Source organism: Marmota monax, unplaced genomic scaffold, assembly GCF_021218885.2.
Source record: "Marmota monax isolate L192 unplaced genomic scaffold, Marmota_monax_Labrador192_F-V1.1 WCK01_AAM20220418_F8-fsc00001, whole genome shotgun sequence".
Taxonomy (NCBI): domain Eukaryota; kingdom Metazoa; phylum Chordata; class Mammalia; order Rodentia; family Sciuridae; genus Marmota; species Marmota monax.
In genome coordinates, this window is record NW_026693777.1 from 25,375,269 (window position 1) to 25,447,357 (window position 72,089).

Here is a 72,089-nt window from a genome sequence, read left to right on the forward strand (position 1 = left end):
TTAAATCTTGCAATAATCTCCATTTACCAGACTTCTTTTTGATGACAAAAATGGGAGTATTATGGGGAGATATGGAAGGTTGTATATGTCCTTCCGCTAATTGTTGTTTGACCAGATCATGGGCTACTTGTGTCTTTTCTTTAGTCAGGGGCCACTGAGGAACCCACACTGGTCTTTCTGATTTCCAAGCAATTTTGATTGTCTCAGTGGCCCTTTCTGAAAATCCAACCCATGTCTGTCTGTTCCTTGATCTATTTGTACTGGTGCTGCTATACCTTGCCCTTGTTTTCCTAATCTTTTTTCTTTCCTAAAGCCTTGTCTAGCCCTAGTAGTGGGCGCATTAGGATTGATGTTATTTGTTAATGTCAAACCTAATTGATCTAGGACATCTTGTCCCCATAAATTTATAGGAAGATGATCCAATACATATGGCTGTATAGTTCCTTCACATCCTTCAGGATCCTTCCAATCTAATATCATAGAACTTCTATGGGGATTAGTCGCCACTCCTAGGCCTCGAAGCGTTTGAGTGGCTTGTTGTAATGGCCAATGTTTTGGCCATTCTTGACGAGATATGATGCTAAGGTCAGCTCCTGTGTCCAGTAGCCCATTAAACTCATGACCTTGAATATTTAGTTTTAGCATTGGGCGAGAATCTAAATTTAAAGACAACATAGCCCAATCTACACCTGTGGAGCCTAATCCCCTGGAACCTCTTTCTACACTATGACTAGGAAATTTATTATGTAGGCTGGGTATTATTAACAACTGTGCTATTCTATCTCCAGGTGAAATTACTGATATACCTCTTGGAGAACTAGCTATAATTTTTATTTCACCTACATAATCGGGATCAATTACCCCAGGACTTATCATAAGTCCTTTTAATGTAGATGAACTACGTCCCAGTAATAAGCCTACTGTTCCTTGGGGAAGAGGTCCTTTTACTCCTGTGGGAATGATTTGAACTCCCATCTCTGGAGTTAATACTGCTCTGGCAGAGGCACAGATGTCCAACCCTGCGCTCCCTCGGGTTTGTCTGATGAGGGATTTAATGGACAATGTGTCCTGGGCACTACCCTGATGGTGTTGCTGGGATCCTCCACTGCCCCGTACATTTGTGGTTGTGGGCCCCGGAGCATTGGGCCCCCCTGTCCGTTTTTTGGCAATGGAGCCCGATGCCTTTCTCCACGATATCTTGGATAAATACCTGGTCTTTGTCCGTTTTTTGATAAGGGAGTACCCTCTATGGTGGTTTGAGAACGGCATTCATTAGCCCAATGTCTCCCTCTACGGCATCGTGGGCAAATACCCGGTATTCTATTCCTTTGATACCTACTTTTGTTAAACCCTCCTCCTATGGGGCAATTCCTTTTAAAATGTCCTGTTTGTTCACAATTGTAGCATGTTTTTGGCCTGGCATCTAAAGCCTGTTGTACTGCAGCTGCCAAGACTTGCCCTTGTTCATTAATATCTCTACATAATTTAATATATGTGTTTAAATCTTCATGTCTCCATGGTCTAATAACCTCTCTGCAGCAACGATTTGCTTGGTCATAAGCCAGTTGTTTTATTAATGACATTGCTTGTTCTGTATCCCCAAAAATTTTGGCAGCCGTTTGAATTAGCCTATCTACAAAGTCAGCGTAAGGTTCATTAGCTCTCTGTATTACCTTAGATAGCTGACCTTGTAAATCTCCATGTCCTTGTAAAGTCTTCCATGCCCTAACTGCGTCTGCAGCAATTTGTGCATATATAGCAGGATCATATTCAATTTGTTGCCGTTGACCCTCATAAGGTCCTTTTCCTAACAACATATCTAGATTTCTTTGAGGGTAACCGGCTGCTGCATTTCGCCTAGCTGTCTCCGCGCAAAATTCCTCATTGGCAACCTTCCATAACAAATATTGTCCTCCATTTAGTACAGATTTACACATGCTAGCCCAATCTGCTGGCGTCATGTCCAAGTTAGTAATGGACTCAACCATGCTTACCGTGAAGGGAGCTTGGGGACCATAGGTTGTTACAGCCTCCTTTAACTGCTTCACTGTTTTAAAATCTAAAGCACGGTGAATTCGCTGCCCTCCTGCCTGTTCAAGTACAGGGCATGCTAATCTTTGAGGTCCTGTCTCAGGATCCCATTTATCAACTACGGGGTTTGAGGGCCACTCAGCTGTCTCCATCGGTGGGGCTGTTGGTTGAATTACGCCCTCTTGTGATAAAACGGAGTTACTAAAAGCCTCCTGTTGTGGCCTTTTTCCTAACAACCCCTTTTCCTTTAAATTTTCTTCCTCTGTCTGACTAGCTCGAGAGACCTTCTCTTTTGCTTGATCTAAAATGTCTTTCTCCATGGTCTGAACCTCTAGCAATTTACTTAACATCTTTTCAGTTTGTTTTTTACTAATTTCTAATCTATTATAAAGATAACGCAACCCAATAAGATAGCACAAAACAAAGCCGAAACTGAATGAAACAAAAACGGAATAAAAAATCGTTGTATCAATTTTCTCTTCCTCAGGGCCGACAAACTTCAAACCTTTAGTCAACCATTTTTTCCAGTTTGCCTGAGAAATTTCTAGGGATAGGCAGCTTGAAACAAAAACAAGATAAATCAAAACAATAACACATTGTTTTTTGAGTTGGTCACCCATTCTTTCGCTCTTCCTCAGGGGTGAGCAATTTCACTTACCTCCAAGCTTCAGAAGTTCCCCGTACAGGCCACCAAATGCCAATGTCTGGCTGGGCACAAATGCCGCAGTCTGGCTGGGCACAAATGCCGCAGTCTGGCTGGGCACACAATCACGAGCCACCACACAGCTTGTAGATTCAAACAGCAACTCTTTATTCCCGAACTCACACCAGCCGTCTACAATCACGTTCTGGGGAAATCCACGTTCTCTTCCCAAATCCACGTTCTCTGCCCAAATCCACTTCCACTGGGCTTCTATCTCCAAAATATACTGTCTGAATCCCGTGAGAACTCAAGGGGAACTCAGGCAGCAGGATACGCCCTATTCCCAGCAGGAATAATCTTAAACCTTAAACCTGGAACCTAAACTGGGAACGCCCTAAACACGATTATCTTAAAACCGGGAACACCCTAATCTGCCTTGGTCCTTGAGCAAGGTCATGTACATTCAATGTCACTGCAACATGGGGTATGCTGGCAAGGAAATTGTCATACCTACTTGGCTAATGGCTCCCAGCATAATATTATCAAAGTGACCATACTTCCAAAAGCACTATACAGATTTAATGCAATTCTGATCAAAATCCCAATGACATTCCTCATAGAAATAGAAAAAGCAATCATGAAATTCATCTGGAAAAATAAGAGACCCAGAATAGCTAAAGCAATCCTTAGCAGGAAGAGTGAAGCAGGTGGCATCACTATACCAGAACTTAATCTATACCACAGAGCAATAGTAACAAAAACGTCGTGGTATTGGCACCAAAACAGAATAGAGGACACAGAGACTAACCCCAAAATTACAATTATCTTTTTTTTTAAAGAGAGAGAGAGAGAGAGAGAGAGAATTTTTTTTTAATTTTAATTTTTTATTGTTGGTTGTTCAAAACATTACAAATTTCTTGACATATCATATTCCACACTTTGATTCAAGTGGGTTATGAACTCCCACCTGAGAATTATTTTTTAATATTTATTTTTTAGTTTTTGGCGGACACAACATCTTTGTTTGTATGTGGTGCTGAGGATTAAACCCGGGCCGCACGCATGCCAGGCGAGCGCGCTACCGCTTCAGCCACATCCCCAGCCCCTACAATTATCTTATATTAGACAAAGGCGCCCCCCCCCCCCAAAAAAAAAAAGCATTGGAGAAAAGATAGCCTCTTCAACAAATGGTGCTGGGAAAAGTGGAAATCCATATGCAAAAAAATGAAATTAAACCCCTCTCATCATGAACAAAACTCAACTCAAAATGGATCAAGAACTTAGGAATACAACCAGAGACCCTGTGTCTAATAAAAGAAAAAGTAGACGCTAATCTCTATCATGTGGGGTTAGGCCCCGACTTCCTTAATAAGAATTAAAATTAAGAATCAATAAATGGGATGGACTCAATCTAAAAAGCTTCTTCTCAGCAAAAGAAACAATCAGTGAACTGAATAGAGAGCCTACACCTTAGGCGCAAATCTTTACCCCTCACACATCAGATAGAGCACTAATTACGAGAGTATATAAAGAACTCAAAAAGCTAGATACCAAAAAACAAATAACCCAATCAATAAATGGGCCAAGGACCTGAAGAGACACTTCTCAGAAGATGATGAACAATCAATCAACAAACACATGAAAAAATGTCATCCTCAGTAGCAATTAGAGAAATGCAAATCAAAACCACTCTAAGATTTCATCTCACTCCAGTCAGAATGGCAGCTATTATACATACAAACAAAAATAAATGTTGGCGAGGATGTGGGGAAAAAGGTACATTCATACACTGCTGGTGGGACTGACTGCAAATTGGTGCAGCCAATATGGAAAGCAGTATGGAGATTTCTTGGAAAATTGGGAATGGAACCACCATTTGATCCAGCTATCCTTCTCCTGGTCTATACCCAAAGGACTTAAAAACAGCATACCACAGGGACACAGCCACATCAGTGTTTAAAGCAGCACAATTCACAATAGCTAAGTTGTGGAACCAACCTAGATGCCCTTCAATAGATGAATGGATTAAAATATGGCATATATACACAATGGAATATTACTCAGCAATAAAGGAGAATAAAACCATGGCATTTGCAAGTAAATGGATGGAGTTAGAGGAGATAATGCTAAGTGAAGTTAGCCAATCCCAAAAAAACAAATGCTGAATGTTTTCTTTGATATAAGGAGGCTGATTCATAGTGGGATAGGGAGAGGAAGCATGGGAGGAATAGGCGAACTCTAGATAGGGCAGAGGGGTTGGAGGGGAAGGGAGGGAGCATGGGGTAATTAATGATGGTTGAATGTGATGATCATTATTATTCAAAGTACATGTATGGGGCTGGGGTTATGGCTCAGTATAGAGCACTCATCTACCATGCATGAGGTACTGTGTTCTATCCTCAGCACCACATAGATGTAAAATATTGTGTCCACCTAAAACTAAAAAAAAAAAAAATATTTAAAAAACAAACAAAAACAAAGTACATGTATGAAGACACGAATTGGTGTGAATATACTATGTAAACAACAAGAGATATGAAAAATTGTGCTCTATATGTGTAATAAGAATTGTAATGTATTTCACTGTTATATATAAATAAAAAATATATTTAGTTGTTGAACTTTTATTTAATTTATTTACTTATATGTGGTGCTGAGCATTGAACCCAGTGCCTCACACATGCCAGGTAAGTGCTTGTTTTTCAAACAAGTGTACCCACTCAAGGTTTTGAATGCATAACACAAAGAAGTGTGCCCTAGGAAGTATCCTCTTTGCCACTGGTAACAGCTGAAGAAAGATAGTTTGTAGGGTAATTGTGGTAGTTAGTGTTCATGGCAGTGTTGTGAGCTACAGACTTTAGGGGCTGGTTGTGATGAAGGTATCTTGACCACCAAATCTGTGATGCAACTTTAGGTAGTACTCCTTCTTGTATAGCCTCTGAGTTTGGCTCTTTAGCCATTCTAGGCAGTTTTGCAACACACCATATCTTTTAACAAATTCTACCTTTGCTTAAGTTGGCCAGAATAAACTAACTTTGAAGTGAAAGTTGTTTGCAGCTGGGCATGGTGGCACATGCCTGTAATCCCAGCAGCTCAGGAGGCTGAGGCAGGAGGATTATGAATTCAATGCCAGCCTCAGCAATGGCGAGGCACTAAGCAACTCAGTGAGACCCTGTTTCTAAATAAAATACAACAAAGGGCTGGGGATGTGGCTCCGTGGTTAAGTGGCCCTGAGTTCAATTCCCAGTACCAAAAAAAAAAAAGAAAGAAAGAAAAGAAAAAAAAGTTGTTTGCAATAACCAACTTGGATTGGTACTAGAGGTCTGAGTTATAGATACACATTTGTGAGTCATCTATGTAATGGTTGTATTGGAAACTTGTACATGAAATACAAAATGAGAAGAGACTAGGATTGAACCTGAGAAATTTATAACATTTAATGGCTGAGTAGGAGGAGATGAGCCTGAAGGAAGTGATAGAGAAATTTCTGTAGATAGGAGAAAAATCAGGTAAACTTGTGTTTTAAGGAGTGATACTGTTGAATGCTGTGGAGAGGTAAGGTCAGATAAGGACTAAAACATGTTCATTGGGTTTAATAACATGAGATCATTGTCATCCTTAACAAGAGCAAATTTTATTGTGTAATGAGGTTGGAAGGCAGATTGAAGTAAATTGAGAAATGTGGTAGGAGTTTGGGCACTTGTTTAGAAATCAGGTTGGCTAGAAGCAGAGTAAGATGGTGATGGAATGAGACCTTCCAGCAATCCTCTTCCCACAGAAATATCAATTTGAACACCAACTTATGCTCAGAAATAACCTTCACAAGAGCTAAGGAAAGCAGTACAGATGGTAGCATAATAATGAAAGAATTATCAAAGAAGGACAGAAGCAGAGTTGTTCCTGTTACCTTTCCCCCAACTCCAAGCAGAGCAGCATAGAGAAAGATGCGTTCTTCTTGGGGAGGAACAATCCAGCCTAAGAATTGTAATCCTGGCTTACCACAGTGAAACCCAGTACCAACCAGAGCTCCATACTCTTACACCCAGGCCAGTGCCTATGAATGGAGCCTCTGAACCCACTCTAGACTGACCACCATGGGTCTGCCTCCACCTTTCCTTGCCACAACCTTGGGCAGCACAGAGTAGAGAAAGACTCCATCTGCTGGGAAAGAGGAGAGGTAAGTATAGGATTTTGTCTTGGAATTAAGCATCAGGTCAGTATAACCCTACATCTGGTAGATTCCAGTGTCCCCTGTTTCCAGGGAAGTGCCCCTGGATAGAGCCTCTGGACTTGTTCCAGTGCCAGGTGGATACCCATGGCTCCAGTGGAACTAACTTGAATTCTGGTTAGCATTACCAGATCGGAGGGATGAGAGAAATATGTTGACGAATAGAGATTTTTAGTGTCTAGGAAAGATTGATTCCTTCCTCCCTTCCTCCCTTCCTCTTCCCTCTTTTCTTCCCTCCCTTTCTTTCTCTCTCTTCCTGCCCTCTTTTGCCAAAGTCTGGCTGGGCACAAATCACGAGCCACTGAAGCAGGAACAAACTTTATTTCTGAACTCCACCAGCACGCTCCACACACGCTCCCGGGAACTCCTCCCGAACTCCTCCGGAAATCCCTCCTCCTGCACTTCCCCAACCAATGGGAACTCTCCGGGAATCCCCGGGAATCCCCACCAGAACTCCAAAGTAGCAGGGGAGGCGGATAGTAATGCCTCGTCTGTCAACCAATACTATTGGCAAAATGCCAGGGGCCATTCCGACTCAGCTGTGGCTCTCAGCACTCTTTTCTTTCTACTGGTAGAGATTTCACCAAGTTAAAAACTTATGGTCAAGAGCTAACTGAATGTAAAAGGATGAATACACCTAAGAGGAAAGGAATACTTGATATTTTAACATTTCTGAGGAGGTGAAAGGAGATGATACTCAGGATGCAGAGGAAATGGCTTTATGGAAGAGACGAGAAAGCTTCTGTTATGCTTTGAATGTGAGGTGTCACCCAAAAGCTCATGTGGGACAAAGCAAGAAGATTTAGAGGAGAAATGATTGGGTTATGACAGCCTTAACCCAATCAATGAATGGATCCCCTGATGGAATTAACTGTGGCTGGAGGAGGTGGGTCATTGGGGGCTGCCTTTGGGGTATATATCTGATATCTGGCAAGTGGAATCTCTCTCTGCTTCCTGATCATCCTATGAGCTGCCTTCCTCCCCCCACATTGTTCCACCATGATATTCAGCCTCACATTAAATTTTGAGGAATGGAGCTTGCAGTCTGTGGATTGAGACCTCTGACACTGTGAGCCCCCAAATAAACTGTTCCTCCTCTACAATGAAAATGTAAGTGGGATCATATGAAATATGACCACATGAAATTTGAAGAATTTTGTTCTGATGGCTTTTTAATTTTCTATATACCGAGTGTTGGTCATTACAGTTGGGCATTACATTAGGGGCTTTATAGAAATAATTTAATTTTCAAACTATCCTATCGTAACAATTCTCATTTTGCTTTTGAGAAAACTGAAGCTTAGGTTAGAAACTTACTCACAGTTTTTGCTGGGAGCCATTAGCCAAGTGGGTATGACAATTTCCTTGCCAGCGTACCCCATGTTGCAGTGACATTGAATGTAGGTGACCTTGCTCAAGGACCAAGGAGGATTAGGGCGTTCCCGGTTTAGGTTCCAGGTTTAAGGTTTAAGATTATTCCTGCTGGGAATAGGGCGTATCCTGCTGCCTGAGTTCCCCTTGAGTTCTCACGGGATTCAGACAGTATTTTTTGGAAGACAGATGCCCAGTGGAGGTGGATTTGGGCAGAGAACGTGGATTTCCCCAGAACGTGATTGTAGACGGCTGGTGTGAGTTCGGGAATAAAGAGTTGCTGTTTGAATCTACAAGCTGTGTGGTGGCTCGTGATTGTGTGCCCAGCCAGACTGCGGCATTTGTGCCCAGCCAGACTGCGGCAAGTTTTGACCTAACAAATGATAGAACCAATAGTTACAATCATATCTGTTTGACTACAAAGACTGTGTAGAGTGGATTGAATGCATACAAAGAATATATCAAAGGAAAAAAATCAATGTCTTGTGAATAATTATTTATAAGAGATGAGGATAATCACATAAGATAACAATTTTCATGTGTTGATTCTTAGGCAGTGTCAGACAGACAGGAATATTAGAGAGGAAGATATAATTTTGGATTTGGGTCAAGTTCAACCTGAATTCATAAAAGTAGAGTGGAATGATGGTTGCCAGTGGGAGGGGAAGTGGAAAGTGGGAATGGGGAGATTTTAGTCAAAGGGTATGAAGTTTGAGTTAGGCAGATGAAAAGTTATGGTGTAGCATGCTGACTATAGTTAATTACACTGAATTGTATACTTGATATTTGCTAAGAGAGTAGATCTTAAATGTTCATGCCACACACACAAATGATAACTATATGAAGTGGTGAATATGTTATACAAATTAATTTGATTGTGATAATTATTTCATAATTGCTATGGCTTGGATATGGTTTGAGGGTGTTCCCCAAGGCTTCATGGGTTGAAATTTACTCCCCATTGTGAGATACTAACAGGGTGGAACAATTCAAGTACAGAGTCCATAGGTGGGGCCTTTGGAAAGTAATTAGGATTAGATAAATTCGTAGGAATAGTGCCTCCATGACTGACTCCTGGTGCTGTTTAAGAAGAGGTTGTGAGACCAGAAGAGACAATCATACATGTGGGCACTCCCTGCCTCTTGCTATATGATACCTTGCGCTGCCTCAGGACTTTTTGCCACCAAGAAGGCTTTCCTCAGATGTGGCCCCTCAATCTTGGAGAGATCTGTAAGCAAAAATAAACCAACCATAACTTCTCCAGTTTTTTTTGTGTCATGTTTTAATAGCAACAGAAAACAGACTATTTCAATAATGTACATATCAAAATACTATGTTATATTCTGTAAGTATATACAATATTTTTTGTTAATTATACCTCAATAATGCTGGAAAATAATAAAGGTTTTCTTTCTCACACACAAATAAATATGGTAAGTTCTTAAATCATCAGAACCTAAATTAGCTTTGATGGTTCACTATCATTAATACTAGTGATCAACATTACAACACATTATAATAAAATATACATATGGTATGTATTTAAGAAAAGCTTGTTTTTCATTTTAATCTATGAAATGATTTAGTATGTGTCGGCTTAAGGCAATTATTGATATTATTTCACATGTTCACCAGGAATAAAAGATTCAAGAGGGATACAGAGCAGTGGTAGAGAGCGTGCTTAGCATACTTGAGGCCATGGGTTCAGTTCCCAGAACAACAACAATGGATTGAGGCAAATTGTTTACATTATTTTTTCTTCATTCTTCACTTCGACATGCAAAATCTAAAACACAAATTACCTAGTGGTGACAGTTTTAGGCAGAAAATATGCTTTATTTGCAACAACAAATGAGGTAGTCATAAAATGTTTACTAAAACGTGTTTGAATTATGCTTTTCAAAGAAGCAAAATGCTGAGTTCAAAACTGAATTCTGATTGATGAGTTTCTTACTGTCATGTTAAAATTAATTTTATTGCTATTCTCCAATTTTTGTCTAAAGCTATTATGTTAGAAGAGGGCTGGATAGTCTTTGAAGTTAACACTAGGTTGCCAGGCAGCCAGAGAGTTCACGACAGACCCCCTGTGTTTTTTTGAGTCCTGTCTCACCCAGCATTCACTCCTGTGGTTCTAACTCTTACGCGCCCGGGATGGCGCGATCGCCACCCTGTTCTCGCCGGGAGCGGGATCTCGCTCTTCCACGTGATCTGCTTCTTGCTGCGTGCTCCGCGGGGTCTACCCACGCTGACGCCAGGGGGCGAGGGCAGGACGGGGCTCCAGACCTTCGAGTTAGGTTTGGGGTCACGTTCCTGACGACCCGGGCCCTAAGTGGAGTTTGGGACCCTAAGGAAAGAGGGTATGGACGTCGGGGTTTCGAGGGGCCGTTTAGGTGGGTGGGAAAACGAACCGTGTGTGGTGGTTTCTGAGGAAAGCGGCGGGAGTGGCTGCCTGGCCCTACTCCGGAGAACTACCCGCGACCTGCCGCCTCATCCCGTGGCGGGCGCTTGACGAGCGGCGTCGTGGTTGGCGTGTGGTGGGCAGAGGCCAGCAGCGCTGCCTGAGGGGAGGGCGGGCCAGCGAATTCCCGCCGCAAGTGTCCGCTGCGAGGCGCCCCTCGGGTCTACGGGGAGCCGGAGCTGCGAACCCCGCCTCTGGCGTGTTCCGTACAGCGAGTTGGCTCTCCTGTGAAAAAATTCTTCTTTTTTTCTTTATTATTGGGGGGCAAATTGATAAATGTAAACCGGCATCACTTTCTAGGTTTCACCTTGCTGTTGGTGAAGGACTTTCACTGCGCGGGGCAGTACACACGCCAAGGAGGGACATATTCAGATATTTATTTTACAGGGCACGCCCTTTTGAGAAGTCTAGGTGTCTGGATCCCCGCAGATTCAAAGACCTACTGCAGAACCAGGAGTAAACAGTTATGAAGGCGCCCACCCTTGCCCCTAGTCTCAGTCATGCAACGACGTTCAGCAGCTGCCTAAGTGTCTCTTAGGGCTCTACCAGGAGGCGGCTGTGGCCTGAAAACGTCTCTTACCCTCTGTCTTGCTCCATCCACATTTTTCTGTGAGAATGTTATATTTAAAAAGTTGTTACTGAATATACATGTGTATTTTCATTTTATATTCATGTGTATATTTCATATACACATGAATATGCACATGTCTATATTCATGTGTATATTCACTTATTTTTATTTTCTTTACATAGTATCCAAGATGAATGACAGCCTCTTTGTCAGTCTGGACAGACTTTTGTTAGAATTTGGTAGGTATAAAGTGAAAATAAAGAAATAGGTAACTGTATTATTATTCGACATTTTAACAATGAAGTAAAGTCACAAGAGAATTGTTTTAGTTTTCCAGTATGAGCAAGATATAAGTACTAAAGAAGACATGATTCAAAGAATTAATAGTAAGTAGTTTTGCATGTTAAAGATGTTTTTGTCTTAATTTTTTTATGACATATAGCATAATATATAATTGCCCTGTTTAGGAAGCAACTTGTAGTTGGCATTGTAACTCTTGTGGAAATTCTCTACTAATAATGAGCTTTTTAGCCTAGGCAAAATAGTTGTGATTCACCTACTGTTTTTCAGTAATTTTGTGTATTCTGCATTTAATAATTTTGTGAAGAATTTTGCTTTAAGCAGCAATGACCCCTAAGGTGCAGTTTAAAAAATGTTATATTTCTCAAATAACAAGGTTACTTCAAATATTTGAGTGAAATGTTTCTCTTTAAAGAAATCATCAAAAATTAGGAACCAGGATTGATGCCATATTTTCAGGAATAATAGTTCTGAAATAAGTGAATTGGCTAGTAAATATAAGTGAAGTGGCTGGGCAAATTAAATAAATATAATGTTTTAAATATTTTAGTTCTAAAAATATAACTATCAGCTTCTTAATTGTCACAGAAAGATTGAATTTGGTTATTTTTTCTACAATCAAAAAATAAAGTATTATGAAATTGTTTAATATTTTCAAGAACTAAGTTTATCTTAAATCATTGGTAAATAAGTTAGTTGATGGTGTATTTAATAATTAATTGATAGAAATTATGTATTTGTCAATAACAATCCTTATGTTAATATAATTAATGAGTAAACATTTGCATGAATTTGTAGCATCATAAGATGAATTGACCTTAAGTGTCACCTAATCTAGCCCAGGGGACATTCTTCAATTGCAAATACAAATCCTCCTTAGTTTCTGGGGGGCTGTGGTTTTCTACTTTTTAGTACAGGAGCCTTCCCTTCTCAAGCCTCACTTCCTCTCCTTTCTGGCTGTCTTCTTTTTAGGTAAGTTGCCATAAACTGTTTTTTCTTACTGTATTTGTTTATTTTGAATTTATAATTTCTACCTTAAGAAAATAAACATTTCCTCTTTTAGAATGCTTTGAAGACATAAAAGAAAACAAATCAACTATTTGTAAGATACATGAAAGTATAAATACAACAGATGAGGAAATTGCTCATTACTGTAAACATAGTAATGAAATCAAAGACAACTGTAGTAAGTGAGTATTTGAAAGAAATGAACCTTCAGTAATTGTCATTTGACTTTTTTTATTCAAGATTTCTAGGTTTATAGTTGAAGACACCATTGCTTATTTTGTTTTGTTTTGGTTTGGTTTTTTGGTATTGGGGGTTGAACTCAGGGTCTTCCTTGTACATGCTAAGCATGTTCTCTACCATTGCCCTAAGTGCTGAATTAAGAGATTTCACTAATTTAGATATAGTTAGTATAAATAAAGAATTTTAGTGTAGTCTATGTAAGTCCTGTTAGACTGAAATAATTTCCATTTTTTTGACTTTTCAAGATCTTAGTGTTTTTCTTTATGAGGTGCTGGGAATCAAATCCAGGGCCTTATTCATGATAGGCAAGTGCTACCTTGATACATGATAGACAAGTACCACTGAGCTACACTCTGGCTTAAGATCTTAGTTTGTATAAGGGAATCCAACCTAAAACTTTTCAAGATAAAAGACTTCTTTTGAGAAATGTCTCTCCAGGTCTTTTGTCCAATTTCTAATCAAGTTATTTCTTTTCTTGCCATTGAATTGTGTGACTTCTACTTCAACCATTTTTATGATAGGAAAACATTGGAAGTAACTCTAAATGTTCAACATAAGGGGACTGGTTAAATGAATTTTGGTATATCCATATGACTGAACACTAGGCAGCCACTAAAATCATGACATAGGTGTATGTTTGACATGGGAAAATGTTAATAGTATATTGCAAATTGAATAAAGCAGTTTATGCATCATTATTCATAATATGAACCCAATGCATGATAATATATCTATATCTAAGAAAAACCTCAAAGGATGCACATTGAAAAGCTTATAGTGAATATCTTCTCAGTAAGCATATGTTTCTTATGGAATTTTCAAATACTCAGAATATATGCATGTATAATCTTAGACCTTCAAATTTCCTTTTGGGGAATATATTTTAAGTATCAGAAATTAAGGGGTTGGGGATATAGCTCAGTTGGTAGAGTGCTCGCCTGGAATGCACAAGGCCCCTGGGTTCAATCCCCAGCACCATAAAAAAAAAAAAAAAAATGAAAGAAAGAAAAGAAATTAAGACAAATTTTTAAGTATAATTTCAGTAAGTGATAAAGAAGGATTAATTTTATGTGAATATGATCTCAGTAATGTTAAAATATATAATTGTAGCAAAATCTCAAAACAATTTTAAAATCATAGTAGTTATTTAATATTGAGAATATGTATGATAGTTAGTTTCTTATATATACTCTTCTGTGCTTCCAAATGGCCATATGTACTTTTTGAATATGGAAAAAAAAATGAAAATAGAGGAAATATTCAAACAATACTTAGAATGGAAGCTGCCATGGTATATATAGTAATTTTAGTTTTTTTATATTGGTAATAGTTTTCAAGTTATATAATAAAACAAAAATATATAAGGTGAATATTCATTTTATTCTATCTGATTTGATAGTCTATTTTGGCCTAGTTTCTTTCTTTGTAACTTAGGAGGGCATAACAGTGTGTCAGAGGAAGAAAAAAGACTCTTTAACCCTAATCCAAGTGCTAACTAAAAAGAATTTCTTGGCCAAGACCTTAGAAATATGATGAGAAAGAAGGGCTGATGAAGTGTTATAGGGTGTGTAATGGAATATCATAGCAATACATAATTCAGCCATGCTATATTTGCTTCTTTCCCTGTCATATCTCAAAAACAAATTTTATGTAAAAATTAATGAATATTAATATTTGAGCATATGAGTGTGTGGATATTGATAGTGATGGGGATAGGATATGCAATTTTTTCTTTTTTTATACTGTTGTATTTATTATTTTAAAAATTGGTTCATATTAATTATACAGAGTAGTAGATTTCATTGTGGCATAGGGAATGTTTTCTTGATGTAAACTTGTTTTCTCTAGGTAGACGCATTCATTTCTCTTTAAATGATTTTGTTCATTTTTTATTATCTCTGCCAATTTTTTTATTTGTTTATCATTCTGAAATGCTAATTACAACTATAACTTTTTTCCATAGCTGGAAGCCAACATGTGATGTTTTTCATAAACATGAAGATTATATGCAGGACCAATTTACTATTTATCAAGAAACCATTGAAAAAGACAAGTACAGTATTTATATTAACTTAAGTGTATCAGTTCTATAAATTAGTATTACTGGAACATGCTATGTAAAAATGTTAACTGAAAAATTTAGAAAGTGTGTATTCTGAGGGAATATTTTTTTAAGTAAATGTGATATCTTGGACTGAATCATTGATGGTCTCCATATTTGTTGTAAAAGCTTGAATATGTTGAGATATTGCCTTAGATACAAACCATTTATCTATCAGCAGCATTTATAGCAAAGTTCTTCAATTAATGGTATTTATGACTAAACAGTGTAGGCAAACATTTAGGAGGATAATTATTTGTAGAATAAACATTTTGAAAAATTTGAGGTATTGGTTTTTTAAAGGTATTTTGTGTCAAATTTCAGTTTTTCAGATTGCTAATTTAGTAAAGTGGTTATATTCTAATGGAGAAATACCAGTAGTTATGTGAATTTATTTTACTACATGTAAAATCACATCATCTTAGGGATTAAATGTAATTAATGAATGTAATAAAACAAGGTTAGAGACTTTGAACATGATATATATAGCATTAAAATTTTACCTAATTTTAAAAACTGAAGTGATTTGAGAACACTTATCAGTTTTTACATTTTACTTAAGAAACACATATGTTGAAGGCCTTGTGGTGCATACCTATAATCCTAACAAGTTGAAGGTTGAGATAGGAGGGTCACAAGTTCAAGGGCAACTGTAGCAACTTAGTGAGACCCTAAGCAACTTAGCAAGATACTGTCTCAAAAATAAAAAATAGTAAATAAATAAATAATGCCGGGGATAAAGCACAGTGGTAAAACACCCTTGATTTCAGTCCCTAATATCAAACAAAAAACCCTCCTAAAATAACTACCAATGTAAAATCTATAATCCATTATTTTCAAAGTTGAGTCTTAGGTTAGAATTAAAGTTAAAGATTGGGACTTAATGGCATTAGAAATCTTGTATATAGATGAGGTTTCTCAGGAAAATATATGGAGCAAAGTGGAGAAAGCCAAAAGTATGCTATCATCCAAAGAGTAGACAGAGGGTGGAAAAGATGAAGGAGACTATTAGGTTGTCATTTATAGATCCTGCTTCAATCCCAAAAGAATTTGAGATATTTGTATAAAAATACCACAGTGTTTAAAGAAAATCAAGGCTACATGTGGTCCCAAATATTGTTTGTTAAAAGTACAGATTAGGCTTTGAAATTCTTAGTAGTCAAGGCATTGATCAAGAAATATGATCAGAGTATTCATTTAAAAAAAATTCAATTAGAGGCTGGGGGTGTGACTCAATGGTAGAACATTTTCCTAGAATGCTCAAGGCCCTGGTTTTAATCCTTAGCAGTTTACTTGCTTAGGATAAGTTATGAAGTTTTTCCCGAGACTTGAGAGAAATTTCTCTCCTGGGTCTTCATAAAGGGGAAACTGGGGAGTGTGGTAATATTTTCAGTAAATTCTTTCAAAAAAGTCCCCATTTTAATGTTTTTATTAATGCATTAAGTTATACATAATAGTGGTATTTATTTTGACATATTCATAAAAGTATATAATTTCCTTCATTTCAACAATCAGTACTGAGGAAGTAGGAAGGAAGTAGGGACACTAGCTACTTATTTCTGATCTCCCATTCTTGTCCTGAGCATTCCTGAAGACGAGTACTGCTCGAATAAATTAGATAATAATGACTTTCTGAATCATGACTTAGCTATGCTGTGTTCTGCCAAAGTTTCTATATGGAAGATGTTAGAAGTGGATATGACTATATAATATGAACAGGATGGAATATGATATACTAATCTCATATGAAACAGATGACCAAGGCCTAATTTTTCAATGGTATTTCTCTTCTCCCTGGACCATTTTCTCAAGTTATTATATGTGGGGTCTTAATTAATAAATATACATTTAGAAGAATAGGAACTTATTTGGGGCTCAACTGCTTTATCTTGCTAAAGGGGACAGAGTTTAGCAATACTAAAAAATTAGACCATTCTTAAAATTCAGACTTGTTGACCCAGTACTTATTAATCATTACTTATTAAACCAGAAGTTTTAAAAATACTTGCTCCTATTCTCTGCTAAGGAGAACAATCATTATAGCATCTTTTAAGAAATTTCTTGATCCAAGAAATAAAATCTTGAGGAATATAAGGACTATATATTTTCAAAAAGTTTACTATGAATATTATTTTTGAAACCAGAATTTGGTAAAAAGAGGATTCAGGAATATATTTTCTGTAGGACTGGGGCTGTATAGCTCAATGAGTGAGGCTCTCGGTGCAGTCCCTAACACTGAGGCTGAGGGTATATTTTCTGTGAAGAACTGTATTGAGTACTTTCAGTGTTATAGATCAGGATTGGCAAACATTTTTTGTAAAATACCAGATAGTAAGTATTGTAGCTCAACTCTTCTGTGTGGTACAAGATGGCTTTAGGCCATATATAAATAAATGAGATATGATCCAATAAAACCTTATTGGACAGTGAAATTTGAACTTCATATAATTTTATTATGTCATAGAGTATTCTTTTGAGTTTTTTTCAATAATTTAAAAACCATTCTTAGTTCACAGACAACAGAGGATGGATTAGATTTGGCACATAGGCAGCCTGGGGATGTAGCTCAGTGGTAGAGCACTTGCTTAACATGCAAGGCTCTAGATTCAATCCTCAGTATCTTCTCCCCCACCCCATCACAAAGTTTTGGCACATAGGCAGTAGTAATCAACTCCTTTGTCTGTATGGGTCAAATAAGAAAGAAGTCTTAATATTCTTTTGTAAGAATAATGCCTCACTTACGACTTGTGCCTAAATAGATGGTCACCCATTATTAGTTGAGTTGATATAGAAATGAGTTCCTCCAAACAGCTCAAATTCTTCATAAGAATACTTGTGGGGTATACATGAATGATTATGAACCCAGAGTTTTAACACATAGAACGTGACTTCATGTAATAGTTTTAGCTGAAGAAAATTAAAGGAGATTTAAAAGGCATAGTTACAGAGGTCAGAACCCAGGGAGCGTAGATATTTAAGAAGGTATAACTGATATTGGCCAAATTATATTGTTATATCCTGTGCATGAATGAATATGTAACAACAAATCCCATCATTATGTACAACTGTAATGCACCAATAAAAAATGTGGAAAAAAAAAGGTGTGACTAAAAGAACCCAGTTCTCCAATGTCAGTTAGGATGAACATGAAAAAGAGATCATTTGATTAGACAATTTAGATCATTGATGACCATGGAAAGAATAATGTCATTATACTGGTGGAAGTGGAAGTTAAATTGAAGAGGATTAACCAGGTGAGGAATAAAAAAAGTGTAGCTGAGAAGTGTCTTGGGGTTAAAGAAAGTTGAAGGACAGACAGTAATGAGGGAAATACAGACAAATAGATGTTTGAATTGCTTTTTATACTTAATTTAGGAGACTTTAACAAGTGATATTTATTAGGTTTTTAGATCTATTCTACATCATTTCTTTTATTTTTAACAGAAAAATGTATCATGATTATGTATGTCAGTATAAAGAAGTTTTGAAGCAATACCAACTAAAATATTCAGAAACACCCTTTTCACGTGAATATTATGAGAAGAAAAGAGAACATGAAGAAATTCAAAACAGAGTGTTGGCATGTTCTGAACAACTAAAAATGAATGAAACTATTCTTATGGAATTTCTAGGTATTAACCTTTCTGTAATATGTTGCTTTAATTATTATATCTTTGTACTGAGAAGAATATAATAAATCAGTCTCAACTATGACTTTTTTTCAGTGCCTGCACCCTTTCCATCACTTACCAAGTGGACATTACACATGTATCCACAATAGTATTTCTATTTATAATTTTATTAGATAAGTATTGTTTCTGTATTTTAATTATTATTTTGTTTTCCTGGTGAGAGCCTCATAGATTTGTTTTTGTGTTTAATTCAGATTTTAAAGGTCACTTTAAGGTCTTTTGGGATTAGTTCTCATGTACATGTGATCAAAAGCAAGTAATTTTAAGGGGAATAAAATAGTATGTGTATTTGGCTTTAAAGTGGCATATCAACAGTCAAACTAATGAAAATGTCATCTTGCTTTGTCTTATCAAAGAAGTTCTGATTAAATTGATTAATTATTTCTTATTATTATGGTGGTAAGGAAGTGAGTCAACAATTATTCACTAATATTTAAAAATTCATTGGGTACTTACCTTGTGTCAGGCAGTACTGAAGAAATTACAAAGCTCTCTTGCAGGGAGCTCACAGTTTAGTAGAGGAGAAAGACAAAGAATTCTAATACAGTATCACTGTAATAGATGCTTAAGTAATTCTTAATTGGTCTAAGTCTCACCTATTTGTCAGAGAGATCTTTCTTGATGATGAACTTGAAACTTTAATCCTCTTTCAACCTCCACAATCCTTTATATGCTTTTCTATCAGATTATAACTCCTATGTTTGTACTAAGTCTTCTTTATCCCTGTATTCTACCTTGCTTCCTTTCTGTTTCATCCTAAACCGTTCTTTTATCTCCTCTGCTGCTTTTTATCCTTCATGTTTTGGTTTGAGCCTATTATATTTTTATGAACATTTGTTGTTTATGCATTAACTTCTTAGTGGGAAAGGGCAGAATTTAGTTGGTAAGTGAAGTACAGAAAGTATAAGGGAGTTGGATATGAGTTGGGATGAGATGTAAAGTTGCATGACAAACAAGAAGAGGTAGATGGAGGTAGGAAGAATTAAAGATTAGGATTTATTTCTAAAAATTTAAACTGAGACTTTTGGTAATAACATAGCTTTATAAATAATATTCACCTGAAATGTTTGTTCTAGCATATAAGTCACATATTTTTAAGGCAGGATAGGAAGTTCTGATAAAATTTCTCTAGAGTTCTTATTCACTGTTATTCTTCTATTCATTTCTAAATTCTAGATAGATAATAAAGGAACTTAGGTAATTGTGTTAATTAATAACCATGTAGGATGTCTATTAATAGCAGATAAATTTTCTACTTGAAATTGAGTCTAAATCCTCTCTAAACAGAATGTCCAGATGAAAGTTCTCAGTTTTACAGGGTGCATTGATCAACCTTATAAGGCAAGAAAAGGGAAATTGGGTGGATTTTTAATGTTGACTTTGGAATAATACATGATGGAAGCATAAAAAGTTAAAATTGGGACCTGAATTTATTATATTTTATTAGTCATCCCAATGACACAGTGAACTTAGTTTTAAAAAAAACAAATAACACCTTGTGAAAATATTTAACTGAATGAAAATATTCTAACAAATATTTTTGATGGATGTTACTTTTAAATTAATATAGATCAATACTAACTTATCTTCATTAGTCTGCCAAATATTTATATTAATCTTACCTGTTTCAGATACTGTTATTAAAAGTGCTTATTGCTTATATATACCACACATATAAATGACATGTACAATATTAACTATTTCTGACATAGTACATTTATTTTAAATGTAAGGTTTACTTGCACAGCATAGTTCCTTAACATAAAAAGAGTTAATCTGAGATGTAAAACACAAGATATCCTGAAACATGCCAACAGTTTTACCAAAAGTTCATCTGAATTGAAGAAAGAAGCAGATGAAGCAGAAATGGAAATTAATTCATTAAACAAGGTATATATTTTGTTATTGTTTCTAAAATATGTATTAATGTATAATAGTGTGTTAGTTGACACCTTAGAAGAGCTGTTAAGATAGCCTCAGTGTGGACAAAGGCCAATTGATAAGCTTCAGATCACTTTGAAGCCAAAATGTATTTCAGGTGTGGAATTTATTTAACTCTGAATTTGGGGGAATAGGTTGGCTTTGGGAGGGCCTGAGGAAGGATTAAGGTGTAGGTTAAGAGGAATTTACTTATTGGTGCAGTAGGTTAAACCCAGGGCCTCATGCATACTAGGCTCTGGGTTTGATCCACTGGTGCCTAATACCTCTGGCCCTGTAACAGGAATTTAAAAGCATTGAAAAAGTAACAGTGTTTTCAGAAAGGTGAACAAGATAGTGAATAGTTTAAATAATTTAATCTTGCAAAATTTACAACTGTAGTTTATAATTTTTAGGAAGCCAGTCTAGAAACAGTTAAGCTTTTAAGGTTTTATTGAATATTTTTAGTGTCATCCATTGAATTGTGGTTTTGATTCACATAGATACAAGAACTCACCAAAATCATTTTATAAATTTTGAGAAAAAATTGAAAATTAAATTTTGTAAATTTTTTGAAAATTAGATTTTATAGTGATCATTCATAGTTATAAGGTACAAAATAACAGCAATATAGTTTTATTTTTTTTCTAAATATTTATTTGTTAGTTTTAGGTGGACACAATAACTTTATTTTATTTTTTTATGTGGTCCTGAGGATCGAACCCAGTGCCTTATGCATGCTACGCGAGCACTCTACCACTGAGCCACAACCCCAGCCCCCCCAGCAATATAATTTTAATAATGAGAGAAAAATGGATGCTATTTCCTTTAAAATATGTGATAACTATGTCCCTATGTAAATATTCAATGTCTATTTTGCTTATAATTATTCTTTTAAAAAATGGAAATTTATTGATATTTATGATTGAAAATTTAGTAGTAAGGAAAAGTTAAAGGGGTGTGATTTAATGTTGATGTAACTCTTAATGACTTTCAATAGAAGATAGTAAATTCTGCCAAAAATACAAATCTTGTGATTCTACAGAAAAAAAAATCATATTCATTAATTAAGATAAAACATTCTTCTTTGCAGGTAATTATTTAATTTTCCTTTCCCATTTTTCTTTTAGCTGATTGCAAGACTTTATGAAACCAAGAATCTTTCAGAAACTCTTGAAGAAAAGAAAAAAAGTACAGAAAAGAGAAAGGAATTGAAAGAAAGGTATAGGTAAATTTTAAAATTGAATTTTATGTGACCAGAGATTCTGCATCTAAAAGTTTGATTCTGTATTCTATCCTCTTTTTTGTTGTTGTTCTAATTAGTTATACATGACAGCAGAATGCATTTCGTTTCATTGTACACAAATGGAGCACAACTTTTCATTTCTCTGGTTGTACATGATGTAGAGTCACACCATTTGTGCAGTCATATATGTACCTAGGGTAATAATGTCCTCATTCCACCATCTTTCCTATCCCCATTCCTGTTCTCCTTCCCTCCCTCCCCTTTGCCCAATCCAAAGTTCCTTCATTCTTTCCATGCCCCCTCCCCTCATTATGGATCAGCATCCACTTATCAGAGAAAACATTCAGCCTTTGGTTTTTTGGGATTGGCTTACTTTGCTTAGCATGATATTCTCCAACTCCATCCATTTACCTGCAAATACCAGAATTTTATTCTCTTTTAATACTGAGTAATATTTCATTGTGTATATATACCACAGTTTCTTTATCTGTTCATCTATTGAAGGGCATCTAGGTCAGACAGTTTTGCTGTTGTGAATTGAGCTGCTATAAAAATTGATGTGGCTGTGTCACTATAGTATGCTGATCTTAAGTCCTTTGGGTATAGACAGAGAAGTGGGATAGCTGGGTCAAATGGTGATTCCATTTGTAGTTCTCTGAGGAATCTCCATATTGCTTTCCAGAGTAATTGCACCAATTTTCAGCGTACTTTTTCCCCACATCCTCGCCAGCATTTATTGTTGCTTGTATACTTGATTATTGCCATTCGGAATGGAGTGAAATGAAATCTTAGAGTAGTTTTGATTTGCATTTCGCTAATTACTAGAGATGTTGAATATTTTTTCATATATTTGTTGATGGATTGTATATCTTCTTCTGAGAAGTGTCTATTCGGTTTCATAGCCCGTTTGTTGATTGGGTTATTTGGGTTTTTTTTGGTGTTAAGTTTTTTGAGTTTTTTTTATATATCCTGGAAGTTAGTGCTCTATATGATGTGTGTCTAGTAAAGATGTTCTCCCACTCATGAGAAGAAGCTTTTTAGTTTGAATCCATTCCATTTATTGATTCTTGATTTTATTTCTTGTGCTTTAGGAATCTGATCAAGGAAGTCAGGACCTAATCTGACATGATGAATATTTGGGCCTACTTTTCCTTGTATTAGGCACAGGGTCTCTGGTCTAATTCTTAGGTCCTTGATCCATTTTGAGTTGAGTTTTGTACATGATGAGATAGAGGGATTTAATTTCATTTTGCTGCATATGATTTCCAGTTTTCCCAGCATCATGTGTTGAAGAGGCTATCTTTTCTCCAATGTATGTTTTCTACACCTTTGTCATGCAGGCTATCTTCTATTAATTTCTTATGAAAAATATTAATTTAAGGGGTTGGAGTTGTGGCTCAGTGGTGGAGCGCTCACCTAGCACGTGTGGGGCCCTGGGTTCGATCCTCAGCACCACATAAAAATAAATAAATTAAAAAAAGATATTGTATCCAACTATAACTAAAAAATAAAATATTTTTAAAAATATTAATTTAAATGTTATGAACTATTATTATTTAGTATGCTTTAGTGAGGCTGAGGATATTATAATTGTAGAGGGAGAGAGGGTAGCAACAGCACATCTGATACACAGTCCACCTTTTTATCACCTTGTCACCAACTTGTTTAGTTCTTTCTTTATCATGGAGAGTGTAGATGAGCCTATAATTGTGACTTAATCCATGATGTCTTATGTTTCCTTGTTTTTTTGTCCTGTTTTTTGATAAAATAGACCTTAGTGGTGGAGGCATGAAGAAAAAGTCATTAATTTTTCTCTTACAGAAAAATAGATGTGTTACTCTTGCTGTTTCTGATCTACTTTCTATTTTTTTTCTTTTTGCCTGTGCCCTTTTTTCATTCTAAATTTCCATTCCTCAATCTCCATTGCCTTTGTGTTGATTTTTCAACACACTCTTCTCGAGTTTATTTCCCTGAACCCACTTCCTTGGATCTGTTATTTGCTTGACCTCCTCCCCAACATGTTGCACTCCCACATATCGTATCTATGGCAGTATGTATTTAGTTTTATGGTGAAATTGATTGAAAAAAATAGGCAAAGATACAGAATTTTGCTTTGCCAACAATGTTTTAACATAAAATTCTGTATATTGAGAGGAACTTATATAAATATTTAGTCATTTTTTACTCAGTGTATACAGTAGCACCCCCTTATCCATGGTTTTGCTTTCCATGATTTCAATTATCTGTAGTCAACCATGATACAGAAATATTAGATAGAAAATTCTGGAAATAAACAATTAAATTGCATGCTGTTCTGAATAGTCTGATGAAATTTCATGCCATTGTACTCTATCGTACCTGGGATGTGAATCATCACTTTGTTCAGTATGTCTAAAATGTATACATGACCTGCCTGTTAGTTACTTAGTGGCCATTTCAATTATCCCATTGAATGTTATATTATCATGGTGCTGGTGTTCAAGTAACCCTTATTTTACTTAAAAATGACCCCAAAGTCAAAGATTAATGATGCTGGCAATTTGGATATGTCGAATAGAAGCTGTAAAATGCTTTATTTAAGTGAAAAGGTGAAAGTTCTTAACATAAGGGGAAAAAAAAAACCAGTTATATGCTTAGGATGCCAAGATCTATGATTAGATTTATCTGTCCATGAAATTGTGAAAAAGGAAAAAGAAATTTATGTAGATTTGCTATAATACCTCACACTGCAAAAGTTAGGCCACAGCTGAGTGTGGGGGTGCATGCCTTGGGAGACTAAGACAGGAGGATTGCAAGTTGGAAACCAGCCTCAGCAACTTAGGCCCTAAGCAGCTTAGAGATAACTTGTCTCAAAATTTAAAAAATAAATAAAAAGGAATGGAGATGTAGCTCAGTGATTAAGTACTCCTGGGTTAAATCCACCACAGGAGGAAAAAAAGCTACAATGTGTAATAAGTGCTTACTAGTTAAGATGGAAAAGGTGTTAAATTTGTCTATGTATGTATAGGGAAAACTATGGTATATGTAAAGTTCGGTACTGGGGAACTTGGCATGTATCCTAAATTGATAAGGTAGAATCAGTGTATTTTGATAGCATTTATTCTACTTCATTGATTTAGGAAGAAGTCAATGAAATTATCTTTCAGTAAAAGACCCACTTATGATGTACTACTGTTTTAATGATTTCTGTATTCATGGTAGTTGATTTGTTTCCAAATCAGTCTTTTTAAAGTTTAAAGTACTCTGAAATCTAAAATGTTACTTTTATGGTTAGACTTTTGGTTTAAGATGTTTTTGATATGTTTGAAAAGTCGTTAAAAATGACTATGTTTGCTGGATGCATTGATGCAAATCTGTAATCCCAGTGACTTGGGAGGCTGAGGCAGGAGGCTTGCAAGTTTGAAGCCTCAGCAACTTAAGAAGGCCCTAAGCAACTGAATGAGACTCTGTCTCAAAATATAAAAAGGCCTGGGGATATGGCTCAGTTGCTAGGTGTCCCTTGGTTCAATTTCTAGTACCAAAACAAAAAGAATGATTATATCTTAAAAATAAAATTGTGACATACTGGGAAGACTACTGGACTTAATCAGGAAAGGTGTTTTAGCTCTGGCACTGTTACCAAGTAATTTAATAATATTGTACAAAAGTCTGTTAAAAATCTCTGGAACTGGGGCTGGGGATGTGGCTCAAGCAGTAGCGTGCTCGCCTGGCATGCGTGCGGCCCGGGTTCGATCCTTAGCACCACATACAAACAAAAGATGTTGTGTCCGCCGAAAAACTAAAAAATAAATATTAAAAAATTCTCTCTCTCCCCCTCTCTCTTTAGAAAAAAAATCTCTGGAACTAGTTTCATTATTTGCAAAGTGGAGGATTTTAACTGCATAGTATCTAAATATCCCCTCTAGCTTCAGAATACGTTAATTTTTACTTAGCTCATATTTAACATAATCTATTCTTCTCTTTAGAATTTTTGAAAAAGATGAGCATATGCTTGTATTGAATAAAATCCCTCAAAGTACTCAATTATTTCTTCCTTATGAACCTCATATATTAGTAAGACCAAAAAAGATGCATTCTTCAGAACCAAGAGTTACAGGTACAGAATTGTTTATTATTTAATAATTTTATTTGTTTGGGTAAACCCACAGAAGGAGAAATAAAAATAAATTTTAGTTATCATTTGGCGTGAGCAAGAACAAACAATACTGGAGACTTATAGACTCAGGAAAGTACTGCTTTGAGTCGGAGAGCAAACAAGAAATGTCTTCTCTACATATTTTTTCCCTCTGAGAAGGAAACTTTTCACACAAAATGTGTTCTGGTTGGGTTGCTCAGCTGTCAGAGGAATATAAATAATTATATATTTTTATTTGAGGAATTATATTGTCATATGTATGATTTCTATGGGTAGCATACTTGTGTTAATAGTGTTTGAGACTTGGTCATTGAGACATTTGAATTAGATTTCATTCAAGGGTGCATAGATTAACTAGTTTAACTATATTATCTGTCTCCCCTCTATCATTACTATCATTACTTTGTCTTTTTTGGTTATTGATTCTAAAGATACAGTTTTGTCAGTTGGTCATTTTATCATTTCATATTTAATTGCTATAATAGTGAATATAGAGTGATAAATTAAGAGATTTGATGTTTAAAAATTGTGTATTTAAATTTAAATTTAATATTCATATAGGCTCGATTGTCTGAATGATAAGGTTAGATTAAATGGTGGAGATGAGGGCCAGGGTTGTAGCTAAGTGGTAGAGTGCAAACTTAGTGTGCATAAGGCCCTGAGTTCAGTCCTCAGTATGAGAAAAAAGTCAGAAATGATGTTTGATTCTATCTTCAGAATTTATTTTAAATAGTATTATTTAATAACCTAGATAAAAAAGAAGAAAGTTCTATGCAGCAGTCAAAGCTTGCCAATATTGACTTCAGACAAAAGGAAAAAGACCCACAAGTAGGTATTTCTTTTTAAATAATATAGATTAAATACTTGCTTTTGTTAAATGAGAGTAATGTACTACACTTGAGACAGAGATGTGTGTGTGCAGGTGTGTGTTATAAATATATTAAATCAGCCATTAGCATAACCTTTGGGATCTAAAAAAATTTAAATTTGAATATGACATTCTGAATATAGACCATAATCTGCTCCATTGCCTTCAAAATAATGGAAAAAATATTTTAAAATACCAAGCCCTGTATCTAGTAAATCAAAAACTTGAAAAATCTCTGGAAGAGGAAACACTGATTGGATTGAAGAAGGAAATTATAACCTGGGACATGCATAGGAGAATTCTGTTAACGAAATAGAGATCCAGGGACAATCAATAGGATAATTTGTTGGACTCCTTCAGAGGGAGTTAAGTAACTTAACTCATGTTCATCTTTGTTTCTCTACTTTGCCTTTGGTCAGCCTCAGTAATGGGATGACTGACTCCAGGTGGAAGCAGTGAGTAGGGGAGCCATGGGTAAGAGAAACTGGCTCGTGTCCTGGGTGGTTCTTGATGCCTGTGAAAAATAAGGACTACACCAACCAAATAACTAACTGCTGATATTGCACATCTTTATTTTTCCTTGAAAACAGTGAAGAGGGAATTCCTCAATGGAAAAAATATTTGTCCTTTCACCGATTTGTAATTAATACACACAGACACTAAAATGAAACTTAAGTCTAAATATGTATTATAGAAATCTAAAATTACAGATGATTTTAATATGGGATGAAGGTAGATAAATGAGGAAAATAAATGTTTACCGATGTTTTTAAGTTTTTGGTGGTGGAGGGGTAGTAGATGTAGGGAGAAAATATAAATGCTGATTAACTATACATTGCTGGAAAAATGTAAATTTATGTTTGTATGTCAAATATTTAAGATAATCATCAGAAGAGAAATGAAAGGTGTAAATTTTTTAAAAGTAGAAGAAAAAAGATAAAAATTAGGTCAACAGAGTGGAAACAACAGTTAGCATTTAGATAGAAAACAAACAAGATGCTGGAAAAAGTTCTGAACAGATAAACAATCATAAAAATCTGACTGGGTTAAACCACTATTAGAAGACAGAGGTACTTGTATGGGATATATTTTAAAAATACAGTTACATACTATTAAAACAAAATAGCTGAAACAATTTTACAAATAAAGGCTAAAAATAAAAAATGGAGAGTATGTATCAGGCAAATACAAACAAAAAGCAAATATAACAATATATAGAAATAACAATGTCATATTAAATGGAGTTCAAGATGAAAAACATTAGCAAGGATAAATATATTTCATATTTTTTAAAGAGAACAGTTCATTGAGAAATCATAAAAACCATGTTGCACCAAATTATGCAAAGCAAAAATTGACAGAACATCTGTCATAACAAAAACAATGAAATAAACTTTCCATTTAAGCCAGATATTTTTAGGGAAAATTAAAGGCTGTAAATGAACATAATAAAGCAGTGGCTTACATGTTAATATAAAATAATTTTTATTTAAAGTTAAAAATGAAGTATTAGCTCTTTCATATGTAAAAAAGAAAGTTCAGGCTTTAATCTTTTAATTTGTTGTTTTACTTTTCTGTATTCTGTTTCAAAGGTTTTAGAGGAGAGAGGGACACAGAGCAGATCATCAATTGAGAAATGGCAAGATTTTCTTAAATTAGTTATAATATAAAGGGAATAAATTTTAAAAAGATTTACCTTAACTGTTATAAAAATAGTTATTATATTTATGATAAACATCAAATTCATTGAGGGTTTTGAATTTGTTTTCCAGTATTTGTATGTTTTATATGTAGTAGTTTCAGTTAATGTATATAAGCATTATATTGCTAATGATGATAATAAGGTTGAAATGCTAATGAAATGAGAGAACCTTGTATAGCTTTAGCAAATGTTTATTGGTTTTTTTTTAGTTTTATTGATTTTATTTTTTTAAATACACAACAGCGGAATGCATTACAATTCTTATTACACATATAGAGTACAATTTTTCATATCTTTGTATATAGAGTATGTTCAATTCATGCCTTTTTACATGTACTTTGTTTTTTGTTTTTTTCTGCATTACAATTCTTATTACACATATATATTGCTGGGTTTCTGTTCTCGAGACTAAAATGCTCAGGGTTTACTCCAGTTAAACTGGGCAGACTGGGCTGCGCAAAATAACCACACAAGAGACACAAATACCTTTTTCTTTGGGGTTGCTGTGACGGCTTCTCTGACCTTAAGGGTCTGCAGGAAGAGAGAGAGCGAGAGCACATGCTGACCCCTTTTATTGAGGAGAAGCTATTCAAATGAGGCAAGGGGTCAGGTTTTAGGTGGCTGAGTCTATCTTCATGATGTCCACTGTCAGCAGGTTGACTGACACCTGGGTAGGTCACACCCAAGGACACAGTAAGAGAAGGGGACACATAAGACACCTCCATGGAAGATTCTATCCTAAACAGGGCAAGGGGTTATATTACAAAGGAACAGGTGAGCATAGCTTCACCCATGGGGCTGTAACAAGACACACCCATGCACAAGACACTGTCCCTCGAACCCAAGAAGGGTGGGGAAAGCTCTGCCACATTTCTGTGACTGAGCGCCTCAGAACCCAGTCAGGGAGTGTGACTCAGTCACATGTAATATACAATATACCACAATTTTTCGTATCTCTGTTTGTATATAAAGTATGTTGACACCCAATTCGAGTCTTCATACATGTACTTCGGATAATGATGTCCATCACATTCCATCGTCCTTGCTAATCCCCTGCCCCCTCCTTTTCCCTCCCACCCTTCTTCCCTATCTAGAATTCATCTAATCCTCCCATGCTCCCCCTCCCTACCCAACTATGAGTCAGCCTCCTTATATCAGAGAAAATATTCAGCATTTGGTTTTTAGGGATTGGCTAACTTAACTTAGCATTATCTTCCCCAACACCATCCATTTACCTACAAATGCCATGATTTTATTCTCTTTTAATGGTGAGTAAAATTCCATTGTGTACATATGCCACATTTTTTTTAATCCATTCATCCACTGAAGGGGCATCTAGGTTGGCTCCAAAGTTTAGGTATTGTGAATTGTGCTGCTATAAACATTGATGTGGCTGTGTCCCTGTAGTATGCTGTTTTTAAGTCCTTTAGATATAGACTGAGGAGAGGGATAGCTGGGTCAAATGGTGGTTCCATTCCCAGATTTCCAAGGAATCTTTATACTGCTTTCCGTATTGGCTGTACCAATTTGTAGTCCCACCAGCAATGTATGAGTGTACGTTTCTCCCCACATCGTATGTAGTCAGTTCTAATGCTTTTTTTTTTCTTTCAGGTATTTAATGATTCTGGTGTGAATAACAATTCAAAATGTTCACATGTTACTGCTATTAAAAGTTCACAAAATTTTATGCAGTTCAGGTAATTTATTTATTTATTTATTTATTTATTTTAAATTTTTTATTGTTGGCTGTTCAAAACATTACATAGTTCTTGATATATCATATTTCACAATTTGATTCAAGTGGGTTATGCGCTCCCATTTTTACCCCATATACAGATTGCAGAATCACATCAGTTACACATCCATTGATTTACATATTGCCATACTAGTGTCTGTTGTATTCTGCTGCCTTTCCTATCCTCTACTATCCCCCCTCCCCTCCCCTCCCCTCTTCTCTCTCTGCTCCCTCTACTGACATTCGTTTGTCCCCCTTATATTATTTTTCCCCTTCCCCTCACTTCCTCTTGTATGTACTTTTGTATAACTCTGAGGGTCTCCTTCCATTTCCATGCATTTTCCCTTCTCTCTCCCTTTCCCTCCCACCTCTCATCCCTGTTTAATGTTAATCTTCTTCTCATGCTCTTCGACCCTACTGTGTTCTTAGTTACTCTCCTATATCAAAGAAGACATTTGGCATTTGTTTTTTAGGGATTGGCTAGCTTCACTTAGCATAATCTGCTCTAATGCCATCCATTTCCCTGTAAATTCTATGATTTTGTCATTTTTTAATGCAGAGTAATACTCCATTGTGTATAAATGCCACATTTTTTTTATCCATTCATCCATTGAAGGGCATCTAGGTTGGTTCCACAGTCTAGCTATTGTGAATTGTGCTGCTATGAACATCGATGTAGCAGTGTCCCTGTAGCATGCTCTTTTTAGGTCTTTAGGGAATAGACCGAGAAGGGGAATAGCTGGGTCATAAGAAAATTCTTAAGAGGTGAGAATGTAGTTCAGTGGTAGAGGACTTACATGGCATGCTGCTAGGTCCTGGTTTCAATCCCCCCCCTACCTGTCCCCAATAAAAAAACTTTAATTTCTGAAATTTGTGAATATCAATTCAAAATAATATAAAAACTATATGCATTGCATTTTAGATTGTTAACTCCTCAGAAACGATCCAACAACAATCAGTGGTTTGAAAAAAGACAAACAGGTATTTGCTATTCATATTTTTCCTAATAAATAAGGGTAATAAATTACATCAGCTTTTTATACTAGAATTATTTGGATTGTTTACATCTCTGTATAATTGACCATGCATGCCTGGTTTTAAAACGTATTCCCTCTAAATATTAAATAAATGTATTTTATTGTAGAAATTTTGAAATACAAAAAAATATAAATGAAAAAATACTACTACCAGAAATAATGGACATGATACATACCAGTGTATATTCTTTTAGTCTTTTTTTTCTATGTGTATGTTTGTTTTGTTCTTTTACCCTCCAAATTTTAATTATACTATGTATATAATTTTGCATCCTTTTTTCCTTCATGATAAATTATTGAGGTTATTTCTACATGTCATTAATTAGTTTTTATTAGTAATGAATGTATAATGTCCCATTGTGTGGATATGCCATTATTTAGCCATTCTTTCACATTGAATTCTTTTTGATTTCCTGTTTTTTACTATTAGAAATAATGTTATTATATTTTTGCATTGATATATTATTATCTTGGACAATTTTCTTTGAATAAAGTCACAGAAAGATCACAGTATATATGCACGAATTTATTATTCTCAAATGAGCTAGCTATTGAAACTTCATATCTTTGAAAATACTAATTTATTTTTCTTTCTCTCCATATACATTTCAATATGCATGTTTGTATAGTTATGTATATACATGTATACATGAATATATAAATATAAACGTGAGTATATATTGTATATTAAGTGCATACATGCATACATATTTTGGTAATCTAGTAATTCACAATAATTATTTAATTTATTATGCCATGTGGAAGTCTTTTTCTCTTCTTCTTGGATTATTGACTTTTATTTTGAAGTTTTAAAGATGGTTTTTTCTGATCCCAGGAAAATTCTGTTAATGTATGAATTTTAGAACGATTATATACTTAGAGTCTTTTTCTCTTACTCTTACTAGGAGATCCAACACAATATGTTTATTGTACATAAATGAATAGTCTCCTTGCTTTCTTCTAAGATAAAAACTTATCTTACCTGTACTGGTGATCTGTTCTAGCTATTTATAATTCTCTCTATATACCAAGCCAACAGTGTTAAACAAGGACAAATAATTAATCAAACAATGCAGGGAACTGCATATAATTGGCATAACTCTACCTGTTGTAGAGTATATATGGTGAGGCTTCATACACAAGAAGTCATATAATTATTTTGAAATAAAAATATTTATTTCAATAATCTTTAGACCCAAAATTTGAAGAAATTAATATGTAATGAAAATAGTAATTTTTATTTAAATGCAGGAGACAAAAACAAGAAAGCTTTCAGAAGATCAGATAGAATAATATTGTCATGACTTCAATATAGGGAAAGATCTCTTAAACAGGAATTAAAAAGCCCAGTCATAAAAGAAAAATTGATGAATTTGGCCACATTAAAATTAAGATTTTTGTTTATCAAAAGATACCCTAAAAGAGTATAAGGTGCATCATCAAGCCAGAGGATATATTTGCAATACAGAAAGCTCTCAGAAGAGTAATTTGAAAGTATATACAGAACTTTTATAAAAGAAGAAAAAGACAACCCAATTAGAAATATATGCAAAATATGACTAGGTATTTTATTTTATTTTCTCATCACCTTCTGCCCCCTGATCATTTTTTATGCTTTTAATTCTTTATTTCTTTATTTTTTTAGTCGTACATGACAGCAGAATGAATTTTGACATATAATACATACATGGAATGTACATACATCAATCATATTGTCAGTTCTATTCTGCTGCCCTTCCTATCCTCCTTACTCCTCCCCTCCTCTCCCATCCTTTCTCTCTATCCAATCTAATGTGACACACTTTTTTTTCTTTTTCTCATTACAACATCATATATGTATTCTGTATAACAATGAGGTTCTCCTTCCATCTTCTGTGCAACTCCCCTTCTCCCTCTTTTTCCCTCCCACCTCTCTTCTGTATTTAGTGGTAGTCTTCTTCTCATGCTCTTCTTCCCTATCCCATTTGAGTCACCCCCCTTATATCAGAGAAGACATTTGGCATTTGTTTTTTTGGGATTGACTAACTTCACTTAGCAGAATCTGCTCTAATGCCATCCATTTGCCTGCAAATGCCATGATCTTGTTATTTTTTAGTGCTGAGTAATATTCCATTGTGTATAAATGCCACATTTTTAATCCATTCATCTATTGAAGGGCATCTAGGTTGGTTCCACATTCTAGCTATTGTGAATTGTGCTGCTATAAACATTTATGTGGCTGTATGACTAGGTATTTTTAAAAGACAAAGAAACGTTTGTGGCAGATAAACACGAAAAGATACTCAGCAAATCATGGAACTGGAAAAAAAAAACCCACATTGAGTTATCATTACATGTTTACCGAATTAGCAAAATTCCAAATGTCTCACAATATTAAGTTTTGATGAGAATACAGGACAATAGGAACTTTCAAACTATTGGTAGGAATTGTCTTTAATAAATTAGGGCTAATTTGTCTGATGAGATTGAATAGATTTCCAAGGTGGCTAGTTGTCACAGTGGAAATTAGTACAACTACATTAGAAAAGGTTGGCATCTGGTCTTGAGAAATGCACATACTCTATTCCTCATAATTCCACCTCTAGACGTATACTTAAAGAAATACAAGTATATAATACAATAGTATCAGTAAAGAATGTTATTATTTGTAATAGTTTTAAATGTGAAACATCCTAAATACCCATTTGCAATAGAATGTATAGATACATAATGTCCTGTTTGTGCAATGGAATACTTTATATCAGTAAGAAAACTATGTCATGTACTACAGAATGGATGAATCTCACAAGCATATATTACTCAAACAAAGAAAGTAAACAAAAGCAAGAGATAGGACATATTTAATTTCATGATATAACATTTTAAAACAGGAAAATAAGATATATTATTTAGATGATAAAACCATATATAACAAATTAGGAAAAAATTATCACAAAAGTCTGGATAGGGATTACCTCTGAGAGAAGGACATGGAGAATATAGGACCTTTTGGAGTGCTTGTGATGTTTTATTTCTTTACTTGATGTGGTTACATGAGTGTTCTCTTTATAATTTTGTTTGTTAAACTGTTTATATTATATTTTATTCTCTTATTTGTATATATTGGATTGAAACATGAAATTGCCATTTTGGTAGACTAACAGTTAAATATTGGCAATTTCATATGGTTAAACTAATGTGTTTTATTTTATAATAAAATTGCAAAAAGAAAAACAGTTTGTTCTCATGTAACAGATGCTGAGTGTGGAGAAAAAGGGACAGTAAGACAATTAAGAGAATCAAAATGCACTTCACAAGTAAGTCAAATGTTTGATTTGACCATTCTAATTTTAAAATTTTGTGTCCATTTTAATTTTGGATTTAGTGCAATAAAGATTGTTTATGTGAGATTTTATTAGTTGGTAATCAGGTTTCTAGGAAGTTACAGATTCTATTTTTCAGATTCAAAAACATGAGAGAAGAATAGTATTACCTTAGGGAAGTAAAGGGAGGAGAGGGGAGGGGATGTGGGGATAGGAAACATAGTAGAATGAAACAGATATATGCATGACCAATATGATTCTACAACATATACACTCAGAAAAATGAGAAATTATGTCCCATCTATATATAATATATCAAAGTGCATAAATGCATTCTCCTGTCATTTATAACTAATTAAAATAAAACAAAACAAACAAACAAAAAAAGCCAAAAGGACTGGGGGTATAGCTCAGTGGTAGAGTGCTTGCTTAGCATGCTTAAAACACTGGGTTACATTCCCAGCACCACTAAGAAAATAGAACAAGACAAAAACCAAAATCCACAAAAAGTTTATATATAAATATGCAAAAATTTTTCATTAATAAGGGCTGATAAATTAAAATTTAAAAAAACTAAGTGCTGATATATATTGAGACTACAATTTGGTAAGATTAAATGATTTGTTGTGGCAGTCCAAGACCAGTAATTGCCATAAAAATGTCTTAAAAGTATTTTTGAATAGTGGGAAGCTTTAATTATGATAGATGTAGACAATATATTTTAAACTTTACCCTAGATACTAAGGGTTTAAATAAGAGAAACAATATAGTAGTAGTATTCTGTAAGGAAATACAAATAATAAGTACATTTAAATTTTTTTGTCAGACCCAAATTACTCTTTCCTTTCAAGGAGTTAGTATATACAGTTCTTCATCTATACTACAGTCCTAAACATTATTCTTTATCAAGTTCAGTATTTTCTGGTTGTTATACTTTTCTCAAGTAGGGATGAGTAAGATGGAGCTGTAAAGAAAAGAAAAAATTAATAATTAAAATAATTATTGTTTGAATGTGTATTTTAATATCACTTTTCCAGTTATTCTTATTTTACTTATCTGTGAAATGACTATTGATTAGTATGGTATTTTCTGTCTTGTGCATTTTTATATATGTCATTCTGTTACTGCAACAACATTCATTTTTAGTTTTCTATTACTTTGAATTTGCAGTCTATACATACAGAACATTTTGGAATGTCAATAGAAGATAATAGTGATGAAGTAGAAGAAAGGCCTGAGAATTTTCCACCAACTCCTGAAATTCCTATATTTTTAAAAACTCCTGAAGCTATGAATACACATGAATCTTTGGAGAAAATGCAGTTTCCTAAAGCTCCCTCATTTGAAATGTAGGACTTTAATTGATAATTATAAGTAAATTATGTATTGAGTCATATAAAATTGATAGGAATAGTAAAATGACTTATGCCTGTAACTTTAAAAAGTTTTTTTTAGTATAGAGTATTTCAGACATGCAAAGTAAAAACTAGCATAATGAACTTCCAAGTACCTATCATCCTGTTTGAATTATTAATGTTCTGCTGTTCTTGTTTCACAGGTCTTCCTCCCCATTTTTCCTGCAGCGTTTATCTGAAGATGATATAGATCCTGAGTACTTACCCAGCGCAATACTATATAGATTTAAAATTTTCCAAAGGGTTAAATTTTGTGGAGAAATTTAAAATGTTAAAGAGCTACTGCCATATTTGGAAGATTGTGGGCTTATCATTGAATAATGTTCCAGCAGTCATTTTCCCACATGTTATAGTGTCTGAAGCAAGAATTGCCATTCTGCTTAGTAAGCTAGTTAGGCATAAATATCTCTAACATGAATATTTATCTTTGAAAACTATAGATATATGGTTTGCATTCAAGAAAATAGTGCTACCTTTAAACATTTTCTTTAGTTCAGTCTCTTCCTTAATACTGATCCCTGAGGTTTTTCCAAAATATGTTAGATAGATTTCACTTTATCAGGGATATCTCACCTATATCCTACTTCTGTATTTTAAATTGTTAGAATAAGTTTTATATATGAATACTATGCTGTTGACTCAAGCACAGCATGTTTAAAGTGAAACTCAACTTCAAATCTTAGAATTATTAAGGAATATCAGATTATATGCTAAAACTTCTCTCCATGGATGAGAAAATTATGATCTGTAAAGTTAAATGACTCATTCATGGTCATAGAGATAGTTTATGGAAGTATTGTTACACTTCATACACACACACACACACACACACACACACACACACACACGTGTTTTTTCTTTTTTGGTATTTGGAATTGTCTCCAAGGCCTTGTGAATACTAAGTACTTAATCTTCTGTTGAGCTATTCCTCTGGCCCCTATTATATTTTAAAAACACTTATGTAGCACTATCTGTGAGCCACTGTTATAAGCACTTTAGACCATTTAATATTGATTATTTAATATTCACAACAATCTTATACATTTTAGGTACATTATTATCATTATTTTATAAATGAGAAAACATAATTATAGGTAATACAAGTAATCAATGTTAGAGTTGAGATTTTAAACCCAGGTAGTTCTGGTTTTAGAATCCATTCTCCTAACCAATGTGTTACACATTGTATTGTCTATTTTTTCCCGATCATTTTACTGTTTAACTCCCTGATATGACACTTAGTAATGGCTGCCTTTTAATCCAGACATAGCTTGTTAGGGCTGGGGCTGGGGCTGGGGCTCAGCAGTAATGCACTTGCCTGGTATGTGTGAGACACTGGGTTCAATTCTCAGCACTGCAGATAAATAAATAAAGTAAAGGTCTATCAAAAACTAAAATATATATATATATTTAAAAACAAAATAGACACAGCTTGTTACTGACTTTCAAGATCTTGAAGACCATGTTGGGGTTAAGAGCTTGGACTTTGAATCTGAAGTGCTGAATTCAATTCTCAACTCTACTGTATTTTTTTGAGCAAATCATTTATATTTTCTACGCTTAAAAATCCTTTACTGTAAAATTAAAGTGACTGAAATAATATCTGTATTATAGAGTTATTATGAGGAATAAGTTATGCTTATGGAAGTACCTAGAAGAGTGCCTGACAGTATATTCTGAGTAGATATTCATAATAATTATCCCAAAGTTGATTTTCCATATTAGTCTCCTCCCAAACCATCTTTTCTTTATAGGTTGCTTCAATAACTACTTCCTACCTTCCCTTCTATGCTAATTTTTACCCCCATGACATTGCTTGTGGTCAATCTTCAGTGTTTGGTGATAGATTTTTAACATTTTGATGATTTTTTAAAAATCTCTTTGTAACAGAAATGCAGTACCTGAAGGTCAAACACAAAAAGAGTCCTCTGGATTTTCATTTCTTACAAGTTATACTTCTAGATCACCTAGATTGAATTTATTTGATTCTTCTGTATTTGATTCAGAAATTTCATCAGATCAGGTAAAATGAGAAACTAAAGTTTGATTTCTAAAAATTGTACACTGAAACTTTGGAGTAATTTTATTTGCTTAGTACCAAACTATCCTGGGACAGAGTACCAGTAAAGGCAATTTAAAAAAAATTCTGGGTAGCTGTAGTATAGCAAAGTTCCCTATTATCTTTTTGCTCTTAACTTTAGATGCCCCAAATTCACTGTATTTATTTTTTTAAATTTCAAGATAGGGATGATTTAAATTTCAGTTAAGGGCAATTTGAAATGAATTTGTCTTTTTAATTAATGTGCCTACTAAACAAACTACATATTCTGAAAACAAACTTTACATGGCTTCATGTTTTGTCTTTTCAACTATGTGTGTGTACATGGCAACATTATCATTGGTTCATTTTAAAAGACCTAAGGAATTTCCTGCATCAACATTGCTACTGTTCAGTGGAAGTGCTTATTTCTGTATTTAGTAATTAAGCCCCCAAATTAAGACATGCTTTATTTGAAAAGTAGAGACAATATAAATTTGTGGTTAAAACTAGACACTGAAGCCTGATTACTTGGGTATATATTATATGTAAGATTTTGGGTAACTCTCAGTTTCCTTATCTGTAAAATGAAAATAATTATTACCATAAGGTTTGTAAATATTTAGGTGAGTTTATGCACATAAAACATTTAGAAAAGTTTCAATCACTTAATAATACCATATAAATATCAATGTAATATAAGTATTATTACTTATTTAAATTAGTCACATTTAGCCATTTTTTATATTTATTAGAATTTTTATTACTGTGTTCCTTGCACTGTATTAAGTTGCTGAAATTATAAATTTGTTGATGATATAGTAGTATACATTTCATATTTTGTTTCTTTTAACTTTCGTCTCAATTTTACTTAAATACTTATTTCAAAAACTAGTGGGGCTGAGGATATAGCTCAGTTGGTAGAGTGTTGCCTCACATGCACAAGGTCATGGGTTCAATCCCCAGCACCCCAAAAAACAACAACAAAAAATTAGTAATCCCTAGAAAAGTGCACTAGAAAAATAGATTAGAGTTACTAAATTCTTATTTACAGTAATACTATGAATATTAAAATAAGTGTATATAAATAACCTCATCAGGGGACATGTACATTTTGAAAACAGAAAACTACTGAAAATTATTGAATATATAACATGATGTCCTTGTTTAGAAAGAAAATATTATAAAGATAAATTCCCTCTCAAAATTACATTTATAAATGTAATCCATTATGGATCTAATTAAAGTCCTGGCAAGATGTCTTTAGTTTTTGTTATGTTTTGTTTTTGAGCTGGGGAAGGAGATTGACCAAATAATTACTATGTCTCCTGGGAGAGGTGTATTCAAGAATAAGCAAGAACATTTTCAAAAATAAGATTGGTGATAGATTAAAATAGAATTCTAAGAAAAAGTTTCATCCAAAAGAAGGCAAAAAAGAAGGAATGGAGTGACAAAAAACAAGGGAACAAACATAAATAGCAATATGTTAGACCTAATCATGAACTTTTAAGTGATTTTTTTAATATGAATGGCTTAAATACTCCATTAAAAGTTAGAAACTATAAGAATACATAAAAAAAGAAATATAAATTGAATGTGGTGGTGCACTCCTGTAATCCCAGCTATTTGGGAGGCTGAGGCAAGAAAATAGAAAGTTCAAGGCCAGACTTGAGAATTCAGTGAGATTCTGTTTTAAAAATAAAAAATAAAAAGGGCTGCCAGATACAGTGGCGCACACCTGTAATCCTACTGGCTCGGGAGGCTGAGGCAGGAGAATCTTAAGTTCAAAGCCAGCCTTAGCAACAGTGAGGTGCTAAGCAACTAAGTGAGACACTGTCTTTAAATAAAATATAAAATAGGGTTGGGAATGTGGCTTAGTGGTCAAATGCCCCTGAGTTCAATCCGTGGTACTCCCCTCCCTAAAAAAAATGGTCATGATGGCTATATTGATACCATTTTTGGTAGCCTTGAGATTCAGAGTATTACTGAAGATAGAAATAGTTCAGAATGGTAAAAAGTCCACTTTATAAGGAAGATACAACAATCACAAATGTGTAACTATGCCTAATAACAGCTCCAATATACATAAAATCAAAGTTGTCAAATACTCAGGCATAGTTGGAAGTTCTTAATACCCTTTTATCAGCAATTGATAGAATCACACAACACAATCAGATCTTCTGTAATATCTGTATACAGCATCAATCCCTTATACCATTATTAAACACTGTATCCCACAACTGCCTCATACATGTTCTTCTCAAGTGCTAATAGTACATTCACCAAAATCAACTATATTATGGGTCATAATAAGAGTAAAGGAATTTAAAAGCATTGGAATTAGAGTGTGTTAAATTAGAACTCAGTAACAATAAGATATCTAGAAAAATCGTAAATATGTAGGTCATGAATCAAAGAATGAATCATGAGAGAAGTCAGAAAACATTTTGAGCTGAATTATCATGAAAATTCAGCTTATCAAAAGTTGTGGGATGCTGCCAAAGCCAGAGCAAAATTATAACTTTAAATAATTTAGTTAGTTAATAACTTAAATAGTTACATTAATAGAAAAGAGGAAAGATTTAATGACCTATATTGAGAAACTAGAAAAAGAGTATTGAAGCAAATCCAAAGTAAGTAGAATGAAGAAATAAAAAAGACTACATAACTGAAATAGAACAAATAAATAAATAAGAATAAACAAAACCAAAGATTGTACTTTAAAATAATTGACAGAATTGATACATTCCCATCTAGATTGACAGAGAAGGAAAGATAGTTATTAAACATGAAAGAATATCATTACAAATCCTATATATTATGAAATAGATTGGTGAAGGGAACTTCACTTTTTACACATTAAAACATCCTATATAAACTTAGAGTAATCAAAATGGTGTCATATAAGGATTGAAAGAATGGTATTTGGTAGGGGTTAAATAGTCATGATACAAAAGAATTTAGAATATGATAAAGATGGGACCACACAGGGATAAATTAGACACTCAGCTTACACTGTACACCGGTAAATTACAGATGAATTAAAATAAATGAAAAAATATTAACCATAAAATACTTTAGAGGAAATATAAGTTAATATTTACTAGACCTCAGAAGGATGGATGCTCAAAGCATAAAAGCAGTGGAAGAAGAACCAAAAGAAAAAGCAATTAAGTTAATTGCATTCAGACTTCCAAGTGAAAAAATTGGACAGGCAATATGATAAAAGTATAAAGATAATTAACATCTTTATTATATTACGACTTAAATTACTGGGCTGGAGTTGTAGCTCATCGGTAGAGCACTCGCCTAGCACGTGTGCGGCTCTGGGTTCGATCTCAGCACCACATAAAAACAAGTAAATAAAGGCATTGTGTCCAACTACACCTAAAAAATAAATATTAAAAAAATTTTAAAAAATTAAAAAAAGAACTTAAATTACTACCTCAGTATAGAAATGGGAAAATCCATTTGGTGAATAGTCTCCTGAAAAAGAAAATTAAATTACATAATTTGTGGTAAAACAGTTTTTCTTATTAATTGTTAAAGAAATATGATTCTGTGCTTAAATGTTTTAAGTGTGATGTTTATAATTAGAAAAATCAAAACAACCTAAATGTTCAAAATAAATGAATAATTGAAATAGTATGGTATGTCTATATGGAGGAATATTATACTGCCACAAAGATGTTTCAGAAGAATAGCAACATGGTCATATGGTAATATTAAGATAAAAAAGGACAAAAAACTAAGCCATCATGAAAACATTTTTAAAAGCCCATCTTACTGAGAAAATAGACTTTTTTTTTTGGCAGCAAAATTTTATCTGAATGGACATGAAACTGTCAGCATCCTTTTACTTTTATATATAAGTCAGAAAAGCAGTACTAAGGCCCTGATTTGTTAAAGGCCTTTAGAATCAAGCAAAAGTTTTATTAGAATTTTATGTTAAAGTAAGATCCTGAAGTAGGAATTATCCTTAGTGCAATACATATTGCCTATTAATTCTTTATCTATTGGTATAGTAAAATTAGTAGGCCTTATTTTAATAAGTAAATGACAGCTTTTGAAGACACTTCTCTTTAGTTTTGGAGATTGAACCCAGGGCCTAACACATTCTAGGCAAGCACTGTACCACTGAGCTACATCCCCAGCCTAAAAATACAACTTTTTTTTTTTAAAAAAAGTACAGTAGTATGCTGTATAGAATATTGCTATATGCTTACTCTAATGCTGCATATTAGAAGAGGCTTTGGATTCAAATGCAAATACTATGTATGTTTTTCTACTGGTTTGACAAGTAATATTTCATGGAAATTATTTTCCAGCTTAATGAACATCATTCTGAAGGAAATCTAAATCCTCCCTCATCACAACAAGGAATTGGTAAGTGATTTACTACTTATAAAAACATGCTAACTTTCCCCCTTGGTATTTTAGTTTGTTTCTAATTGATTTTTCTAGGCATTCAGTTTATTCTTTAAAAATTACTCTTGACTTCTATACTATTCACTGCTTTTATTTTTAGCAACTTAGCTTGATTTTTTCACTGCATTGACAACACTTGCTTTCTCCAAGATTACTAATAACTTCTCAATTTTCAAACATTATGAATATTTTGCATTGTTTATCATATTCAGTCCCTTTGCAGCATGATATAGTTGACTGTTCACATCTTCTTTCTGGACTCTTTGGATTTCTTCCTATCTCTCTGTGCTTACTTTTTATTGCATTTTCTTTCTTTTATTCTTTTATTGGTTAATCTGTTCAAAATATAAATAAGTATGTGTATATATTATATTGTTTTATCAGTTACTACTTTGGTTTTGATGATAGAACAGTGGACAATTTTGCAAAATTCTCATAGGGTTTGTGTTCTAGTGGGAGAGACTGAAGATAGACAAGTCAATATATAATATATCAAGTGGTACATTAAACAGCAATTTTTATGGGTTTGAATTGGCAACTGATCATATGTTGCGATTTTTAATTCGGTATTTAATTTACTCTATAGCTAACAAGGATAATGCCAAGGTTTGACAATACTGTAAGAATTTATTGAAATGTGAATGGCTTAATAAGAGAAGGAATACGAAATAACAGAGGTACAACATCTTTGTCTCATTGAGAGGCTCATCAGATGCCCAAATAATAATCTTACTTCTGCCACCTCATCCATGTGAAAGATTTCAGGCAGCTGTGGATGAGTTATATTGCATGTAGGTTGCCTTGACACACAAAAGCTGCAGCCTCAGTTTTCGGCAGGCTCTTAAAGAAATCTAGTCATGGGGCCCAAGGCCTATACAACTCTTCTAATTCAGGTGTAGTTTTACACAGAACTGTAGACAAGTAATGCTGTAGACTCAGCATTCCATATCTACCTTAATTCTATATTTTCTAAGGAGACAGTGCTGTGAGAAATCAGACTCCAAGATTATTCTTCCAAGTGGGTCTGAATCAGTCTAGGCTGGAGGTTAACTCTGTACTTACTGGTTGTAATTAATAATATAAATAAAGGTAAAGCAGAATAAGGGGAATAAGAAGAACTTGGATTGAGAAGGCAGTTGCTGTGTTATGAGGGAGTCAGAGAAGGCAATAATTAAGAGGTGACATTTGAGGAGAGACATGAAGGAGGTGCAGTACAAGCTACTGGGAAAAGCATTCCAAGTGAAGGATGAAAAGTTGAGATAGGCACATACTCAGTATGTTCAATGAACAGCAGGTAAATTGGTATAACTGGAATGAAATAAGGAAGGAGGAATCATGTAGGAAGATTAAATCAGGGACGTTGGAGAGGGAGCAAATCGTGGGACCTATAGACTGTTCAGATCTTTGGAAAGTGAGATGGGAAACCATTGGAGGGTTTTGAGCAAAGGACTGAAATTATCTAACCGGCTTTTAAAAGATTACTGTCTGCTATATGGAGAACAAATAATGGAAACGAGTGAAAACAGATTAGGAAGCTATTAAAATAATACAAGTAAGAATTGGTGATGGCTAAGATAATGACAGTAGAATTGGTAAGAAGGAATGGGATTTTGGTTATCAATTTTTCTGAAGATAGATCTGGAAGAATTTGCCTATCACCTTTAAGGATGAGAAGGAAACAAGGATGATGCTAAGATCTTGACAACAATAACTGTAAGAATGAAGTTGTAATGGAAATCTTTTTATATCTAAGATATATTTTAACATTAAAAACTCACCATATCTGAAATCAAATTTGTTCTTTTAATGTTCCTAATGTTATCTCCATTATTGTGGTGGCCAAAATTCAGTAATAATTTTAACTTCTCCTTGTGACTGTGACTAAATTCAGCTAATCAAGTTTTATCAGTTCTTCCTCTGAAGTATTTATTTCCTTTTTCTATATTAATCAAAACTGTTATATTTTAAACTCTAATAACTATTCATAGTGCTACTGCAGTCATATCTTAACTGGTCTTTTCATCTTCTTAGCTTACCTATAAATCACAGTTTAAATAATCTTCCTCATGCCTAATGTTGATTTTGTAATTGCACTAATCAGATGCTTTTGGTGGCTCTCCATCAACTCAAATTATTTTCCTACTTTTCTAACCTAGCTCCAACATAGCTGTCAAGCCCTTTCTCTTGTAAGAATTACCCATGCTTTGGCTAGACTAAAGAACATAGTGCCAGATAAGCCATATTTTCTTATCTTTTTTTCTTCTTGTAATCTCCAACTTCCATCCCTAACCATCTTTCAAGACTAATTTCTCTTCCATAAAACCTTTATTTTCCCCTCAACCTTGCATTCCAGAAAGACCTCTTTTTCACTTTTGTGAATGTTTCTTCTTCTTTTTTTTGTACTGCTGGGGATTGAATCCAAGACCTGTACATGTGAAGCAAGCACTCTACCAACTGAGCTATATCCCCAACCCCTTTTTTATACTTTTAAATATTCTACCTTCTATCATTAATTATCTCTGGATTTTTGGTTCTTTAAGGGCAAAGACCTGTTATATTCACTTCTGAATTCCTCACAGCACCTAGAATCCTACCTTGCATAGCAATCTATATTTATTTACAGTGAGCATAGTTTCATGAAGCCCACATATAATCTTCTGAAATTAAAAAATAAAATCAAATTTATTTATGCAAAGAGTGATTCTTCAAGATTTTAGTTTTTTCTGGATCTATGTCTAAATTTTCTTTTTTAAGATTTATGGGTGTGTGCTGAAGACAGTAAAATAAAATGAGAAGGGAGAGAAGCAAAACACAACTGTCTGGTAATCAGTCCATCCAGCCAGTCAGCCATTTTAATTGCTAGTTGGCTTATTTTTGAGTAAAATAACTGAGATATTAAAAAATATAAGAAAACTTCAAAGTGGTACAAAGTAATTTCTTTTGCTTAATGTACTAGTTGATCAGTTCTCTATGGAAAAAATATTAGGTGCCTTAAAAGACTTGTTTTAGGTAAGTCTTTCATTTATTGTAGAGTTAATAATAATTGATTTTAAATTTAAGGTGTTGACAAATTTAATATTTATAGTCTTAAATAATATAATGAATGAAAACAGTATTTTTCTTTAGTGGAAATTCAGAGAGTCAAACACCGAATAATTCTATACATAAAGTTGATTTTTAAACTTATTTTTAAAACTATAAAACTATTTTTACTATTCTATCAACTTCTTTTGAACAATGCTATGAGTATATTGTTGGTCAATAAATAATGGTTGGATAAGTTTGACTTACGCAGTGTCTCTCAGATCTAACATTTTTTCTCTCCATTTCCATTGCTATGATGGTATAGGTAAGGTCAGTTTTCACCATCTCTTTGCTGGACAATAGAGTTTTTTCCTTTTGGTTTTCTCCACTTCTAGACGCTTCTGTTCCAGCCTTTCTACACATCTCTCCTGAAGAATCCTTATAAAACAATTTATTTAATATCATATTGCGTTTGATAATGCTTAATGTTTCCTGTTGCCTACTAAATAAAGTCCTGATTCTCTAGTGAGACATTCAGCTGTCTTTCCAAGCTCATCTTCATTAATTCCTACTTAATATATCATTATTATTTCTCAATATCTTGCCAAGTTGAACTGATTTCTGTTACCCTAATACTTCCTATGCCTATTTCTGGGCCTCTGTGCTAGTTTCTTCATTTGAAGTGTTTTACTACACCTTCTACCACATATAGTAGTTATTTATTTACTTGTACTTCCTATGCCTATTTCTGGGCCTCTGTGCTAGTTTCTTCATTTGAAGTGTTTTACTACACCTTCTACCACATATAGTAGTTATTTATTTACTTGAGTTCATATTACTTACAAGTTGGGTTTATGTTTGAGTCTGTTTATCCTTCCATAGTGCCAAGAATAATGCCTCGCATGTGAGAAGAATACATTTAAATATCTGTTAAACAGGTAAATAATTCAGTGGTACTGTATGTATTGTATACATTGTATTGTAATCCTCTAGGTTATATGCATTCTATATAACACGGATAGCATGATCTTGTAATATTTGTCTTCCTCAGGAAATTTATTTGGGAAACCAGAAGGAGAAGACACCTTTACATTTTCTTTTTCATCAGACACTTCAGCTCATACATTTGGTACTGGAAAAGATGATTTTAGTTTTCCCTTTTCTTTTGAACAGGATCAAACAATACCTTCTTCTTCATTAAAAGGTTTTTCATCTTCCTCACAAAATACAGCACAATTTACTTTTTTTTGAACTAGTTATTAATTTTTGAATTATTTTAATATTTTATAATCATCTAGGGCATAAATTTACTACTAAAATCTGAAGGTACTCCTTTTTTGGTGATGAAATGGTTTACCATAGTGAAATTATTTGATTATACTAATTTAAATATTTAAATATTGAATATTTTTATTTATGACATTAGCTAGTCATTTATTTTGGTTTTGATTTTGCAAGGCATAACCAGGCAGAACTTTTGTTAATCTGAGTAAAATTTGATACTTCTTCCATTACTCTTTATTATAAATATAAATCTGTTTTTTCCTGGAGTCCAAATTTCATTCTTAATGGTATTTTAGTTGTTTTCATAAGAAGAATTCCTGAGGTCATCAGAAGACTTTTTAGTGGCAATTGTTTAGAATTAGTGCTCAGGTGTACTATAGCAACTAAACTTTTTTTTTTTTTTTTTTTTTTTTTACAATTACTGGGTTTCACTTAAGCGTCAGTGTTCCAGAATTTGAATGGTATTCTAATAATCATTTCAGAGAATTTATTATTGACAGTGAATGAAATCTGTGTTGTTTTCTCTTAAATACAACAAATAGTAAATTTCTAATTTTATCAGTTATGTTTTCTATTTAATGGAAGAAAATTGTATGAGAAAGACTATTTTCTGAAAATTGAATTATTGTTATCAATGGTGGTCCTGCTTTTTGTTTAAACCTTTTTTGAAGAACATTTAAAACTTTGTTCCCTGTCTTCAACAGAAAACAATTTCATGCTTATATTTTGTATTTTCAATTAATTATATATAACTTAAATTGAGATGTTTAAAATTTTCTGAAATTATGTAATTATTGTACAATATCTTGTATTTTGTGCTTTTTAAATTGGTTGTAATGTCAAGTAATAAAGAGTATAACTCCATATTTGATGTGTAACTGCTAACACATTTTTAAACCTTATTTCTTCTGATTCCCCTGCTTTCCCACATCTGGTCAAACTGATAAAGAAAATCTAGAGGCTCTCTCCTTTGGTGTCAGTAACAAGTGTACAAGAACTCTCACCCCAGCTTCACCCCTAACCACCATGAAAACCCATGAGCCAGTCTCTTTTCTTAGGCCATTTTCAGATCAGTATGGAGGCCTGCCCTCCCCTCCCCATAAAATCTTGTTATGTGAGTAGAAAATCTTTTCATACCCTATTTGAGTGGGGATGTGTGGCATCATCAGTCTCAATATGCAAACCACATTTTGGGTGAGGGTCTATACTGTTTCATCAGATATCCAAAACATCACAATTGTGTTAAATTAAACCTTCCCAAAGACTTGTAAAAAAGGCTAACCTAACTAATGATAGGATTTTAAAAACTTTAGACTATGTTAAGGAAAAAAAAAAACCACAAATCTTCAACTGATTGGAATATTAAAATTCTAGTTAAAAAGCTGAAATTTGGGGCTAGGGCTATAGCTCAGTGGCAGAGTAGCTACCTAACCTGAAAGGCACTGGGTTTGATCCTTAGCAACACATAAAAATAAGCAAACAAAGGCATTCTGTCCATCTACAACTATAAAATTTTTTTTAAAGCTGAACTTTTTCTTTTCATATTAGGTATTTGTTTTATAACCCCATGATTGAATTAATTGGTGGTTTTGATATGATAAAGAAATTGACAATATATGAGAAAGGAGAAAAAAAGTTGAAATTGGTTTATTTGTTGTTTATTAAGAAATTCAAAACTGGTTTTAGCCTTGAGTGACTCAGTGAGTCTATGGTTTATTTTTACTTCAGAGTAATATCTAGCACACTAGTGTAGTTAAATTATGCATCAATAATTGGCAGGAAATAAATATTTTTGGTTTTTGTTCTGCAGTACTGGGCCCTGCACATGCTAGGCAAGTTTTCTGCCTCTGAGCTACAAACCAGCCTCTAAAATAAGTACTTTAAAATATCTATAGTGCATATGACAACTTGGGAGAATATAAAATGTCTGGAAAACATAGTCCTACATTCAGGTAACTTAGAACTTGGTTGAGACAAAACTCAGGAAACAACAAAAGCACATTACAATAAAGTTATAATTAAATTCTATGGTTTGTAACTTGATCTGTGGTAGAGAAGAAACCAATTGCTTTAAGAATTAGAAAGGTCATTGTGAACTGGAAAGCTGGAAGAATTCACTGAAGAGGTAGAATTTTAAATATATTTTTTTCTTTTAGTTGTAGATGCACACAATACCTTTACTTTGTTTATTTGTATGTGGTGCCAGGGATTGAACCCAGTGCCTCACAAATGCTAGGCAAGTGCTCTACCACTGAGCTACAACCCCAGCCCAAGAGGCAGAATTTTAATTGGGACTTTGAAGGTATGTAGATTGTAAAATTCTTATGTGAAAAGTGAATGCATTTTTGTAGACTTTTTTTGATTGTGATACTGGGCATTGAACTCAGGGCCTTGCACAAACTAAGTTCATACTTTACCTTTGAACTACTCTCCAGCCCTGAATTGAAGCCTTTTTAGCTTTGCATTTTTTTTTTATTGTTGAACTCTAATGGCTAATATTTGGTAGGATTTCATTAAGCATTTATTGACAATATAATTAAACTGAACTGGTGAATATGACAAAAAGAGCTTTCTGGGTAAATAAAATACTATGAGCAAAAGAAAAATGGAATTACAAATTAACTATGTGTGGAGGAAATTAAAGAACAGACCAATTAGAATACAGGATAATAGGAAATTATGTTTATATATGGTAGGACTGATTTATTGAGAATCATGAAGTGTATTGATTTCTGAGGCCCAAAAAGGAACTTATATATTAAATGCCAGATCTGCAAGAGAAAAAGAATGGCTAAGGAAGATTAAACTGATAAGACAGAGATGGGAGAAATTAGAATTAGATAAATGAATTTGGAGTCATTTGCAATGGTCCAGGTCTTTGGTGATATGTTCCAGGTAATAATTGATATTTTTGCAGTTTGATGCTACTCATACCTAAAATTGGAAAATTATATCTTAGTTAAAAGAAATCTATTTGATAGAATTCCATCTGGGTATAAGATAAAAGGAGAAAGGAACCAGAATTGTTTAGTTGTGTTTGATATAATAGGTCATCCAGTTAATGGGGGCATATGCAATTTCCTAATACAAATCACAAAAATAACTTTTAATCAAATAAACTTCTAAAGATAATTTTTAAAAAAGTATTCCTCTAAAAGCAGTCAAGAGGGGATCCAATATGGCGGTGAGAGGGGAGGCAGCGCTTTCAGTACCTCCTCAACAAAGGGGTCAGAGAGACGCATGGATATGCTTAGATATGGCCTGCTGAGAAACTCCTAGCAAAATTCCACTAAAGAGAGACCGGCCGGGAATTGGAAGGATTTTTGGAGGTGACAGTCTGCGCTAGACGAGTGAATCTCCGCCACGCAGCGCAGAGGTCCAGACCCGCCAGCCGCTGCCCGCGCGACTCGGCGACTGTCGGCTGCCTGCACGTGGCCCCCGCGTCAGGGCGGATAGCCTCCGAGGCGCAGCGCAGCAGGAGCGGTGTAGGGACTCTAGGAAGAGGTCTCTCGCCAAGCCTTCATGAAATAGCAAACCGGGAGTTGAAACCAACCAGAGACAGACCAGTCCCACCCCACCCTTCGGACACTCTGGCAAGGAGCCTGGGGCCTGCCATAGCAGAGTGGTGACATCACCGGAGTTCCGCCGACAGAATTCCTTCCCAGCGGAATCCACATTAGCAGGTGTGTGACTCCCACCCCCTCCAGATACAAGCAGCCAGGAAACCACCGGGGGCGTGTCTGTAGGGAAGCAGAGGGGACTCCAGATCCCCACCTCCCCTTAACACCAGCGGCGACACCCAAGATCTTAGCCGCCAGTTTCTGGGGGCGTGCCCACCAAAGGGGTCCTGAAAAATTTAACTGTTGGTTCCCAGATCACCCCACCACAGCACTGGGGCTTAATTGAATGACAGAGAGGGTGTTCATCGTTCGGGATATAGGACACGCGGTGGGGCTGCAAGTGTAATCAGATCCTTGGGGAACCGCCTATGGTGAACAGGACCTGGCTGGCTGGCTGGGAGGAGGAACAGGGGGAGGGGCCGGATAAGTGAAAGGGCTCTGGACTAACAGGATTGAGAGACTCCCAGGAGCCACCGTACAGGGATTTCTGTCAGCACATAGAGGGCAGAAGCTCAGCTCAGAGGGCACAGCTCCGCCTATTGGAAGAGAAGAAAATGGGATTCAGCCATAGAACAGGGGATGCCAGCATGGCAGAGATCTGATGTCATCGGAGAGCGGCCGAGGAGAAAACTTCATCGGTGCCAGCGGCGACGGAAACAGTTGGTCCCCTGGTAGGGAGGGTGAGTCACAGATACCCGAGTCTCTCTCGCTTTGTCGTCGAGCCAGAGGCGAGGAGAGGGGCCGCCGCCCACGCCCGCAAGGTAGGAAGACCTGCGACCAACCTGCAGATCAGGCCCAGCGGTCTGCAGGCGTGGTAAGAGGGGCAGGGCAGAGCCACCGCCCGTGCTGGCAAGGTAAGCAGACCTGCGACAGACCTGTGGATCAGGCCCAGCGGCCTGCCAGCGTGGTACACACTTCACCCCAACTGGAGTAGGGGCAGAGCAGAGCCTTAACCCGCGCCCAGATCAGGCCCAGCGGCTCGCCTGTGTGGTGGTCAAGTGACCCCAATTGGAGTGGGGGCGGAGCGGAACTGACACCCTTGCCCACAAGGTGGGCAGACCTGCGACCAACCTGCAGATCAGGCCTAGCGGTCCCCGGGCGTGGTAGGAGGGGCAGGGCAGAGCCTTCGCCCCCACCTGCAAGGTAGGCAGACCTGCGACAGAACAGCGGATCAGGCCCAGGGGTCCGCGGGCGTGGTAGACACCTCACACCAATTGGAGGAGGGGCAGAGCAGAGCCCCTGCCCACACCTGCAAGGGAGAATTTTCAACTATACAAGAGCAACATAAATATATAGGGGGGGGAAAAATTTCAAAAACACAACAGTTTCACCAAGAAGAAAGAAACGCAAGCAGTATGAAAAGACAAGGAAAGAAAGGACTACAAGCAATGCAGGTCAGCTCAACTTTAGAAGAGGTAACAGCTGCAGCAGATGGAATGTCAGATAAAGAATTCAGGATATATATGCTTCAGATGATCTGGAGTATCAAGGAAGAAATTAGACAGCAAAATCAGACAATGAAAGATCACTTCGACAAGGAATTACACAAACAAATCCAGGAAGCAAAGGATCAACTATACAGGGAGATAGAGGTTATAAAAAACAAACAAACAGAAATCCTAGAAATGCAGGAAGCAATAAACCAACTTAAAAACTCAATTGAGAGTACTACCAGCAGAGTAGAACACTTAGAAGATAGAACATCAGACAATGAAAACAAAGTATTTCAACTTGAAAAGAACATAGACAGCTCAGCAAGACTGTTAAGAAACCATGAGCAGAACATCCAAGAAATATGGGATAACATTAAGAGACCAAACTTAAGAGTCATTGGGATACAGGAAGGTATAGAACTCCATACCAAAGGAATGAGCAATTTATTTAATGAAATAATACGAGAAAACTTCCCAGACTTGAAGAATGAGACAGAATCCCAAATTCTAGAAGCCTACAGGACGCCGAATGTGCAAAATTATAAGAGATCCACACCTAGACACATTATAATGAAGATGCCCAACATACAGAATAAGGAGAGAATTTTAAAAGCTACAAGAGAAAGGAAGCAGATTACATTTAGGGGCAAGCCAATCAGGATAACAGCTGATCTTTCAACACAGACTCTGAAAGCTAGAAGATCCTGGAATAACATATTTCAAACACTGAAAGAAAATGGGTTCCAACCAAGAATTGTGTATCCAGCGAAATTAAGCTTCAGGATGGAAGATGAAATTAAAACCTTCCACGACAAACAAAAGTTAAAAGAATATGCAGCTAGAAAACCATCTCTTCAAAACATCCTCAGCAAAACATTACAGGAAGAGGAAATGGAAAATAACAATGAAAACCAACAGTGGGAGGTAGGACAGTAAAGGGGGGGGAATAATCAAAGAGGAAAACAAACCATGTTTAGTAACATAAATAAACAAATATGGCTGGAACAACAACCCATATCTCAATAATAACCCTAAATGTTAATGGCTTAAACTCACCAATTAAGAGACACAGGCTAGTAGAATGGATCTCAAAACAAGACCCAACAATATGCTGCCTACAGGAGACGCATTTGATAGGAAAAGACATACATAGGCTGAAGGTGAAAGGTTGGGAAAAATCATATCACTCATATGGACTTCGGAAACAAGCAGGAGTGTCCATACTCATATCAAATAAAATAGATTTCAAGCCAAAGTTAATCAAAAGGGATAAAGAGGGACACTACATACTGCTTAAGGGAACCATACACCAACAAGACATAACAATCATAAATATATATGCCCCAAACAATGGCGCAGCTATGTTCATCAAACAAACTCTTCTCAAGTTCAAGAGTCTAATAGACCACCATACAATAATCATGGGAGACTTCAACACACCTCTCTCGCCACTGGACAGATCTTCCAAACAAAAGTTGAATAAGGAAACTATAGAACTCAATAACACTATTAATAACCTAGACTTAATTGACATATATAGAATATACCACCCAACATCAAGCAGTTACACTTTTTTCTCAGCAGCACATGGATCCTTCTCAAAAATAGATCATATATTATGTCACAGGGCAACGCTTAGACAATATAAAGGAGTAGAGATAATACCATGCATCTTATCTGACCATAATGGAATGAAACTGAAAATCAACGATAAAAGAAGGAAGGAAAAAGCATACATCACTTGGAGAATGAACAATAGGTTACTGAATGATCAATGGGTTATAGAAGACATCAAGGAGGAAATTAAAAAATTCTTAGAGATTAATGAAAACACAGACACAACATATCGGAATCTGTGGGACACATTGAAAGCAGTTCTAAGAGGAAAATTCATTGCTTGGAGTTCATTCCTTAAAAAAAGAAAAAACCAACAAATAAATGATCTCATGCTTCATCTCAAAATCCTAGAAAAAGAAGAGCAAAACAACAGCAAAAGAAGTAGAAGGCAAGAAATAATTAAAATCAGAGCTGAAATTAATGAAATCGAAACAAAAGAAACAATTGAAAAAATTGACAAAACTAAAAGTTGGTTCTTTGAAAAAATAAACAAAATCGACAGACCCTTAGCGATGCTAGCGAAGAGAAGAAGAGAGAGAACTCAAATTACTAGCATACGGGATGAAAAAGGCAATATCACAACAGACACTTCAGAAATACAGAAGATAATCAAAAATTATTTTGAATCCTTATACTCCAATAAATTAGAAGATAGTGAAGGCATCGATAAATTTCTGAAGTCATATGATCTGCCCAGATTGAGTCAGGAGGATATAGACAACCTAAACAGACCAATATCAATTGAGGAAATAGAAGAAACCATCAAAAGACTACCAACTAAGAAAAGCCCAGGACCGGATGGGTATACAGCAGAATTTTACAAAACCTTTAAAGAGGAACTAATACCAATACTTTTCAAGCTACTTCAGGAAATAGAAAAAGAGGGAGAACTTCCAAATTCATTCTACGAGGCCAACATCACCCTGATACCTAAACCAGACAAAGACACTTCAAAGAAAGAAAACTTCAGACCAATATCTCTAATGAACCTAGATGCAAAAATCCTCAATAAAATTCTGGCGAATCGGATACAAAAACATATCAAAAAAATTGTGCACCATGATCAAGTAGGATTCATCCCTGGGATGCAAGGCTGGTTCAATATACGGAAATCAATAAATGTTATTCACCACATCAATAGACTTAAAAATAAGAACCATATGACCATCTCGATAGATGCGGAAAAAGCATTCGACAAAGTACAGCATCCCTTTATGTTCAAAACTCTAGAAAAACTAGGGATAATAGGAACATACCTCAATATTGTAAAAGCAATCTATGCTAAGCCTCAGGCTAGCATCATTCTGAATGGAGAAAAATTGAAGGCATTCCCTCTAAAATCTGGAACAAGACAGGGATGCCCTCTCTCACCACTTCTGTTCAACATAGTTCTCGAAACACTGGCCACAGCAATTAGACAGACGAAAGAAATTAAAGGCATAAAAATAGGAAAAGAAGAACTTAAATTATCACTATTTGCAGATGATATGATTCTATACCTAGCAGACCCAAAAGGCTCTACAAAGAAACTATTAGAGCTAATAAATGAATTCAGCAAAGTGGCAGGATATAAAATCAACACGCATAAATCAAAGGCATTCCTGTATATCAGCGACAAATCCTCTGAAATGGAAATGAGGACAACCACTCCATTCACAATATCTTCAAAAAAAATAAAATACTTGGGAATCAACCTAACAAAAGAGGTGAAAGACTTATACAATGAAAACTACAGAACCCTAAAGAGAGAAATAGAAGAAGATCTTAGAAGATGGAAAAATATACCCTGTTCATGGATAGGCAGAACTAACATCATCAAAATGGCGATATTACCAAAAGTTCTCTATAGGTTTAATGCAATGCCAATCAAAATCCCAAAGGCATTTCTTGTAGAAATAGAGAAAGCAATCATGAAATTCATATGGAAAAATAAAAGACCTAGAATAGCAAAAACAATGCTAAGCAGGAAGTGTGAATCAGGCGGTATAGCGATACCAGACTTCAAACTATACTACAGAGCAATAGTAACAAAAACAGCATGGTACTGGTACCAAAACAGGCGGGTGGACCAATGGTACAGAATAGAGGACACAGAAACCAATCCACAAAACTACAACTATCTTATATTTGATAAAGGGGCTAAAAGCATGCAATGGAGGAAGGATAGCATCTTCAACAAATGGTGCTGGGAAAACTGGAAATCCATATGCAACAAAATGAAACTGAATCCCTTTCTCTCGCCATGCACAAAAGTTAATTCAAAATGGATCAAGGAGCTTGATATCAAATCAGAGACACGCCGTCTGATAGAAGAAAAAGTTGGCTACGATCTACAGTCGGTGGGGTCGGGCTCCAAATTCCTCAATAGGACACCCATAGCACAAAAGTTAATAACTAGAATCAACAAATGGGACTTACTCAAACTAAAAAGTTTTTTCTCAGCTAAAGAAACAATAAGAGAGGTAAATAGAGAGCCTACATCCTGGGAACAAATCTTTACTCCTCACACTTCAGACAGAGCCCTAATATCCAGAGTATACAAAGAACTCCAAAAATTAGACAATAAGATAACTAACAACCCAATCAACAAATGGGCCAAGGACCTGAACAGACACTTCTCAGAGGAGGACATACAATCAATCAACAAGTACATGAAAAAATGCTCACCATCTCTAGCAGTCAGAGAAATGCAAATCAAAACCACCCTAAGATACCATCTCACTCCAGTAAGATTGGCAGCCATCATGAAGTCAAACAACAACAAGTGCTGGCGAGGATGTGGGGAAAAGGGTACACTTGTACATTGCTGGTGGGACTGCAGATTGGTGCAGCCAATTTGGAAAGCAGTATGGAGATTTCTTGGAAAGCTGGGAATGGAGCCACCATTTGACCCAGCTATTCCCCTTCTTGGTCTATTCCCTAAAGACCTAAAAAGAGCATGCTACAGGGACACTGCTACATCGATGTTCATAGCAGCTCAATTCACAATAGCAAGACTTTGGAACCAACCCAGATGCCCTTCAATAGACGAATGGATTAAAAAAATGTGGCATTTATACACAATGGAGTATTACTCTGCATTAAAAAATGACAAAATCATAGAATTTGCAGGGAAATGGATGGCACTAGAGCAGATTATGCTAAGTGAAGCTAGCCAATCCCTAAAAAGCAAATGCCAAATGTCTCCTTTGATATAAGGAGAGTAACTAAGAACAGAGTAGGGACGAAGAGCATGAGAAGAAGATTAACATTAAACAGAGATGAGAGGTGGGAGGGAAAGGGAGAGAAAAGGGAAATTGCATGGAAATGGAAGGAGACCCTCAGGGTTATACAAAAGAACATACAAGAGGAAATGAGGGGAAAGGGAAAAATAATACAAGGGGGAGAAACGAAGGTCAATAGGGGGGGTAGAGAGAGAAGAAGGGTGGGGAGGGGAGGGGAGGGGGGATAGTAGAGGATAGGAAAGGTAGCAGAACATGACAGTCACAAGTATGGCAATATGTAAATCAATGGATGTGTAATTGATGTGATTCTGCAATCTGTATATGGGCTAAAAATGGGAGTTCATAACTCACTTGAAGCAAAGTGTGAAAGATGATATATCAAGAACTATGTAATGTTTTGAACAACCAACAATAAAAAAAAAATAAAATTAAATTAAAAAAAAATAATAATAAATAAATGTAATAGTAAAATAAAAAAAAAAAATAAAAGCAGTCAAATCTGCTATCATTTTCAAAATAGGAATTTATGTCCACTTTTATTTAGATTTCAAAATTTGTGAGTCCCAGAGCTTCCTAATGCACGTAGAAGAAAAATCAATACTGTTTACTAATTATCTTTAAGGAAATAAAGTATTTTAATATTAGACTAATTTTGTCCCTATATGATAAGAAAAAAAAACTTTCTAAGAATATAAGAGAAATATTCCAAAATCAATCAAGTCTGATTTATTCTCAAGGGAAGTATGTCTGAGCATGCAACAGCTTCTGGGGTATCACTGCTTCTCAATGAACAGAGCTAGGAAATGTATGTATGCATACTTACCTATGTATAAATACACATTTGTTTGTGTGTCTTTTATCTATCTGGTAAAAATGAAGCAAAACACAAATTTATGCTGAAAACCCCAGCAACATGAGATTGATTTTATGCTAGATTTAGATGCTGAGTGTACCCAAATGTCCACATGTTAAAGACTTCATTCCCTGGGTAGCACTAATGTGATGGAACTTCTAAGAGTGGGAGGTTCTTGCTAGGTATGGTGGCACATGCCTGTAATCCCAGTGATTCAGGAGGCTGAGGCAGGAGGATAGTGAGTTTAAATTCAGCCTTGCCAATTTAGTGAGACTCTGCCCCAAAATAAAAAATATTTAAAGTAAAAAAGTAAAAAATATATAAAGGGCTGGAGATGTGGCTCAATGGTTAAATGCCCCCGAGTTCAATCCCTGGTACAAAAAAAAAAAAAAAAAAAAAAAGAAAAGAGTGGGAAGTTCTTATGTTATTGGGGGCATGTCCTCAAAAAGGATCATGGGACCTTGGTCTTTTTTTCTTTTTCTCTCTCTCTCCTTGTTAGAGATGTGACCATTTGCTCCTACTTGCACTTCTGCCATGATGTGCCACTATCTGCCACCCTTATCAGAGGCCAAACCAATGCCTCCACCACCTGATCTTCAACTTTGAACCTCCAAAGCTACGAGTTAAATAAATATTTTCTCTATAAATTAGCCGCCTCAGGTATTTTGCTGTAGGAATGCAAAGCTGTCTAATATATTCTAGTATTCTCCTTTTATTTGTAACTGCTTTATCTGACAGTAAGAAACCTAGATGTTATCTACAATATATGAATATATTCTTGTTCAGTTCTAGTGTACATACATAACACATTTTGTAATCAACAAAATGTATCAGCTAGTACATATTAGTTTCCTGTGTCAACTATAGCAAATTACTGCAGCCTTTCTGAATTGAAACAGAAAGTTGTTCTTCCACAGTTCTGCAGACCAAAGTCCAAGGTTGGAATCAAGATGTCAGCAAGACCATAATTTCTCTGGAGGATCTAGAGAATCACTTGAGCCTGGAGTTCAGGGCCAGCCTGAGTAACATAGCAAGCCCCTTTTCTTTAAAGAAAAAAAAAATTAATCCCATCTAAAAACACCTTCATAGCAAAAAAATAGAATGGTGTTTGACCAACCAACTGGGTACAGACCAAGTTGACATAAAATTAGCAATCACAGCCAACATTTCAAATTTCTCTCTGTTCCACCTTCTTTAGTCCTCTCTGCATATGAAATCTCCCTCTGCTTTCCTTTTGTAAATATACATGTGATATATTTGGGGTCCATCTAGATGGACAATTTAGATAATCTTCCTATCTCAAGATCCCACTTATTTCAGTATAAAGTAACATTCACAGACTCCAGAGATTTGATTCTGAATCTTTGGGGGTGCATTTACAGCCTATGACACAGGGTGTAGTATTTGTATACTTTCTTTTGGTCTTTAGTCTTTTTTTTTAAATTGTAGTTGAACACAATATCTATTTTATTTATTTTTATGTGGTGCTGAAGATCAAACCCAGGGCCTCACACTTGCAAGGCGAGTGCTCTACTGCTGAGCCATAACCCCAGCCCCTGGTCTTTAATCTTATAATTATCTTTTGAAAACAATGTTTATGATACTATAGTACCATAAAAAACAGTCCAGTCACCCCCACATTCCATAGTGTTGACCGTTTGTAGTCAAGCCCTCTCCTTTCAAAGCCTGGAAACTATAGATCTGATTTCTCCTGTAATTTTGTCTTTTCCGGAATGTCCTAGAAGTAGAATCATATAATATGTAGCCTTTGGGGGCTGGTTTCTTTGGCTTAGTAAAGTGCATTTAAACCTCAACAGTGTTGCGTGAATAGTAGATTGTTCATTTTTATTGCTTAAATATTCCACTGTATGTATGTAGTACAATTTATTTACCCATTGATAGGGGGTGAGAGGATAAGATCTGTTTTAATGGCTTTTTTGTGGCCTTTGGTAGTTATGAATAAAACTTCTAAAAACATTTATGTACAAGATTTTATGTGAATATGAACATCTTAGTCCATGTGGATGCTATAAAAAAATACCAAAAACTGGGTCACTCATAAACAATGACTATTTTTTATAGTCCTGAAGGCTGGGAACTCTTAAGACCAAGGCACTAGTGGATTTGATGTCTGGTGGAGGCTGGCTTTCTGGTTCACATCTGGTGCCTTCTAGCTGTTCTCTCACATGATGGAGAAGGTTTAAGACATCTTTTATAAGGACATTAATCTGATGAAAGCCCTCATGACCTAATTACCTCCCAAAGGCTTTCCCTCCTAAATGTCATCTCTGGATTAAGATTTCAGCATATGAAATTTGGGAGTACACAAACATTAAGATATACAAACATTAAGATCACTCATTTCATAGTGTAATTGGGATTCCTGCATTGCATAATAAATATATGCTAAATTTTTTAAGATATTGCCAAAATGTTGTCTAAAGTGACTATACCATTTTACATTTCCACAAGCAATGAATGAACATTCCAGTCCTTGACAGCACTTAGTATTATCAAATTTAAAATTTTAACCATTTTAGTAGGTATAAGATAGTATATGATTGTAATTTTAATTTATATTTTCCTAGTGTCTAATAACATTGAGCATATTTTCATATCCTTATTTACATCTGAATGCTCATTTAAAAGTGGTGGTTTGTTTTCTGATTGAACTGTACAATTCTTTATATATTTTGGATACAAGTCCTTTATTAGATATGTGACTTAAAAATATTTTTTTCTCCCCATTGGTGACTTATTTTTGTATTCTCTTAACAGTATTTTTCACAGAGTAGAAGTTTCAAATTTTGATAAAGTCCAATCTGCCATTGAATTGCACTTTAGATATTATACCTAAAAACTGTGAGCCTAAGATCAAACATACTTTCATCTCTGTATCTTTCATCCGTTTTAGAATTTTACATTTACACTTAGATCTGTAATCTATTTAAAGTTAATTTTTGGATAAGGTGAGGTATGTATCAAGATGCTTTTTTTTTGTACTTTTTGTTGAAAAGATTACCCTTTCTCCATTAAATTGGCTTTGCATCTCTGGCAAAAATCAACTGACTTCATTGGTGTGGACTTATTTCTGTGCTCTCTATTCTCTTCTACTGATTTATGTGTCTGTTTTATCATCAATACTACATTGTCTTGTTTTCCATAGCTTTAAAATGAATCTTGAAATTGAGTAGTGTTGCTTTTGATGGGAATGTAAATTAGTATAGTAATTATGGAAAATATTATAGAGATTCCTCAAAAAATTAAAAATAGAACTACCATATGACCCAGTAATGCCACTACTGAGTATGTAATCAAAGGAAATTAAATCAGTATGTCAAAATATCTGTGCTCTCATGTTTATTGCAGTACTATTCATAAAAATAGCCAAAACAGGAATCTAAGTGTCCAACAACAGATGAATGAATGAAGAATTTGTGGTATTTATACTTGAGGGGGAATTATTCAGCCATTAAATAGAAGGAAATCCTATCATTTGCAACAATATGGATGAATCTGGATGATATTATGTTAAGTGAAGTAAGTCAGGCACACAAAGACAATACTGCCTGATTTCATTTATATATGGAATAAAAAAAAACTTGAACTCATAGAAGCAGAGAGAATAATGGTATTTATCATTCTGGGATGTGGGCAGGGTTGTTAGGAGATGTTAGTCAAAGGACACAACATTTTGTTAGGAGGATTAAGTTTAAGAGAGTTAGTGTGCTGCATAGTGACTTAGTAACATGTATTATACACTTGAAAATTGATGAGTAGATTTTAAACGTTCTCACTACACACATACAAAATGTCTATGAAGCAATGTGTATGCTAATTTGATTTTTGCCATTCCACAATGCACACATATTTCAAAATATGTTATATACTGTAAATTTAAAACCACTTTATCAGTTAAAAATAAATTTAAAACAAATAAAAAGGAAAGAAACAAATGAATATTCTCTACAATGGGTTCCTCAGGCCTATAACAAAAGGTGATAGTTTGTAGTTGCTTAGCATTGTTTTAGCACACAGTAGGCCATCCAGAAACTACTGAATATTTGAAATTAGTTGGACTTAAGTATTTTCCATATTTAAATAACATGGTATATTTCCTGATCTCTACAAGTATATTTATGGATTTAATTTAATTTTTTAAAAAAATTGGGGTAGTGTGAACCCTCCAACTTTGTTCTTTCTAAAAAATATTACTTTGGGGGATATAGCTCAGTTGATAGAATGCTGCCTCACATGCACAATGCCCTGGGTTCAATCCCCAGCAGCACAAAAATAAGTAAATAAATAAATAAATAAACAAATAAATATGATTACTTTTGTCTTTCCACGTATATTTTAAAATCAGTTATTGATATTTTTTCAATGCCTGTGGATTTTTTTTTCTTTCTTTCTTTTTATGTGGTGCTGAGGATCGAACCCAGGGCCTCAGACACGCTAGGTAACACTCTACCACTGAGCCACAACCCAGCCCCGCCTGTGGATTTTAATTGGTATTGCATTGAACCTATACATTCAACATTCTGACAGTTTTGAGTCTTCCAATCTGTGAACAAGATATATATCTCCAATTATATATTTTTAAACTTTTTCATCATATTTTATAGTTTTCATAGTGCATATCCTGCACATATTTTATTAAATGCCTAGTTATTTTTTAAAATTTTGGGTAGTATTATAAATGGCATTGTTTTTCTATTTTTTATTTCAAATATCAATTATTCACTGAAAGTGTGTAGAAATAAAGTTGATTTTTGCATATTGACATTACACTTCATAATCATACTAAGCCTCGTAGAGTTAATTGCTTTTTTGTAAATTCTTTAGGACTTTTTGTTTTGTTTTTAGAAACAATCATGTTACCTATAAAAAGAGTTTCATTCCTTCTTTTTCAACGTATATGTTCCTTTTTAATATTTCTTGCATTGTTTCACTGACTAGGATTTCCAGTCGGATGTTGAAAGGTATAGGAAAAATAATTAATAGTTTAAAAAAAAAAAGGTATGGGAAGAGAAGACATTGTCACCCTGTACTTGATCGTATGCTAAAAGCATTCAGTCTTTTGCCATTAAGTATGACATTAGCTGTTGTACATACAATTGATGCCTTTTTATCAAGTTAAGAAAGTTTTTGTTTCTAGTGTATGAAAATGTTTAATATGAATGGCTATTTAATTTTCTTTTTTCTGCATCAATTGATACGATCCTATTATTTTTCTTTTTCAGCTTATTAAAATAAAATACATTTTTTTTGTTTTCTGATTGTTAGTTTTAACTTTTTTGTTTTTTCAGTACTAGGGATTGAACCTAGAGCCTTGCAAATGGTAGGCAACTGTTCTACCACTGAGCTACACCCCCAGTTCTAGTTATGTCAATATTTGCTGCATGAATTTTACTAGGTGTATATATGTGAGTGTGTGTGTGTGTGTGTGTGTGTGTATCCTATAGTTGATTCTTATACTTGTATTCTACCAGATAATCTCATTTTATTAGTTTTTAGGCCATTCATAGTTAATGTAGTTATTGAATTTTGTATTAAAATCTTCTGTCTGGCTATTTTTATTCGTTTTTATTTTTTTCTCTATCTTCTCTTGAATGTTTTTTTTTTAAATTCCATTTTATTTCTTTGTTGGCTTATTTTGTTTACCTCTTTGTATTTAAAAATTTCTTCTTCTGAACTGGGGTTGTGGCTCAGAGGTAAAGTGCTTGCCTGGGATGTGTGAGGCACTGGGTTCGATAAATAAATAAATAAAGGTATGGGAAGAGAGAACACTGCATATAATAATAAATATAAAATAATATAAAAATAAATAAATAAATATCCAGTCACAACTAAAAAAAAAATTTAGATTTTTTTTCTGTTTCTTTGAAGTTGATTATACATATCTTTAATTGATCAGAGTCAACTTTCAAATATTATTATACAACTTCATTTGTAGTGAAAGGACATTATAAAATATATCTACAATTCCACCTTTCATTCTTTGGCTATTTTAAAACTAATTTTACTTTTATGTAAATTTTTAAAAAACCAGTATATTCCTATATTTTAGCTAGCCATTGTTTTTTTTTTTTTCTTTTTTTTTTTTCTTCTTCTTCTTCCTGGTACCAGGGATTGAACCTGGGGGCACTTAACAACTGAGCCACATCCCTAGTCCTTTTTACTTTTTTAAAATTTTCAGACAGGCTCTTGCCAAGTTGCTTAGGGCCTTGTTAAGTTGCTGAGGGCTGTCTTTGAAGTTGTAATCCTCCTGCTTCAGTCTCCCAAGCTGGTGGGATTCAGGCATGTGCCTCCATACCCAGGACCAATTGTCTTCTTTTTTTAAAAAAATAATATTTTTTTGTAGTTGTAGATGGACAGAATGCCTTTATTTATTTTTTTTTAAATTTGTATGTGGTACAGAGGATTGAACCCAGTGCCTCACACATGCTAGCCAAGTGCTCTGCTGCTGAGCTACAACCCAAGCTCCCAAATGTCTTTTATAACAATTAAAAATGGGGGAAAAGATTTTTATTTTTCTATTATTTATTCAATTTCCAGTGTTCTTATTTATTTTGCAAGTCTAAATTTTTGTCTGGCATCCTATTTTTTCTGCCTGAAGAACTTTCTTCAGCATTTCTTGCAGGACAGGTCTACTTACAACCAAGTTTTGCTTAACAATTTTTTGTTTCTTCTTTATTTTTGACAGATCTTATTACTGGATATAGAATTCTGGATTGACAAGTTTTTTGTTTGTTTTTCTTTCAGTGCTTTTTTTTTAAAAAAGTCAACCTCTCATTATCTAACTTGCATGATTCCTGAACTAAAGTTTATTGTAGTTTTTATCTTTGTTCTACAAATGTAGTTTTTTTCTTTAGGTACCTCTGGGATTCGTGTATTGTCTTTTTCTCAGCAGCTGGAATATATACTTAGGTGTTTTCTTCGTCTTTTGGGTATTTATAGCCATCCTCCTAAAGTTTGTTGTTTGGTGTATGTTATTCATTTTGGAAAATTCTCAGCTATTTTTTCTTCAAACATTTCTTCTGCCCTGCTCTTTTTTTCTTCTCTCTCCTTTCTTTTTCTGGGGGGATTCAAATTAGGGTGTGTTAAAATGTTTGACATTGTCTACAGCTCTTGAATGCATTCTCTTTTTCAACTCTTTTCCTTTTGTGTTTTAGTTGATAAATAATATCTATAGACCTATTTTTATATTAACTGATTTGTTCTTCTGGTATGTTGAATCTACTGATGAACCCTATCAAAGGCATTCTTCTTTGTTACTTTTTTCCTACCATTTCCATTTAATTCTTTTTAATTTAATTCTTTACAATTTCTGTCTCTCTGCTATAAGTATTCATCTGGTCTAATATCTTGTCTGTATTTCAAACTATAGCCCTCAATACACTAATCATTGTTATTTTAAATTCCCTGGCAAACTGATCCAATATTTTGCTCAAAATTGACTCTGATTTGATGATTAGTTTATCTCTTGCAAGTATGATTTTGCTTTTTTCCTTTCCACATGCTTCATATTTTGTTCAAGCAAGGCATATTATGTAAGATAAAAGAAGGTAAAGTACAATTTTTATGTCTCAAAATGGATCATTTTTTTAAGCTTTAGTATGGTGCTTTGACTTACTCTAATAAGAAGTTTGACTGGATTTAAGATTTGTGGTTGAAAAAGTTACCTTTAGTGCACTATAAATCAGATTTCTCTAGTGACACCTTGTATTTAGGGTGTTACCTTGTTTTCCAGAATTGGTTTTTGTTTTGTTTTGTTTTGTTTGCCACTGCCTGTTCTGTCCTTGCCTTTAGATCTTCCCCTTGTGTGAATGCAGATCTTGGCCTCTATAATAGTATGAGTCAATTCCTTAAAATAAGTCTCTTTATTTATCTATATCTATATCTATCATCTCTATTTCCTATTGGTTCTATTTCTCTGGAGAACTCTAATACAGATATTCAACCCTAATGGTTTCCTCATAATATTTATTTTACTTTGACAGATATCTCAACTTTTCTCTATGTTTTATGACATTTCTAGGTTTGGGTTTTAAGGAGAGAGTCAATAGGCCATATTTCTTTTCCATCTTTGTTTTATATTCTTATTCTGTCTTTATTTGTAGTATTTTTTAAAAAATGGCCTTTAGAAATTATTGGAAAATCTATAAAATATGGAGTAATTACATATTCTCCAATCAGTATCAGTGTTCCAGTTGTTAAGCATTATTTTGTTCTGTAGTCAGCAGTCTTTAGAGAATAAAATATTTTGGAATGAGTTAGGGTGTATTTGCTTCTTTCCAAAAAAAATCAATCCTATCATTCTAAGTATTAGTAATAACTTATTACTTAAATTATTAAAAATATTATTTCAGTATAAATAATAATAATGTTATTATTATTATTAAGATTATCAGGGCCTTGCTAACTTGCTGATTCTAGCTTGAACTTGTGATCCTCTGCCTCAGTCTCTCAAGCCGCTGGGATTCATTTTTGTGTGCCTCTGTGCCAAGTAAGTATTAATTATTGAATCAAGTTAAATACAAATTTTAAGGGAAACATAACAAAACTTAAGAAAAAAATTCTACAAAATAGAAAATATTTATACCTTTTTAAATAACATTTTTTCAGCTTTATTGAGGTAAGATCAATAATTAATAATTGTATGCTATGTGTATTTTAGTGTACAATTTTTAAGTTGCTTTTAATTTTTTTATTATGCCATATTTTATAAACAAGTCACAGCTGTGCACACCGGTAATCCCAGCAGCTAGGAAGCCTGAGGCAGGAAGATCCAGAGTTCAAAGCTAGCCTTAGCAAAAGCAATGTGCTAAGCCACCTGTCTCTAAATAAAATATAAAATAGGGCTGGGGATGTGGCTCAGAATTCAAGTGGCCCTGAGTTCAATTCCCAGTACCAAAACAACAACAACAACAACAAAAACAAAGTCACACACACACAAGTAGGTATATGAAATAATAAGCAGTCTTCTCTTCCCTACCTGTGTCTTACCCCATTGAATCTTGTCTCCTAACCCCCATCACCACTGAAGATAAATGCCATTCTGTTATCTTTACAACCTGATATTTTGATAGATGTATACTTGTGAAATGATTACCCAAATCAAGCTAATTAGCATATATATCATCTTAGATATTTATATTCTTTTTCATGATGAAAAAATTTAAAATCAATACTTTCAGCAAATCCAGGTTTACAATGCAGTGTCATTAACTATAGTCATTATATTGTAGATTAGATCTCCAGAACTTTTCATCTTGCCTAACTGAAACTTTGTGTACCCTTTAACCAATATCTCCCGGTGTTCCCCACACCCCAGTCCCTGGTAACTGCCATTCTAATCTCTGTTTCTATGAATTTTACTTTTTTATATTCTACATATAGATAAGATGATCAGTATTTTGTCTTTCTGTGCCTAGCTTATTTCCCTTAGCATTATGTCTTCCAGGTTCACCCATGCTGTTGCAAATGCAGAAATGACAGGATTTCCTTCTTTTTAAAAGATGAATAATTGTGTATGTGTGTGTGTGTATCACCTTTTCTTTATTCATTCATCTGTCATAGAATATTTATATAGTTTCCATATCTTGACTATTGTCAACAATACTACAGTGAACATGGGAATTCAGATATCTCTTGACATGCTGATTTCATTTGGTGTGTGTGTGTGTGTGTGTAAAAGAGAGAGAGAGAGATTGATTGATTGATGGATCATCTGGTAGTTCTATTTTTAATTTTTTGAGGAATCTCCATACTGTTTTCCATACTGACTATACTAGCTTACATTACCATTTTTCATAATGACTGTACTAGTTTACAGCGAAAACAGGTCCCTTTTCTCTAATTATTTGCTTACATTTGTTATCTTTTGTTTTTTAGTTAATAGTCAAGCCTGGGCTTGAATGGCCTGGAGCCTGGGGTTGTGGGTACCACTGGCCTGATGCTAAGTAGACTTGGAGCCTGAGTCCAAAAAGATGGGCTGTGAGCCTATGGCTGCAGGGGTATGCCTGGAGCCTGGGTCTTGGAGAAGCCTGGGGTTGGAACAAATCTTCATAAGTGGAAGTCCTGTGGTCAGTGCCAAAAATTGAGTGCTGAACTCCCATGCACAAGGTATCTCTCCAAGGCTTGGGGGTAGAATGACAAGGGCAATGCATTTTTTCTTATTTCTGTGCTTCACCCAGGTACTGTAATCTCCCATCTGGATTCCTTAGCTCTTGTGAAGCTGTTTTCTTGGATAGTTGTTCAAATTGATAGTTCTGTGCAAGGGCCAGCACTGGAAATTCCTGTTGTCTTACAAGAAATATTTATCTTTGACATTGAAATTTAGACAGTATTTTGAAACTCTTAAAGATACTTATTTAAATTGAATTGACTTTCTTAAGCATTCTCAAATTGTACCATCACTATGCAGAAATTACTTGACTTCTTGTTGAGTGTTTGATTTAGTGTAGGTATTCACACAGTTCACCATTAAACTGACTACTTTTTTCAGTGTTGTGTTATATTTTTGACCATGTAATTTATATCAAATATAAAGCTAAGGGAATAGAATACCTCTGTACTTGTATGTTGTAACATCAGTGTCCTTAAGCATAGTCAGAAGATATAAGATAGTCATAGCCATACTGATTAGAACAGATTGCAATGTGTAGATTCACATTATAAAAAGCAGTACACAAAAATAAATGAATAAATAACAGTAAGCAGTTTAATACCCTGCTGATTCAGAGTTGTAAATCCTTTTGATAAATGAAAAGTAAAAAATTGACTTTTAAATTTTTTAAATTGGTACATAATAGTGGGATTCATTATACTATATTTGCACATGTATATAACATAATTTGATCAATCTCATTCCTCAGTACCTTCCCTTTTACTCTCCACTCCCCTTCCCCATCTGATTGTTCTACTGTACTGATCTCCATTCTATTGTTGCTATTTTAATTAGTGTGCTATAATTATATAAATACACATAAATATATATATGGCATTCATTGTGATACACATAGCATAATTTGGTAGATTTTAATTCTGTGCCTTCCTATGTCCTCCCTCTCATTCCTTTTCCTGTACTCTATTGGTCTTCCTTCTATTTTTGTGAGGTCCTCCCCTGATTATTTATTTATTTATTTATGTTTCTCTCTCTAGCTTCTGCATAGACCCTTGATTTCTTTTTTTCTTTTTCTTTTTTTGCAGTGCTGGGGATTGAACCCAGGACCTTGTGCATGTGAGGCAAGCACTCTACCAACTGAACTACATCCCCAGCCCCTTGACCCTTGATTTCTGACTTTATTTCTCTTAGCATAATGTTCCATCCATTTACCCGCAAGTGACATAATTTCATTCTTCTTTATGATGGAATAAAACTCCATTGTGTAAATATACCACCTTTTCTTTATTCATTCATCTGTTGACAGATACTTAAGCTGGTTCCATAACTTGGCTATTGTGAATGGTGCTGCTATAGATATTGGTTTATATTTATCTCTATACTATGCTGATTTTAGATCTTTTGGATAAATACCAAAGAATGAAATATCTGGATTATAGGGCCATTCCTAATCTTTTGAGTAATATAAAGATTATTTTTCTTGTTTATTCCAACTGTGTAGCTATTAGAGTTTCAGGGACTTGAATAGGTAACTGACGAGAGCATTTATTATTGCTAAAAGAACAGAGTGCTAGTAATTTTAAAGGGCTATTATTGCAATTTTAAAAACAAAAATTTCTGACCTTTTGAAGAAATGAATGGACAAGTGATGTATAATTTAAAGATGGTAAACCTGGCATGTTAATACATGGCATTCCCTTTGACTTTCAATTGTAGTCATATAACTTGCCTTAGAGGCTGAATGGCTCATTTAGAAACATCTCCATTGCCTTGCTTTACATTTTGCCCTTGATTTCTCCAAAGTTGACACAAGTCACATGTAATCAAATCTATATTCCTGGTGGACAGGCTTGTCCTAATATTCTCTGACTCACACCCATGTTCTTTGCAGCTCAGCAGTTCTGCTTTGAAACCATCATTTTAATTTTTAAAAGCATATTTAATAATACCGTAAGATTTGTGTTATATCCTATTGGTCAGAAAAAAAAATTTAAAGCTAAAATGTGTTTTATGTGTAATGTGTGTTCAACTATGTCAAAATATAAAAATGTAAAAAGATGGCTATAAAATGCCAAAACATTAAAAGTAAGTGTATTCTGTATAATAATGTTACTGTTTTAATTTTATTTGTTTTAATTTATAATATAAATTGTATATCAGATAATATTTTTATTTCAGTATTATATTTCTTAAGTGTGATAATGGTATTATGGTTACACATTTCATATTAAAAATACATATGTGTACTTTTAAATGGCTTTTTATTGGCATTAATTTCTACTTTTTTTGGTGTGTGTGCTGAAAAGTGAATCCTGGGTCCCATGCATACTAGGCAAATGCTGTACCACTGAAATATATCATCAGCCCCTTTTATTTTAGTTTTGAGACATGGTCTTGATAAATTGCTGAGGCTGGCCTCAAACTTGCAATCTTCCTGCTTCAGCCTCCTGAACAGCCCAGATTATGGTGTGTGCCACCATGACTGACTTCCCCCATTTTTTTATTGTGTTAAAGTACACATAAAATTTACTATCTTAAACAACGTGTTCCGCCTCATTATTTATGATTTCACCTTCCATGCCAAACACAGTTGAAACTGTGTGGACATTTCCAGAAATAATTCATAAACTTTAAATTGTACTCCCCCATTCTGAGTAGCTTAAAATTCACACCATCCTGCTGTTTCACCCAGGGCCTAAGTCATCCCTTTGTCCAGTGTATCCATGCTATATATGCTAACTGCCTATTAGTCACTTAGTAGTCATCTTAGAGAAAAAGAGTCCATATTTGTGTAACATTTATTATAATACATGGTTGTAATTGTTTTTATTATTATTGCTTATTATAGGTGTGATTAATTTATAAGTTAAACTTTACCATATGTATGTACATACAGGAAAAAGCATAATGTATAGGGTTCAGTAGTACTTTGTAGTCTCAGACATCTCAGTAATATACTGGAGATCTTGGAACATAGTCCCCTGGGTGAGGGGAAACTACTTCATTGTAAGTGTACAATTCAATGGTATTAAATTAATGGATAATGTGCGACCATTACCATCATCATTCTCCATAATTCTTCATATTGTGAAACTCTATACTCATTAAGCAATACCTCCCAATTCTACCCACCTACAGCCTCTGATAACCTCCATTCTGTTTTCTGTTTCTCTGATTTTTGACTACTTTAAGTACCTTATATAAGTGGAATCATAATAGTATTTGTCCTTTTGTGACAAGCTTATTTCACTTGGCTTAATGTCTTATCCATGTTGTAGCATATATCAGAATTTTTTTTCCTTTTTAGGATTTAATAATATTCCATTGTATGTATATACCATATTTTGTAATCAATTTATCTATTGATGGATACTGGGGTAGTATATTTTAATTAATATACTTTTATGGTAATTTTGAAATTTGGTAGGGTGAGTCTTCTAGCCTTGTTCTTTTTCAATATTGTTTTAAGCTATTTTTGGTCTGTTGAAATTCCATGTGAATTTTAGTATAGTTTTTTCTGTTTACGTGAAAAAGTCATTGGGATTTTGATTGGGATTTCAATTAATCTGAAGATCATTTTGGATAGTACTAATGCCTTAACAATATTGAGTCTTCCAATCCATGAATGTGGGATGTATTCCCATTTATTTACATCTTCTGTAATTTCTTTCATCAATGTTTGTAGTTTTTAGTGTAACCTCTTTGGTTAGGTTTATTTGTAAGTATCTGATCTTTATTGATGCTATAAATGGAATTGTTTTCTTAATTTCCTTTTGGATTGTTCATGTTAGTGTGTAGAAATACAACTGATTGTTACATGTTGATTTTTGTATTCTGCTACTTTGCTGAATTCATTTATTAGTTCTTATAGTTTTTTTGTAATATTTAGGGTTTTCTATATATAAGATCATATAACATATAAATAGATAGTTTTACTTCTTTTTTTCCAATTTGGATGCATGCATTTCTTTCTTTATTTCTCTCTTTTTCTCCTTCCTAATTATTTTGGCTTGAATTTCTGGTGCTGTTTTGAATAGCAGTCTTATTTTGTTCTTGATTTTGATACATTCAGTCTCTTGTTACTAAGTATGATGTTCCTATGGGCTTTTCATACAAGCCTTTTGTTATGTTTAAGTAGTTTCATTCTACTCCTGGTTTATTGAGTTCTCTCTCTTTTTTTTTTAATCATGAAAGTGTTGAATTTTGTTATTTGCTTTTTCTGCATTAATTGAGATGATCATGTAGTTTTTGTTCTCTATTCTGTTAATGTGGCTTGTTACCTTGATTCTTTTTTCCCCCATTGATTGGTTCATTGTAGGTTGAACCGTCTATGCACTCCAGAATAAACCTCATTTGGTCATAGTGTATAATCTTTTCATTATGTTGCTGAATTTGGTTTGAAGGTATTTTTATGATTTTTACATCTGTGTTCTTAAGAG

At 34.5% G+C, this 72,089-nt stretch overlaps 1 protein-coding gene across 5 annotated transcripts; it reads left to right on the forward strand.

The window, feature by feature from the left end:
• Positions 1-10,523: 10,523 nt before the first annotated feature.
• Positions 10,524-47,513, forward strand: CUNH14orf39 (chromosome unknown C14orf39 homolog). 5 transcript variants are annotated; one of them, XM_046461961.2, is made up of 18 exons: positions 10,524-10,630; positions 11,485-11,541; positions 11,632-11,688; positions 12,666-12,792; positions 14,814-14,903; positions 18,396-18,583; positions 18,677-18,719; positions 20,413-20,533; positions 21,691-21,788; positions 25,772-25,902; positions 26,693-26,769; positions 30,123-30,208; positions 31,169-31,227; positions 34,518-34,579; positions 35,756-35,934; positions 37,891-38,023; positions 42,367-42,424; positions 46,542-47,512. In XM_046461961.2, exons 2-18 carry the CDS (start codon positions 11,493-11,495, stop codon positions 46,739-46,741), a joined length of 1,758 nt encoding a protein of 585 aa, XP_046317917.1. In that variant the 5' UTR covers positions 10,524-10,630; positions 11,485-11,492; the 3' UTR covers positions 46,742-47,512. The 5 variants fall into 5 exon arrangements, with proteins under 5 accessions (XP_046317917.1, XP_046317915.2, XP_046317918.2 ...); XM_046461959.2 differs by lacking the exon at positions 10,524-10,630 and having other exon boundaries at positions 10,647-11,541; positions 46,542-47,513; XM_046461962.2 differs by lacking the exons at positions 10,524-10,630; positions 46,542-47,512 and adding an exon at positions 46,373-46,445 and having other exon boundaries at positions 10,647-11,541.
• The last annotated feature ends 24,576 nt before the right edge of the window (positions 47,514-72,089 follow it).

Excerpts from the sequence above, each read along its gene's own strand:
- CUNH14orf39 (XM_046461959.2), top strand. The coding sequence starts at position 11,403 with ATGTGTATATTTCATATACACATGAATATGCACATGTCTATATTCATG. Across the intron at positions 26,770-30,122 it reads AAAAGGAAAAAGACCCACAA|GTATTTAATGATTCTGGTGT; the intron begins GTAGGTATTTCT and ends TTTTTCTTTCAG. Across the intron at positions 38,024-42,366 it reads CAGAAATTTCATCAGATCAG|CTTAATGAACATCATTCTGA; the intron begins GTAAAATGAGAA and ends ATTATTTTCCAG.